Below are 72,089 nucleotides of genomic sequence, written 5' to 3'. Positions count from 1 at the left end.
TGTCAAGCCTTTATGTGTTCAAGACTATGATTGCCAAGTACTAAAAGTTTAATGAAGGACAGGTCTCCAATTAGGTGGCCTTCTCATTTGCCGGCACCTAAGTCATAATAGGAAGACACCACTTCTAATATCAGGGTTTCTCAAGGTTCTTTTAAGCCATTAAACACATCTATTCACAGACTGTAACACATTAATCAAAGCACATTAATCAGTCTATTGCACTGCAGCCTCAATTAGATGCTAGTTAAATCAGACACAGTCCTAATTATAAAAACCTAGTGATTCTAGGATGTTTGACCTCAGTCTGTGTCAATGATATAATTGCAGCCTTTGAAATTTGCATCCATCAGCTTTCGGGAATAGTGAAAACATAAGAATGTGGCAAGATTTCAGGAATAATGGTTCTCTATCCCTTTTGCTAATTGAATACAACCATTTTATACCTCATTATTTAAAAATCTACCTATGTTTCCCCCCTCTCCCTGCACAAATTAATTTTTTTGCTGTTGGCAGCTTCCAAACCACGTGTCTCCCCTTCATCCCACAAGTAGTAGTAGCATCTTCAATTGCCTAAAATCCCTCTTCCTCTCCAGCTCCCCAATCAGTCTTCTCTCCCCCCCCCCGATAAGCAGTCAATCAGTATCTAGAAATTAAAATTCTCTCATAATTAGATTAAAGTGTTTCCATCTAAATCCTTTAAACAATCTGTCAGTATGCCAAGTTCAAAGATCTGTGAGACAAAGATAAAAGTAATCCCTTTAATGTGATGGAAACTTTTGAAGTGGTTTTCTCAATGAATTTCACTGCCCTTAAACATTTTGAATCCTGTTTGTATGCCTAGAAGGATAAAAGCTTTGAACTGCATTGTTTACATTCAATTTCACGTACCAAAGCCTCAGATTTTGATTGACAGATCACAGTAGTTTCAAAGGGGGGATTAAGATTGTTTATTTATATAATCCTGCAGGGATCCATTAACTCCGGGGAACAGCTGGTTTTCTAATCGTAGTTATTTTAAGAGGCTGTCTCTTATGATTTTGAGAAAGAGCAGGGGGAAATTGCCGATGAGGGGAGGGGTGATTTCCCTTGAGGATGGATGGGAGTGAGTCCCAATGTCCATGGTGAGAGATGTGGAGGCCTGTCCCTTAACTTTGAGATTGGATCTCTGTGGAGCCGAGCTTGCTGGCAATTTTAGGATCGACCCCTCAAGAACAATAGCGCAAAACTGACAGTGTCAGAAGATCTGATCAGAAAACTTGGATATTTACCTGGTTCTGTGGAGTTGTGAATTTCAACACCATTGTGTTTTCATACATGTTTGAATTCAATAGCAGACAATTTACTTACGTTCAAAGATAAAAACTTCAATTCAGATCACACTGATGACACTTCGAAACTCGAAAAGGCTTTTTCTTGGCTGCCTTAAATTCTCAATCCAGGTAATGAAAGGTAATCACAGTTCTGTCTCTCATTGAAATTATGACAAATGGACCAACAAGGCTTGGTAAATTTTCAAGTTCAAATCTAGCTGCTGCAAATTTGGCATTCTGTGAACCTTTAATGAGGCACTTTTCCTTTTTGGCAGTGTTACAAAACACAGTTACTGCCAGAACTTTGTACATTCTGTACCTGACTGTACCGTCTATTGCCAACAAGAAACTACAACTATTTTGTGCTTTAAAACTAATCCTTGATCTAACCTCCTCTCCACAATGCCTATGTTCCAAGCCCCATGAATATGTATAATAAGGGCAACATTGTAAAAAGAGGGTTGATAGGTAATGGTCACCGACAGAGTAAACATGCTACTTACATTTTGCTGTTCCTTCCAATTGATAACTTCTATTCCCTGCTGGGTCACTGTCTGTGCGGAGTCTGCATATTCTCCCTCTGTTCTGCGTGGGTTTCCTCCGGGTGCTCCGGTTTCCTCCCACAGTCCAAAGGCATGCAGGTTAGGTGGATTGGCCATAATAAATTGCCCTTAGTGTCCAAAAAGGTCGGGAGAGGTTATTGGGTTACGGGGATAGGGTAGAAGTGATGGCTTAAGTGGGTCGTGCTGACTCGATGGGCTGAACAGCCTCCTTCTGCACTGTATGTTCTATGTTCCTATGTTCCACGGTTAGTTTTCAAATGGACACTGCTTCCAATATGTAACATGCATGCAAAAAATTAATAAAAGTTTATAATGAGCCATTCTGGAATTTTAAATGGATTTTCAGAAATCTAACATCAAATGTTTCTAAGTGTGGTAGTGAGCGAGAACTGCCATGAGCTTCCCGATGCACAACCAAGTGAGGTCGTCATCAGTATCAACGTTAATTCGTCCACTTAACGAGGCCCAATGGTTTTCACGCTGCAAATGATGATCCCGCCAGCTGATTCACTGAGACCGCACTCACGATCTCCCAGCCAATAATAGGGAGCAAACGATCCTGTCTGGGTCACTGTCTGTGTGGAGTTTGCACATTCTCCCCGTGTCTGCGTGGGTTTCGCCCCCACAACCCAAAGATGTGCAGGGTAAGTGGATTGGCTACGCTAAATTGCCCCTTAATTGGAAAACAAAATAATTGGGTACTCTAAATTTATTTTTTTTAAACGATCCTGCAGGGCAAACCCCACACAGCTCAGAGCCATGCCACCGAGGAGACCATGCCCACGATTCAGGGATGCCGACCTGGTCAGATTGTTGGACGTGGTCAAGTGCAGATGGGCTGCCCTGTTCCCACGAGGGGCTTGGACGGTCAGCCGCAGGTCAGCCAGTGCCATCTGGGAGGAAGTGGCAGTGGCCGTCAGTTTGGGGAGCATCACCAGGGGGACCGGAACCCACACCGTAAGAAAATCAACGACCTCCACCAGGCGCACAGGTAAGTTGGCACTGTCCCTGCCTGCCACCGCACCCCTCCCCCCACGACCTAGCATCCCCTCTGCCCATCCTGTGCCCCAACCCACCTATGACTAGCAGTGCCACCCAAGCTGCCCCCATCCCCACACTCCCCCATGCTCTCCATCACCCCCATGCTCCCATTCCCCCCATAACCCTCATCCCCCACCATACTTCCCTTCCCCCCTGCATCTGCCCACTTGTGCTCCACCTCTCCCTCCGTGATGAACGAAGCGTGCAGCTCACGATGCCCCTCTGTGCACCCAGAGGAGAAGTTGGCCCACAACAGACGGAAGAGGGCCCGCAGGCGGCAGGGTACCAGACATCAAAGTCCTCACCCCTTTACGGGGAACAGATCCTGGAGGTCGCGGGGTGACCAAGGACAGGTCGGCCACTGACGTAGAGGTTGGCCCATGGCGCAGAATTTAGGATCCACTGGCCTCCCCCCAGTGGCCTGCAACATGTGAGTTGTTAATGCCATACCAAATCACCCATGGCTCCCACTGACCATATGCCCATTATCCCGCAGGATCTCCATCTGACTGTGCCTCCTATGAGAACACCTCTGAGGGGAGCTCCTGGGAGACCACCATATTCACGGCACAGCTGCTATCCTCACCCTCCACCAGCGCAGAGACACAGACCTCATTAGGCGACAGTAGTGGACAGGCATCTGAGGCAGGAACGCCCAGGGGAGACAGCAGTCAGAGGTCTGCTGGATCCCAGAACCCAACTGAGTTCCAGTCTGATGCTGAGCCTCAGGACCAGGTTTACCCGGAGCTGACGCATTCGATGAGGTGCGGCTGTGATATTCAGAGGGGGATGTCAGTGACAGTCCAGCAGCTCCATAGCTGATTGGAGGAGTCCCAGAGGCTACGGGCATAGGAGATAGCGCTGGCAATGCATGGCACTGAGGTCAATAATGCTAGAGTGATGACTGCAGTGGAGAGCCTGGTGCACGATGTCAGCAGCATGAGTGGAGGTGTCCAAGGCGAGGCTCAGTCGGTGACGGCCATAGTTGAGTACCTCGGCAGCATGTCCGACTTGCTGGGGAACAGTCTGAGTCTTAGGTGGACCTGCATGAAGTGCTGCAGAGCATGCCCCAGTCTCAGATGTACATTGCTGGGGTGCTCCAAAGCATGTCCCAGTCACTGAGGAGCATCGCCAAGGGCCGCAACACCACGCTTCAGACATTGGGGAGCTGCCAGTGCTGGCAGAGCCAGCTGACGCAGGGGCAGCCGGGGCTCAATCCAGCTGCCCCTCCATCCCAAGGGCACTGACCTGGAGGAGGAGGCATTGGGCGGAAGCCCGCAGCCACACTATGGAGTGGTGACTGCGGCTACGAGCTCCTGCGAGTTCCACCTCCCTGACAATGGCGCACATCAGTGTCAGCACCCGGAACAGGGTGGCATAGTGGGGCATGTGCCACCGACAAGAGGGTTGGGGTCATCCGGCACCAGGGTCCACAGATGCCAGGGGCATTGAAGGCTTGTGACGTGGTAAGCAGCAGCTTGCCTCCACCTCAGCTGTGCATCCTGGGGACACAACTAGACACAACGGTAGTGCACGGAAGGCTAAGTAGGTCGAGCATCACTGAGATGGCACTGGAGAGGAAGGGGGATAGGGTAGGTGAGGGGGTAGGGGGGAAAAGAGGGTGTGAGTGGGGAAAGGGATGAGGAGAGAGCTTGGGTAGGGTGCAGGAGGTGGGGAGGTACCATCGGGGGCTAGGGGCAGTTGGGCCACATATGTACAGCATTAAAAAAACAGAGAAATATGACGCCTCTGGCACTTTCTTCCACAATCGCCTGCCCCAGCCTCTCCGGGCATGGTGATCCTGGATTTCCACCACTCCTGCATGTCACGTGCAGGTGATGGGTGTGAGCGATCAGTGCTCAGCTCTCAACAGGTTATCAACAGCCCCCTCCCCCCACTGCCTCCGACAGTCACCCGCTGGCAATGCTGACACAGAACCATCACCCTCTAGTGATGTCACACAGACCCCGGGAGGGTAGAACCGGGGGAGGGGGGTTGGGGGAGTGGGAGGGGTGGAAGTGGGGGGCATAGGGTGGGAGGAAGGGGAAGAGGGGGATAAGTCAGACAAGGCCACGTCCTATGTGAAACGAACAAGGATGAGGGCCTCCCTGACCCTCCGGGCATGTTGGGCCTTCACTGCTGCTGCCTGTCCTTCATCCTCCAGCTGGTCCAGCAGGGTCTCCCTGAGCTCGTCCTCCAGCCCCTCCTGGTCTGGCACCTCCAAGCCCTCCTCTTCGGAGGTGGCCACATGTTTCTCCACCTCCAGCACATCGCCCCGCTGCTGTGCCAGCTTGTGAAGGGTACAGCAGACCACCACAATGCGGGCGACTCTCTGAGGTTGCACTGCACCACTTTGAGCAGTCCGATGTACTGCTCAATGATAGCCTGGGAAGCCACATAGGCCTCATTGTATTGGGTCTCTTAATCAGTCACCGGCCTCCATACTGGTATTATTAGTCAGGTCCTCATCAGGTACTCCATATCCCCCAAGAGCCCCAGGATATAGCTGCCGTGCACACTCCCGGGGAAGCGTGCACACATGTGCATGATCTTGATGTGTGGGTTGCACACAAGCTGAACTTTCAGAGAGTGGAACCCCTTCATGTTAACATAGGGCACTCCCCGATGGCCCGGTGCACTCACGGTGACATGTGTGCCATCTATTACCCCCTGAATCTGGGGAATCACATCAATGGTAAAGAATCCTGCTGCCTGGGCATCTTGCTAGCCTGGTCCATGTCAAAGCTTATATTGTGACCTCACGGGTGCACGTATGTGCTGTGGCTTGTGAAATGAAACACAAGGCCCTGCTCGAGCTCTGGAATGACTCTGAGGCGTAGAACCGATGGGCTGCTATGACTTTGACATTTCCCGTGAGCGGGTATCCTCCTCATTCACGTGGTGCCAAGACTGCAAGAACATGACACAGATGCCGCACTTTCCCCTTGTTGAGGCAGAGTCTCCTGCAGCTCCTGCAGCACACACAGCCTGTCATCTGTTTGAAAGACCCACAACGTCTGTCCACCTTTGGTCCTTTCCAGCCTCCCCCTCTGGGTCCTTCACTGGCCTGATGGGCAGCTGGCTCCTCAGGGTATGGGATGGAGCCCTGCACATAGGCCTCTGTCTCGATTTTCTGTCGATGCTGCTGCCATTTTCTCTGGCGTCTGACCGCCTGGTCTGCCAGCGGCACAGTGAGGACAGTCACTGCAGTAGACAAGATATCATCCATCTCGTATAATATGTGTAAGGAAATGGGGAGGGCGAGGGACTGACAACAAGCGTGTCTTCCACCCCGGGACCCTCCATTCAACTATTGATCTGTCCCTCCCCTTCCTCCTGCCACACTCCCTGCCATCCATCACGCCCTGCCCACACACCCCCAGGTACAGCGGGGATCCTTAGCCACCGGGCCCTGTACCCCAGACATGTAATGTCACCTGGACCAGATGCTAGTCCTCTCCCCGGTGCACACACCCACCATCTGTTCGCAGAAATGTCCCCGGTGCTGGGGCCCAGCCTCTGGGTGTTCGGATGTTGGCTGCCATGCCCCTGGTTCCTGCAGTGTTCAGGCACAGTGCCCAGCCATCACTGTCTGACTGGCATGTCCGGCAATAACTTTCACATTCTACATGGCAAGCCTACCCATAGGAATCCACTTGGGAGCTGTGAAGTGCTCACTTAGTTATGATTGCCAATTCCCTATTTAAAATTCTCGATTTTAGCCTCTCCTGCAATCTAGCGTGTCACGCTCTCGCTCAAGCACTATGCGACTGTAAAATCGCACCCATTACTTCAAATGCTCCTCAGGACTCATGGTCTACTCATTTGGTAATTTTGACAAAGAATTTACCATCAGTGGGATAATCTTCAGATAGAAAGTCTCAGTGGACAATGTTGAATCTGGTTTGAGCCTCACTGTGCTGACCTCCTTATGTGTCCTTCAACTAATACCTTTTACCTAAATCCTTTTGCAGAGGGTTCAATAGTTACAACTCGCCAAATGCTCTGCATCCATCATGTGAACAGGTGACTTTCACTCACCATGGGTCTTTTCGTTCCCTCTTTGTAAGAGTAATGAAGGTGAGGGAGAGGCAGAGAGATTGGAAGTGACGCACTACACTGAATGCAGAGGAAGAGACTTCGGGCAGGAATTTCTAGTCCTGCCCACTTCAGGACTGCAAATTCCTGCCCAAAGTCAATGGACCTTTTGCTTGTCCGTCACATTCTCTGACCTGCCCGTGACGATTCCTAAGGTGGGTGGGACCAGAAGATTTAGGCCTTAGACTTAGCAGCGTCCCATATCTAGTAACGCCTGAGGCAGGCAAAGCACATGCTTATGCTAGTTTTTGTGGCTAAATTTTCCTGTCATAGATCTATATCTTGAGGGGCTCCTCTTTGCATTAATCCTGGCACTAGAACATTCTCCCGCACTTGTCGCCAGCCATAAATAAACTTGAAAGATTTACTGGTTGATGATCAACATGTTTGGTCACATTTTTTATGAAGGCATTTTCCATGAACTCAGAGCTTCTAATGTAAAGGTGGTGCAGGATCCACTGAGCCACAAGACCCCCTTCAGACAGAGGATGTGGAGTTAAGTGACACATCTGCATCCTCTCGACTGGAGATAGCAAGACTAGGAAGTCAGGTAGATGGTGACAGAATTACAAATGTCTCCAACACACCTGCTGACTATCGTCAATGACTGAAACATGAGATGCTAAAGTATGGTGATTGTCAAGATCATGACTTTGCAATGACTAATTTATATCCCTTTATTTTGTCTTCCAGAACTTCCACACATACAAGTGTCAGAATGGCATCTTTCCGTATGATTCTTGAGAGGCCCTTATTCACCCTGAGGACGCACAATCACAGCATATACAGTCACAGACCAGTGGAAATATTTGCAATTTAGTGAGTCTAGTTGGAGAATTGTTTTTGGTTTATGCAATTTACAAATCTGTCTGAGTGGAATCAAAACAGAAAATGCTGTAAAAATTCAGGTCTGACAGCAGCTGGGCTGAAGAAGTGTCGTGCAGACTTGAAGCAATATCGCTGTTTCTCTCTCCCAGGCCTGCTGGTTTTTTCCAGCATTTTCTTATTTTTAATTTCAGATTTCCAGCCTCTGCAGTATTTTGCTTTCAATGCATGAGTAAGAGTAGATGTTGGTGGACTCTCGTGACAGAGACAACTGTGGGGAGTTTGCATCAACAGGCGCAATCCTGTCCAAGCTCAGCTCCACTGGGCACAGATACTGAACCCCAGGGGCTCTCATTAAGAAAAAGAATGCTAAAGGCGCATCAACATCTTAGCCAAATCCTGACACATGTGCCATGCATACTCTCCACAATAGTAGAGAGGACGGAGGACTCCAACTCCATCACCAGTGATCATTGGTGATATAGGCAATTGTGGGAATGTCTACCATGGAGAAAATGGTTACCTCCATGGAGCTTCAAGCATGGCTTTCAAATTAGTTCATGCAGGATATGGCCATGGTCTTGCAAACCTTTGATGCCAACATGTCTGCCTTCCTAACCAAAATGGCCGTTACCGTATCCATATCCTTACATCAGTTCATTGACCTTCACCAATTTTGTGTGCAGCAGAGAGATAGGAGTGATGTGGTGCTGGCCCAGGAGAGGCATGTTGATGAAAAAGAGCTTCCCTCAAAATGCTCCCACTTCTCACCCATTGCCGCCTATTCCACCCAGTGTTGCTTCATCCCCCAATAGCTGAATCTGCCCTGCACACAAGAAGGACCCTCCGAGATTGTAGCTCCTCAAAGACCCAATGGAATGTGGGTCATACAGACCCATATCTCTGCTGAACGCAGACGCCAAAATACTGGCCAAAATCCTAGCCAAAAGGCTAGAAGACTGTGTACCTGAGGTGGTCACAGAGGACCAGACGGGCTTCGTCAAAGGTCGACAGCTTACCTCGAACATCAGGCGCCTGCTGAACGTGATAATGACCCCCTCCGGGGAGAGAACACAAGAGGTGATCGTCTCCCTGGACGCAGAAAAGGCCTTCGACAGAGTCGAATGGAAATACCTCATAGAGATACTGGAGCGGTTCGGGCTTGGAACAGGGTTCACCGCTTGGGTAAAGCTCCTATTCAACGCTCCCATGGCGAGTGTACGGACCAACAATACCAACTCCCAATACTTTCAGCTGCACAGGGGCACCAGACAAGGATGCCCACTGTCCCCGCTGCTGTTCGCACTAGCAACCGAACCGCTAGCAATCGCGCTCAGGGCAGCAAAAAATTGGAGGGGGATCCGAAGGGGAGGCAGAGAGCACAGAGTCTCACTCTATGCAGATGATCTGCTCCTCTATATCTCGGACCCACAAAGCAGCATGGACGGAATCATCGCGCTCCTGAAAGAGTTTGGAGCCTTCTCGGGCTACAAACTCAACATGAGGGGGGCAGCACAGTAGCATGGTGGTTAGCGTAAATGTTTCACAGCTCCAGGGTCCCAGGTTCGGTTCCCGGCTGGGTCACTGTCTGTGTGGAGTCTGCACGTCCTCCCCGTGTGTGCGTGGGTTTCCTCCGGGTGCTCCGGTTTCCTCCCACAGTCCAAAGATGTGGGGGTTAGGTGGATTGGCCATGCTAATTGCCCATAGTGTCCTAAAAAAAAAAGTAAGGTTAAGTGGGGGGGGGGGGGGGGGGGGGGGGATTGTTGGGTTACGGGTATAGGGTGGATACGTGGGTTTGAGTAGGGTGATCATTGCTCGGCACAGCATTGAGGGCCGAAGGGCCTGTCCTGTGCTGTACTGTTCTATGTTCTATGTTCTATGAGCAAAAGTGAGATCTTCCCAGTACACCCGCAAGGGGGGGGGGGGGGGGGGGGGGGCAGCACTAAAGGGGCTGCCGTTCAAACAAGCCCGACACAAATTCTGCTACCTGGGGATCCAAATAGCCCATGACTGGAAAGGGATCCACGAATGGAACCTCACCAGCCTGACAGAGGAAGTAAAAACGGACCTGCAAAGATGGAACACACTCCCACTCTCCCTCGCGGGGTGAGTCTAGACGATCAAAATGAACGTACTGCCCAGGTTCCTCTTCCTGTTTAGATCCATTCCGATCTACATCCTCAAGGCCTTTTTCAAAGTGCTGGACAAACTTATCATGGCGTTCGTATGGGGGGGTAAAAATGCTAGGATCCCAAAGAAGGTCCTACAAAAAACAAAATCCAGGGGGGGGGCTAGCCCTCCCGAATCTACAATTCTACCACTGGGCGGCAACAGCCGAGCGAGTAAGGGGATGGATCCAGGAGCCAGAAGCCGAGTGGGTGCATGCGGAGGAGGCCTCCTGCATGGGGACCTCCCTCTGGGCCCTCGCCACAGCAGCACTCCCACCCCCATGCAAAAAACACTTCAGCAGCCCAGTGGTGACAGCCACCCTCCAATCCTGGAACCAACTGCGGCAGCAATTTGGCCTGACCAAAATGTCGGACAAGGCTCCCATCTGCAACAACCATAGGTTCACACCAGCACTGACTGACGCCACCTTCAAAAGGTGGAGGCAGGACGGGGGGACACTGACAGTCAGGGACCTATACACGGACCAACAGGATCGCAACACTGGACGAACTGACAGAAATTTCGACTAGCTGGGGGGAACGAGCTACGGTACCTGCAACTCAAAAACTTCCTACGAAAGGAGACAAGGACGTACCCACAACCGCCATGACAGACACTACTGGAAGACCTACTGGACGCAAGTATCCTAGAGAAACGGAACTGTAGTGACATGTATGACCGACTGGTAGAAAGGGACGACACCGTACTGGACGCAACAAGAATGAAATGGGAGGATGACCTGGGGATGGAGATAGGGTGGGGACTCTGGAGCGAAGCACTGCATAGGGTCAACTCCACCTCCACGTGCGCAAGGCTCGGCCTGACGCAACTAAAAGTGGTACATAGAGCCCACTTAACAAGAACCCGTATGAGTAGGTTCTTCCCGGAGGTGGAGGACAGATGTGAACGGTGCCAAAGAGGCCCGGCCAACCACGCCCACATGTTCTGGTCTTGCCCCAGACTTGTGGAGTACTGGACAGCTTTCTTCGAGGCTATGTCCAAAGTCGTGAGGGTGAGGGTGGAGCCATGCCCGATAGTGGCGGTCTTCAGGGTTTCAGACCAGCCAGATCTATTCCTTGGGAGGAGGGCGGACGCCCTTGCCTTTGCCTCCCTGATCGCCCGCCGTAGAATCCTGTTTGGCTGGCGGTCAGCAGCACCGCCCAGAGCTGCAGACTGGCTGTCCGACCTCTCGGAATCTCTCCAAATGGAGAAAATCAAATTCGCCATCAGAGGGTCAGACGACGGCTTCCACAGAACGTGGGAGCCATTCATGCAATTGTTCCGGGACCAATTGTTTGTGGCCAACGAACAAGAGGAAGAATAGTCGTGTGGCCAAGAATCAGGGGAAAATGGACGGGAATCAGGGGAAGGTAGCCGGGGGGGGTTCGTTATGGGGGTTTGATGGCTAGCTAAGGCCCAAAACCAAACTATAAATAAATGCATATAAACATGTGCCTCGGCCATATTGGGGAATGTAAAATATGTATGCCGGCTAAAGGGGGCGGCCACAATTGTTATTATGAAGATGCTTACCTGTAAATATACATGTTAATTTTTGCGTGTGTTTTTTTTTCTCTAATAATTTGTAATATGTTGTATATAAAATATGAAAACTCAATAAAAAAACATTTAAAAAAAAGAGATTGTAGCTCCTCACAGTTGAGGAGAAATCCAGGTCTATCTCATTATCTGAATTCAATCTTCAACATGCTAAACGGTTGCTTGATGACAGCCTGGTTGTCAAGTGGATCTTGTTCTAGCACACCTGTGCCTCGTTGGTGAGGGATAATCTGCCCAATTTGAAGGATGTATCTCTTATTTCCGACGTGTCAGCCCTGAAGTCTGGTTCCTGCAATGAAATAGTATGGGATGTTGGGCTCTCACAGTATAAAGGTATTGTGTTGCGGACATGAAGGGAGTTAATTTAAAAAGCCCTGTTTCTCCCCCTTTATAAGTGGTGGTGTACTATCCCCAATCTTTCAGTTTTGGAGTGATCCAATCCTCTATCAATAATGCCACAGAAAACTCAAGATAAAGTAAAATAAGAGGGTTGGTTTATTTTACACACACTTAAAATGCGAGAGGTTTTGCAAAGTTCGATGCTTTTTGCATTAATTTAACAAACGTTTGGTGTGGGAAAGAAAGGAGTTCTGGAGAAAAACCTCAATATAAAATAATTGGGTTATGGTTTTACTTAAGACCAGAGTCCAGTAAGTCAATGTCCAATGAAGGTTCTTTCAGGTGGCTTTGTCTGGCAGACTTCCTGATCTGGGTCCTAGGAACTTGGTTGCACTTTGAATCCACTGAAGATGCAGCAAAGTATTCTTGTATCCTGGAAAGCCAGAGAGAGGCATGTAAATGCCACCTCATTCTGACTATGGTCCTTGCAGGAGAAGTTGATATGTCAACACACTGACAAACAACCCACCCATGATCTGTTGTCTATATTTGTTTGCAGACTGAGAGCCCCTTGAGATATCTCTTAAAGCACACTGGAATAACATAGAGGGAAAGAAATTCAGGGCATTGGTAACTTTGACAGCAATGGGCAATGTATGTCCGCAGTTCTTCTTGCAGGAGTCTGTGGATGTTGTGGTATTCTTTGTGTTGCTTATTTCAGGATGGTTGGTGTAGTGTTCACCAAGTCCACAAAATAGCTTGAACTTAAACAAAGCTATAAATTTATTAACACTACTAATTTGGATTTGACACTCACTGCGAAAGAATACACGGTTGATTAATAACATTTAAATTAAACTCATCTACAGCTAATCTTAATACTGATATTAACTATGATCTGCTCTCACTTACACTATCTGTACTTCTGACTCTCTCTAGCTAACTCCTGCACACACACTCCCACAAGGCTTAGCATCACTGCCTTATATATTTGTAACTATAGTTCCCTCGAGTGGCTCTCCAGACACTTCATTAAGCCTTGCAGTTCTTACAGTTACGATAATACCACAGATGTCTGTGACCACCTGTTGTACTGTATCAATCTGAGACTGTGAAAGGGCCGCTTCAGAAAGGCCAAGGAAGCTGTGCCTCCATCTAAACAACCTCTCATGTGGGTAGGGCATCCTGTGACCTCAGCTCCTTGGTTAGTCTCCTCTCCGCAACTCTGGACCTGCCTCCTGTACTGCATCTGCTCCTGCCACTGCCATTGCATATCAATGGTGATGTGGATCGTGATTGCCTTCAGCAGTCAATGTGGTGCAAACAGTCAAGGCACCTCCCACCCTGTTGAGTCTGTTCGAAAGACTCCAAATTTCTCAGAAACCTCGATGCTGACAAGAACTCTTAACAAGTCATTGGTCAAAGGGAACTGAGAAAGCAGCTGCCCTGGGCAATCAGAATGCAAAAGACCCTTAGGAAGTTCTGTTGCCTTTTCACTGGTGAGTTTCTCTGAACCCATGTAGGAAGCATTAAATTCAAAGAAAGAATAAAATAAATTGAAAATCCACTCATTTCCATGTAATTATGATGCAAAATGATGGTCTGTGTGAGATAATGTTTGTGCCAATTCTAACAAGTAGATTACTTACCCATTGCCAAATGCGTTAAATCTGGTAGTTGATGTTTTGGAGTCAGATTGAGTTGGTGCTTTAATCTTCTCCTATGTTTACTTACCTTCTGTTCCCACCTCAGTCATTCTTGCATGCTAAAACACCACCTAGGAGCAAATAAATCTTATTAAGCATGTATTACTCTGATAATTTGGTCAGTTTTAGATTTATCTGGTTATGAAAATTATGCTCAAATTCATTATAATTACAATATGTGTCAAAATTCATTAAACATCCAATTAGATGTTCAATGTTGGCTTGTAACAAACAGACTAATTCTTACTAAAAAATGGCACATTGCAATCGAGTTCTGTTAAATGCGAGACATTGGAGTATTCCCCTCCTGCAACCAGTCATAGACAGAGAAACCCTGGGTCAGTATGAACAAAATGAGTTTTCCGTTGTCAAATAGATCTTTTAAAATTTGCATGTCGGATTAATATTAAACCTGGAATAGTCTATCGGGTTATACAAATCTCTAGGGACTTTACACAGAGCCTTTACCCATTGAAACATAACTATCCCTTTGAGTTCAGAAACTTGTGTGCTTTTTATGACCACCTTTGTCAGTAGGCAAATGTGTTCTTCAGCACATTCTACAGATAGGTTTCCCCTGAGGTCAGGAATTACTGCTGATGCAGTGCTCAAATTCACATGACCTTTAACACCGGTCATTGGACTATTGCATGGCCTCAGTTACTCAAACATTTCTCCAAATGTCACTGTTAACGAAAGCCGCATGTGTGCCAGATTTCTGTTTCTAGTCTGGCATGTTAGAGACATTTCTGTTTAATTATCCTGAATAGAACCTTCTTGACCTTTAGTCTTGGGCTAGCTATACCTACGTAACCTAAGTTGCTGAAATTATTCAATTATAGATAATAGATATCTTAATGTAAGAAATATGTTGTGTTCTCACAATTAAAACAACACATTGGGAATTATTTATAACACTGATGATCAAGGAAACAGCAATTTAAGTTGAGTCATTCATCACTCCCACACTGGCAGATTCAAGCCATTGTTCCTGTATCTTAAATGTTCCAAACTATTATTATGCTAGTTCAACCATATAATTTTGTTAAAAAATGACAGCCTGGTCATGTCACTCTGTTCCTGGACAGGGTATACTTTGGCATGCAGTAGGCAGTCATTATTAAACTATTGCATTAAGCTGCAATTGAACCATTGCTGGGAACCCATCCGACTCTCTTTTGAACAGGAAGCAGATCTTTCCTGCAAATAATCTCTCCTTGCTTTTTATTCAGTGCCATCAAATTCAACTCATTTGCTTCAAAAATGCATTTGTTTTTCTTGCAATGAATTGTTAAAAGTAAACCCAGCTCTGTGTAATTGGGCCTGGACTTACAATAAAGAAGTGTACTTCCAATCAGATGTTAAAAACAAAACTTGGAATTAGGTAAGCTGTCAAGAAGCTTTACTTTTCACAGAATGTCATCAAACTCTGAATAATTTGCAGGCATGTGAAGTGTGATTGGATTTGTTGCCAGTGTTCAAAATTCCTACAACATACAAAGCTTGGAGCCCATCCTTTGTAGCATTGAAGTAGTAGCCCATCCATGGAGGACACCTATGAACCTGGCTATGATGGAGTGTGCGATGGCCATTGCCTCAGCCTCCACTACAGTGCAGATAGAATTAGTCCAACATCTCAGTGCTGCAGTGAAAATTCAAACTTTCAGGCAGACCATCATGGGATCCATGCTTGTTGTCATGTAAGCTCAGACTGCTGCCATTATGACTATTTTCAAAGTGGTACCCAGGCTCTTGTAGCAGCCCAGCAACTATTCATCCTACAAATGACAAGCATTGGTCAGGTATGACAAATATTTGGGCATCACATTGGCACAGTGGTTCACACTGCTCCTCATAGCGTGAGGGACCCGGGTTCAATTCCGGCCTTGGGTGACTGTGTGGAGTTTGCACTTTCTCCCCATGTCTGCGTGGGTTTCCTCCGGGTGCTCCGGTTTCCTCACACAGTCCAAAGATGTGCAGGTTAGGTGGATTGGCCATGCTAATTTGCCCCGTAGTGCCGAGAGACGTGCAGGTTAGGTTATGGGGATAGGGGATAATAGGCATGGTTACAGTGCTCATTCCAAGGGTCGGTGCAGGCCTCATTCTGCACTGTAGGGATTCTATGATTCCACAATATTACATGCATTGGTGAGATGCTATCCTACAGGAGAGGCAGCAGCATCGTTAAATACAAACCTGGTGTCCTCTCTCAGGATGTGCCCCCAGCACTGCCATTCCATCAGTGCCTTGCTTTTGTCTCTCAACCAGCCATCCTAATCTGCTAACCACCCTGTTCCCTCATTCCCCCTCTGCCCCCTCCCCCCATCACACCCACCGTCTCCTTGTTGAATCTGTTACGACTCAGCAAATGTTCCTGGGTGAGGCGGAGCGAGGGAAGTTCTCCCTGAAAACCTATGGTAGGTGTGACCTGGGGAGAGCTGTCCTGTTCCCCTCTCCACGCAGAGTTTCTTCACTCTGCAACATTGGTCCCATTTTTCTGACCTGTTGCAGACTCCTGAGGTACTGTAGCTACAGCCCCCAAAACCTCTTACAATTCTCGTGTGTAAAAGTAATCAAATCCTCTGGTCTCCCTAACAATGAGGTGGCAACCTGATGGAGCTACGACACAGGGCTGCTTGTGTGCCAAACAGTATAAGCAGCAAGTAATACAGAGCAAAGTGATTCCACAACAAACTCATCAGATTTAAGCTCTGCAGCGCTGCCACATCTATCCATGAATGGTGGTGGCCAATTCAATAACTCATTGGAGGAGGAGGCTCCACAAATATATCCCCATCTTCAATGATGGGGGATCCCAGCACATCAGTACAATAGATAAAGCTGAAGCATTCAGTGCAATCTTCAGCCAGAAGTGTCAAGTGAGGGCAGCACGGTGGCCTAGTGGTTAGCACAACCGCCTCACGGCGCTGAGGTCCCAGGTTCGATCCCGGCTCTGGGTCACTGTCCGTGTGGAGTTTGCACATTCTCCCTGTGTCTGCGTGGGTTTCGCCCCCACAACCCAAAAATGTGCAGAGTAGGTTGATTGGCCACGCTAAATTGCCCCTTAATAGAAAAAATAATTGGGTAATCTAAATTTATTAAAAAAAAAAGAAGTGTCAAGTGAATGATCCATCTCGGCCTCTTCTGGAGGTCTCCAGCATCACAGATGTCAGTCTTCAGCCAATTCGATTCACTCCACATGAGATGCAGAAACAGGTGAATGAGGGCGGCGTGGTGGTGTAGTGGTTAGCACTGCTGCCTCACGATGCTGAGGACTCGGGTTCTGTCCCGGTTCTGGGTCACTGTCCGTATGGCGTTTGCACATTCACTCTGTGTGTACATGGGTCTCTCCCCCACAACCCAAAGATATGCAGGATATGTGGATTGGCAACGCTAAATTGCCATTTACTTAAAAATAAACAAAAATAATTTTTTTTTAAAGAAACAGCTGAAGGCACTGGATACGGCAAAAGCTATGGACGCTGACAATATTCGGCAGTAGGACTGAGGACCTGTACTCCAGAGCTTTCTGTGCCCCCTGCCAAGCTGTTCCAGTACAGTGACAACACTGGCATCTACCTGGCAATTTGGAAAATTGCCCAGGAATGTCCTGTACACAAAAGGCAAGTCAAATCCAACCCAGTCAACACTGCCCCATCAGTCTACTCTCAATCATCAGTAAAGTGATGGAAGGAGTCATCAACAGTGCCATCAAGCAGCACTTACTTAGCAATAACCTGCTCACTGATACTTACTCCTGACCTCAATACAGCTTTGGTTCAAATATGGACAAAACAGCTGAATTCCACAAGTGAAGTGAAAGTAACTGCCCTTGATATCAAGGCAGCATTTAACCGAGTGTGTTGTCAAGGCGCCTGAGCAAAATGCATTTAATGGGAATCGGGGGGGAAATCTGTCCACTGGTTGGAGTCATACCTGGCACAAAGGAAAATGACTGTGGTGGTTGGAGGTCAATCCTCAGCTCCAGGCTACGGCAGGGGTTCCTCAGGGTAGTGTCCTAGGCCCAACCTTCTTCAGCTGCTTCATCAATGACCTTCCATCATAAGATCAGAAGTGGGGATGCTCGCTGATGACTACACAATGTTCAGCACCATTCATGACTCCTCAGGCACTGAAGCAGTCCATATCCAAATGCAGCATGACCTGGACAGTATCCAGGCTTGTGCTAAAAGGTGCCACACAAGTGCCAGGCAATGAACATCTCCTATAAAGAAGGATCTAACCATCGCCCCTTAACATTCAATGGCATTACTATTGCTGAATCCCCCCAATCAACATTGTGGAGGTTGCCATTGACTAGAAATTGAACTGGACTAGTCATATAAATACTGTGACTTTATTTGAATATTCTTTTTTGCTTTTGCTGAGTGAGGTAGTGGTACAGGAGAAGTGGACTTCTTCCTATTTTACGACCAACGGAACACACACTTACTTTTCCAGCTGAAGAGTTCAAACTGCCTTGTTTTTAATTACTCAATTTCTGCATCGATTGCACCTGGGAAAATGGCCTTTAACATTTAATTTCACCCATCAGTAGTTTGTGACAACCCGGTTGTCAGGAACACACATTAAGGACCATGCGAGATGCAATACTTTTATCATGGTTAAGGATACTACCTATCATAGCAACCTCCTCCCTTCAACCCTCTGAGTTGTCTGCAGTCCTCCAATTTTGGCTTTTTGCCATCCCCAACTTTATTTTCTCCACCGTGCCTTCAGCTCCCTCTGAGCCGAGATTCTGAAATTCCCTCCCTAATCCTCTCCACCTTTCTACCTCTCTCTCCTCCTTCACAATTTTCCTGACAACTGATGTCTTTGACCAAACTTTTGGCTACCTCTCCGAATATCTCCTTGTGTGGATAAGTGCCAGACTGTGCTTGATAACCCTTCTGGGAAGTACCTTAGGAATTTAAAGGTGCAATATAAATGCAGGTTGTTGCTGTGAACAATCAATCTCAGCACCAACTGCTACTGTGCCAGTGTGGCATCCATTTGCTGCACCAACCAGCAACTAATGTATTATTTTGAATCGAATGTACATCCATATCAACTTTACCCAGGCAAGTTCATGAATGAAAATGGCGTTGTAGTGACTTGCTGCTACCTACTGGACAGGTTTGGTATTACGTGCAGTTTCAGCAAATTGGATTAAAATGCCTGTCTAATATTGTTGAATAGACTGGGAAGCACAGTACATGCAAAAATAACCAACAGGGTGATGGCAAGAAGCCAATCTTTACCATTACTGTTTCTTTTTGGAATATCTCACCATTTCAGTGTTAGTTTCAGCCTCTAAAATGTAAATGAAAGAAAGACTCTGATTTTATATTGTATTTTTCACAATCACTGGATGTCTCAAAGCACTTTACAGCCAGTGGAGTAAATTTGAACAATGAACAAAGAGTTGAAAAAACAAAGAAAAGTACAGTAAGAGGGTTTCTTACTGTGCTCACCCCAGTCCAACATGGGCATCTCCACATCAAAGAAAAGTGCTGCTCAGGAACAGGCCCTTCGGCTCGCCCTAACTAAAAACAAAACCTTCTACCCTTACTCGGTCCGTATTACTCTATTCCCTCCCTCTTCATGTACCCATCCAGATGCCTCTTAAATAAAGAACAAAGAAAAATTACAGCAAAGGAACAGGCCCTTCGGCCCTCCAAGCCTGCGCCGATCCAGATCCTCTATCTAAAATTGTCGCCTATTTTCTAAGCATCTGTATCCCTCTGCTCCCTGCCCATTCATGTATCTGTCCAGATACATCTTAAATGATGCTATCGTGCCCGCCTCTACCACCTCTGCTGGCAATGCGTTTCAGGCACCCACCACCTTCTGCGTAAAGAACTTTCCATGCATATTTCCCTTAAACTTATCCCCTCTCACCTTGAACTCGTGATCCCTAGTAATTGAGTCTCCCACTCTGGGAAAAAGCTTCTTGCTTTCCACCCTGTCTATACCTATCATGATTTTGTAGACCTCAATGAGGTCCCCCCCTCAACCTCCGTCTTTCTAATGAAAATAATCCTAATCTACTCAACCTCTCTTCATAGCTAGCGCCCTTCATACCAGGCAACATCCTGGTGAACCTCCTTTGCACCTTCTCCAAAGCATCCAGATCCTTTTGATAATGTGGCGACCAGAACTGTACGCAGTATTCCAAATGTGGCCTAACCAATGTCTTATACAACTGTAACATGACCTGCCAACTCTTGTACTCAATACCCCTTCCGATGAAGGAAAGCATGCCGTATGCCTTCTTGACCACTCTATCGAACTGCGCAGCCACCTTCAGGGTACACTAGACCTGAACACCCAGATCTCTCTGTACATCAATTTTCCCCAGGGCTTTTTCATTTACTGTATAGTTCGCTCTTGAATTGGATCTTCCAAAATGCATCACCTTGCACTTGCCCGGATTGAACTCCATCTGCCATTTCTCCGCCCAACTCTCCAATCTATCAATATTCTGCTGTATTCTCTGACAGTCCCCTTCACTATCTGCTACTCCACCAATCTTAGTATCATCTGCAAACTTGCTAATCAGACCACCTATACCTTCCTCTAGATCATTTATGTATATCACAAACAACAGCGGTCCCAGCAAGAATCCCTGTGGAACACCACTGGTCACAGTTCTCCATTTTGAGACACTCCTTTCCACTACTACTCTCTGTCTCCTGTTGCCCAGCCAGTTCTTTATCCATCTAACTAGTACACCCTGGACCCCATGAGACTTCACTTTCTCCATCAGCCTACCATGGGGAACCTTATCAAATGCCTCACTGAAGTCCATGTATATGACATCTACAGCCCTTTCCTCATCAATCAAATCAGTCACTTCCTCAAAGAATTCTATTAAGTTGGTAAGACATGATCTTACCTGCACAAAACCATGTTGCCTATCACTGATAAGCCCATTTTCTTCCAAATGGGAATAGATCCTATCCCTCAGTATCTTCTCCAGCATCTTCCCTACCACTGATGTCAGGCTCACCGGTCTATAATTACCGGGATTATCCCTGCTACCCTTCTTAAACAAGGGGACAACATTAGCAATTCTCCAGTCCTCCAGTACCTCACCCGTGTTCAAGGATGCTGCAAATATATCTGTTAAGGCCCCAGCTATTTCCTCTCTCACATCCCTCAGTAACCTGGGATAGATCCCATCTGGACCTGGGGACTTGTCCACCTTAATGCCTTTTAGAATACCCTCATTTTCACAGGGACATGTTTGTCCGGCACTCTAATCAACCTTTCCATAAAAGACTCCCACATTTCAGAAATGGATTTATCTTCAAACAGCTGCTCCCAATCCACATTTGCCAGCTCCTACCGAATTTTGGTACAGTTGGCCTTCCACCAATTTAGCACTCTTCCTTTAGGACCACTTCGTCTTTGCCCATGAGTATTCTAAACTTTACGGAATTGTGATCGCTATTCCCAAAGTAATCACCGACTGAAACTTCAATCACCTGGCCGGGATCGTTCCTCAATACTAGGTCCAGTATGGCCCCTTCACAAGTTGGACTATTTACATACTGCTCTAGAAAATCCTCCTGGATGCTCCTTACAAATTCTGCTCCATCTAGACCTCTGAGACTAAGTGTATCCCAGTCAATGTTGGGAAAATTAAAATCTCCTATCACCACCACTCTGTTGCTCCTACATTTTTCCATAATCTGTTTACATATTTGTACCTCTATCCCACGCTTGCTGTTGGGAGGTCGGTAGTACAGCCCCAACATTGTTACCACACCCTTCCTATTTCTGAGCTCTGCCCATATCGCCTCACTGCTCAAGTCCTCCCTGGTGCCCTCCTTCAGCACAGCTGTGATATCCTCTCTGACCAGTAATGCAACTCCTCCACCCCTTTTACCTCCCTCTCTATCCCGCCTGAAGCATCGATATCCTGGGATATTTAGTTGCCAATCATGCCCTTCCCTCAACTAAGTCTCAGTAATAGCAATAACATCATACTCCCAGGTACTAATCCAAGCCCTAAGTTCATCTGCCTTACCTACTACACTTCTTGCACCTCAGACCACCAGTCCCTTTACGTTCGTCATCTGCTCCCTGCCTACTCTTCCCCTTAGTCATGCTGACTTCATGATCTAGTTCCTTACAGGCTTTAGTTACTACCTCCTTACTGTCCACTAACCTCCTCATTTGGTTCCCATCCCCTTGCCACATTTGTTTAAACCCTCCCCAACAACGTTAGCAAAAGCACCCCCAAGGACATTGGTTCCAGTCCGGCCCAGGTTTTTTGATTTGATTTGATTTATTATTGTCACATGTATTCGTGAACAGTGAAAAGTATTGTTTCTTGCATGCTGTACAAACAATGCATACCGTACATAAGGAAGGAAGGAGAGACTGCAGAATATAATGTTACAGTTATAGCAAGGTGTAGAGAAAAGATCAACTTAATACGAGGTAGGTCCATTCAAAAGTCTGATGGCAGTAGGGAAGAAGTTGTTCTTGAGTCGGTTGGTGCGTGAACTCAAACTTTGGTATCTTTTTCCTGACGGAAGGAGGTAGAAGAGAGTATGCCACGGTGCGTGGGGTCCTTAATTATTCTGGCTGCCTTTCTGAGTCAGCGGGAATTATAGATAGAGACAATGGATGGGAGGCTGGTTTGCGTGATGGACTGGGCTACATTCACCACCTGCGGTCTTGGGTCGAGCAGGCTCCATACCAAGCTCAGTAAGAAGTCTTACAACACCAGGTTAAAGTCCAACAGGTTTTTTTCAAACACGAGCTTTCGGAGCACTGCTCCTTCCTCAGGTAGCATCTGTGTCGTAGCTGACATGCCAAATTTCCTCAGTCTTCTGAGAAAGTAGAGTCGTTGGTGGGCTTTCTTAACTATAGTGTCGGCATGGGGGGACCAGGACAGGCTGTTGGTGATCTGTACACCTAAAATCTTGAAGCTCTCGACCCTTTCTACTTCGTTCCCATTCATGTAGAAAGGGGTATGTTCTCCAATACACTTCCTGAAGTCAATGACAATCTGCTTCATTTTGTTAACATTGAGGGAGAGATTATTGTCGTCGCACCAGTTCACCAGATTCTATATCTCATTCCTATACTCTGTCTCGTCATTGTTTGAAATCCAACCCACCACAGTGGTGTCATCAGCAAATTTGAAAATCGAGTTGATGGGGAATTTGGCCACACAGTCATAGGTGTATAAGGAGTATAGTAGGGGGCTGAGGACACAGCCTTGTGGGGCACCGGTTTTGAGGATGATCGTGGAGGAAGTGTTGTTGCCTATCTTTACTGATTGTGGCCTGAGGGTTAGAAAGTTCAGATCCAGTCGCAGAGGGAGGAGCCGAGGCCAAGGCTACGGTGTTTGGAGATGAGTTTCATAAGAATGATGGTGTTGAAGGCTGAGCTGTAGTCGATAAATAGAAGTCTGACATAGGTGTCTTTGTTATCTAGGTGTTCCAGGGTGGAGTGCAGGGCCATGGAGATGGTGTCTGCTGTGGGCCTGTTGCAGCAGTAGGCAAACTGTAGTGGATCAAGGGAATCTGGGAGGCTGGAGTTGATTTATGACTAACCTTTCGAAGCACTTCATGATGATGGATGTCAGACCCACTGGACGATAGTCATTAAGGTACGCTGCTTGACCTTTTTTTTGGTACAGGGATGATGGTTGTCTTCTTGAAGCAGATCGGGACCTCAGATTGTTGTAAAGAAAGGTTGAAGATGTCTGCGAATACCCCCACCAGCGATCCGTGCACGACCTGAGTGCTCGTCCGGGTACCCCATCCGGGCCAGTGGCTTTCCGTGAGTTGACCTTCGAGAAGGCTACTCTGACGTCTGCAGTGGTGATCTCAGATACAAGTTCATCCGCGGCTTCTGGAGTAGAGGGCTTGCCCTCACTGACCTCTTGCTCAAAGCGTGTATAGAATACGTTGAGCTCATCAGAGAGGGGTGCGTTAGAGCCGACGATTTTACATACCTTCATCTTTTAGCCTGTTATGTCTTGCAGACCTTGCCATAGACGGCGGGGATCCGTGTGGCTAGCCCGGGACTCGAACTTGGTCTGGTATTGTCTTTTGGCATCTTTGATGGATTTCTTTAGATCATATCTGGCTTTCTTGTAAAGGTCAGGATCGCCTGACTTGAACGCCTCAGACCTAGACTTCAGCAAGCAGTGCATATCCCTGTTCATCCAGGGTTTCCAGTTGGGAAACAAGCGGATTTGCTTCTTTGGCACACGGTCTTCTACAAACTTACTAATGAAGTCAGTTACTGTTGTGGCGTACTCGTTCAGACTGGTCGCAGGGTTTTTAAATACTGACCAGTCCACTGGCTCTAAGCAGTCCCGTAGGAGATCATCCGATTCCTCAGACCAACAATGCACAACTTTCTTTGACGGATTCTCCCGCTTCAGTTTTTGTTTATAAGCAGGGAGCAGGAGCACAGCCTTGTGGTCAGATTTGCCAAAGTGTGGGCGGGCGATAGAGCGTTGGCATGTTTGTGTAGCAGTGGTTCAGGATGTTTGGGTCTCTGGTGGAACAGGTGACGTGTAGACCGTCCAATTTGTAGTAGTCCCACCTCCCCCAGAACCGGTCCCAATGTCCCAAAAATTTGAACCCCTCCCTCCTGCACCATCTCTCAAGCCATGCATTAATTCTACCTATTCTTTGATTTCTACTCTGACTACCATGTGGCACTGGTAGCAATCCTGAGATTACTACCTCTGAGGTCCGACTTTTTAACTTGGCTCCTCACTCCCTAAATTGTGCTTGTAGGACCTCATCCCGTTTTTTACCTATATCATTAGTGCATATATGCATCAGGACAACTGGCTGTTCACCCTCCCCCTTCAGAATGTTCTGCAGCCGATCTGAGACATCCCTGACCCGTGCACCTGGGAGGTAACATACCATTCGGGAGTCTCGTTTTCGACCACAGAACTGCCTATCTACTCACAATTGAATCCCCTATGATATAGCCCTTCCACTCTTTTTCCTGCCCTTCTGTACAACAGAGCCAGCAAAGGTGCCATGAACCTGGCTACTGCTGCCTTCCCCTGGTGAGCCATTTCCCCCAACCGTATCCAAAACGGTATACCTGTTTTGGAGGGAAATGACCGCAGGGGACACCTGCACTGCCTTCCTGCTTTTTCTCTGCCTTTTGGTCACCTATTCCCTTTCTCCCTCAGTAATCCTAATCTGTGGTTTGGCCAATTCGTTAAACGTGCTATCCACGACCTCCCCAGCATCGCGGATGCTCCAAAGTGAGTCCATCCGCAGCTCCAGAGCCGTCATGTGGTCTAACAAGTGTTACAGCTCGACACACTTCCCGCAAATGTTGAAAGAACATTGAAATTTGAAGTGCAGTCACTATTGTAATGTAGGAAGCCAGGCAAGCTGTCACAAACTGCAATGTGATAATAAACAGATAATCTGTTTTTGTGTTGTTTTTGAAGGATAAAGATCGGCCAAGCCATCAAGAATAACTGCTATTCAAAATACTGCCATGCGATCTTTTAAACAGAGACCTGGTAAAAAGTCTTATCCGAAAGATTGCACTTCTGACAGTGCAGCAACTCCTCCAGTACTGAACTGCTGCTATCCCCCTGATTTCAGTGCTCATGTCCTGGAGGGAAGCTTGAACCCAGAGCTTTGTGGCTCAGCGGTGAGAGTATTACCAACTGAGTGAGCGAAAAAATAGGAAATTATTACAATTAATGAAAGGTAGCATACAATTAATGAAAGGTATACATTACATTAAATCAAATCAAAGATGCAGGATTTTTATCTAACATGCACATATACATAAAGTTGTATATTATTTGTAAATCATAATTTATACAAATGTAAAGGGAGAGACTGTGTCCTCCTGGATTCCATATCCTAGTAAATTCTATTACACCAACATCGTTGTCATTTGCCAGGGTCCATCTCTTGTATAAATACCACTGTCTTCCGAACAACCCAAACAGGAGAAGTAAAGGTCAATCTCTTCAAGAAGCTCAATTGTTAAGGCTAAGATTTGAACACCAGGTTAAGTATAGAAATCCAGTAAACTGGTGCCATTGTTGTTGTGGCTGCTAACTAATTATATTATTACAACTTTGATTCAGAGGTGGAAGTCACATTTTCACACATTGGTGGTAACACCGATCTTTTCGATCTGTTTATATAAATGGAAACTACGGCATAGTTTTTTCTGGAACTCAAAGTACTGTGACTTAAATTATCCTCTGTGTGTCTTATGACTCGGAAAATGTCACTTCCTCTTGGAGGCTGAGTGCAACTCTCGCATGTCTGTTTCATTCAGTAAGGGAACTGCAGGAGGTCTGTTCCTTAGCAACACAGCGAAAGAGTATGCTTTAGCTTCTCAACTTTACTGTTTATTTTAGCAAGTTAACCTTGGTGTGTTCCCAGTCCAAACATTTGTTGATATCGTCATTTGGCTGGTCAATACTAATTATAGTGAATTAATTTCTTTAGCATTGTTTTTTATATATGCACCAACAGAGGCATGTAGGTTTTTGGGCTGGTTTCTGAATCTGCATGTTACCTTGCTTGTTGCTAGGGCTGTTATTTGTGACCTTTCAGGGAGCAACCCATGTGTTTATAGCAGTTCATTAGAAACACTACTGAAGAGACTCTGTGGAAGGGAATTAAAATGAACATAGCTATTTCTCACAGTTGATTTTGAGGTTCAATGCACTTTCTTCAAATGAACCAGCTTTTCTGAAGGTAACATTTATTTTTGATATTCTTAGTTCCGAGTTACACTTTCCCTATGTTACATTATGATTTTACGATATATTTTCTCACATTTCAGTGTTTGTGTCATGCCTACCGTTTGGCATTTAGTTTTAATTAAGTTAGCAGAAATAAAGAAATTAATTATAATTAAATCTGCAGTTCCACATATTGTTGCATTTACATTCCAGCTCCATTTGGATTGAAATACTTGCTGTGACATTAGCTATTTGTTGTATGACTAAGTGTGTTGCACTTCCCTCATTATTCTCCTCGAGTCTTCATTCTCCTCCATTGCCTCTTCACTGTGGCCCACATATGGTTCAACTGTTACCTGTCCCACGATAGTGAATTTACCTTTCAAAGGATCCTCACCTTTGTGCCCACATGCCCCTTTGGTGTGTCCAAGGTAATATAAACTGGTGATTTTATATAACCTTTCGAATTTAATGGGTCATCAGATCCCCAACGGTTTAAAGTTGGAAGCGTCAGCCATTTCTTTTTAAAACTGATATTCATTCATGGGATGTAGGCGTCGCTGGCTGGGCCAGCATTTATTGCTGTGGTCTGGAGTCGCATGTCGGCCAGGCCAGGTAAGGATGGCAGATTTCCTTCCCTAACGGACATTAATGAACAAGATGGGTTTTTACAACAGTGGTTTCATGGCCATCATTAGACTTTTCATTCCAGGTTTTTATTGAATTCAAATTTCAACATTGTGGGATTTGAACCTGGCTCCTCGGAGTCTCTGGATTACTAATCCATTGTGACTTGGAACTTTTGAGGAAAGGGGAGAGGAGGATATTGTCTCAGTTAAGTGAAAGGCCTCTGAGGAACTGAGGGCAGGAGCCCGGCTTTGAGGAGCTTGACGTGTTTCAGGTTGTTGCCATTGCCTCTCGGCGGAGCAAGAAAAGGTGCAATCTCATAAAGTCCAAGGGGATTGAGAAAACCAGCAACGTTTCTGCAGGGGCAGTGCACAATAAAAGGGGATAGCAGTGTGCGTGTGAGATAAAAATCTTGCATTTGCTTTTCTTTGGTATGTTTGGGTGTGCCCTTCTCTTCTATATATGTGTATAATATGTATGTCTCTTATCCTGTGTACATAACGGTAAATATACTTTGTTCAAAAACCCAATAAAAAATATTTATATTAAAAAAATTAATTTAGTTTATTAATTATTAATTTCATTAATTGTGAAGATTTGCTATTCTTTTCGCTCACTCAATTGGTAACACTCTCACCGCTGAGTCACAAAGCTCTGGATTCAAGCTTCCCTCCAGGACCTGAGCATGGAAATCAGGGGGATAGCAGCAGGCATGGGACTCATCCATCCCATCCTCCTGTGGGCTCCATGCGAAGGAGGAGTGGCACAGAGGGAGGACCAGACACCAGATGTAGCAGTGCAGCAGCAGCAAGGACTCAGTCCCAGGCTGAAAGGGGACACTGTAGATGGATATCAACTGGACTGGCAACAGAATCCTGCACCATGCTAAATCCACATGTGACCCAGAGTTTTGCTGACTTGCCCAAAGTACAGATGTCAGAGCACAGGGGCCAATGCATATTATAGCTGTCAAAGTGGGGCCAATTCCAAATTTCCTCCGTCTAAATGGAGAAAGATACACGGGTGCGATTTAATGAGAATGTCCCATATCGGGCACAACTTCTCGGGTGCTTCCCAACGACAGAGCCGGCGAGTCGGCGGTCTGTATTTAACGGCACTTAGTGCCGGAAATGATCCCCCACGAGCTTGACAGCGGAACTGGTTGTCCCAAAGGCTGGACCGTGCCTGACAGCCCACGCTAAAAAGGGGGAGCTGCTCATAAACCGCGCCCTTGAAACCAGCTCCCAGGCAGCACACGGCCATGGCACCACCCACACCTGCTCCACGCTTCAGGGAGGCTGACCTGGTCAGGTTGCTGGGCAGCATGAATGCAAGATGGGGCACTTTGTCACCCAGAGGGGTCGAAGGAAGAGCAACAGGGCCGCCAATGCCGCCTGGCAGCAGTCGTCAGTTTGGTCGTATGAGCAGGAGGACCGCAGGAAGAAGATCAGCAAACTCCACCTACCTGGCCACAAGGATGAGTTAACACGGCCCCCTTGCATCAGTCCTGTCTGCCACCCCCCTGACCACTGCCCCCCCCCCCCCCCCCCAGCAACCAGTCGGCAGCAGGCATCCCCCCGTCAAAGTATATTACCGTGCCTGTAGCCCAGCACACCCTGGCATTCAGGAGCACAACCCTTCCATGCCCAGGTTTGGTGCTCTCAAATGCCACCTGCCATTGAACCCCCCCCCCCCCCCCGGCTCTGATTCATCAAATGTACGGCTCACAGTGCCCTCACTCTGTCCCAGCAGGAGACGCTAGCCCATCATAGGTGGGGAAGAGCCCCAATGGACGGACATCAGTGGCCTCGCCCTCTATGAGGAAAGGGCCCTGGAGATCGCGGGGTTGATCGAGTAGAGAGCAGTCACCGGCAGCGAGGTTGGCCTGTGCCACAGTGGTGAGGATCCGCTGCCGCTTCCCCCAGATGACCTGCCTCATGTGAGTTGTTCATGCCAGACAAAATGATCACAGATCGTAGATCATAGAATTTACAATGCAGAAAGAGGTCATTTAGCTCATCGTGTCTGCACCGGCCCTTGGGAAGAGCACCAAACTTAAGCCCCATGCCTTCATGCTATCCCCGTAACCCCATCTCACCTTTTTGGATACTAAGGGCAATTTATCATGGCCAATCCACCTAACCTGCACATCTTTGGACTGTGGGAGGAAACCGGAGCACCCGGAGGAAACTCACACAGACACGGGAAGAACGTGCAGACTCCACACAGTGACCCAAGCCGGAAATTGAAACTGGACCCTGGAGCTGTGAAGCAACTGTGCTAACCACTGTGCTACCGTGCTGCCCACTCACTGATGAAACGCAGGATCTCCACCTGATGGGGCCGGGCCATCCTGGGTCATCACCAGCAGCGGTGCACACGCCTGTCTCCCGCCATGCTCCACCGCACCACGATGTACGAAGTGTGCGGCTCATGATGCCCTCTCTGTGTCCCCGCGGGAGAAGTTGGCAAATAACAAATGGGAAAGGGCCCAGACGGGTGGCTGGGTGCCGGTTATCAGAGTCCTCACTCCCTACGAGGATCAGGCCCTGTACATTGCGAGGTTGGCCGAGACAGATTGGTCACTGACATTGAGCTTGGCATGTCCCGCAGAGGTAAGAATTCAACGGCCCCGTCCAGATGGTCATGCCCCATTGCATGTGAATTGTTCATGCCAGACACAATGGTCCTTCCCTCTCACCGACCACATGCCCAATCTCTTGCAGGATCTCCATCCGATGGTGCTAGCTCATCCGGGGTGGCCCTCCCCTCTGCCTTCCAGGAGAACACCTTGGAGGACAGCTCTGAGGAGACCATCATCGATGCATCACAGCTGCCATCCCCACCTTCCACCAGCACAGGGACACCCAATTCGCTGGGGAACATTAGTGGACAGGTCTCTGGTCCACAATATGGTGAGCACCACACAGTTGCACCGCATTCAGTGACGGCAGGGGCATCCAAGGGATTCAGCAGTCAGAGGTTTACTGGATCCCAGACTCTGTTGCGTCCCAGTCAGATACTGAGGCTTTGGACAAGGTTATCCCAGAACTAATCCAGATGCTATGACATGGCCGTGAGATTGAGGAGGGGATGTCAGCAACATTCATAGAATCCCTACAGAGCAGATGGAGGCCATTCACCACATCGAGTCTGCACCAAGCCTCTGAAAGAGCCCCCTAACTAGGCCCACTCCCAACCTTATCCCTGTAACTCCATAACCCCATTTCACCTTTGGACACTAATGGACAATTTAGCACGGCCAATCCACCTAATCTGCACATCTTTGAATTTTGTGGGAGAAAATGAGAGCAGCCAGAGGAAAACAATGCAGACTACAGGTAGAAAGTGCAATCTCGACACAGACAGTCACCCAAAGCTGGAATTGGACCCGAGTGCCTGGCTCTGTGAGGCAGCAGTGCTAACTGCTGTGCCACTGTGCCACCCATATTCCAACGTGTTTGTAGCCTGTTGGAGGAGTCCCAAAGGCTATGGCGCAGGCAGATGGAATACAATGTTGACAAATGTGAGGTTATCCATTTTGGTAGGAATAACAGCAAATGGGATTATTATTTAAACGATAAAATATTAAAGCATGCCGCTGTTCAGAGAGACTTGGGTGTGCTAGTGCATGAGTCACAGAAGGTTGGTTTACAAGTGCAACAGGTGATTAAGAAGGCAAATGGAATTTTGTCCTTCATTGCTAGAGGGATGGAGTTTAAGACTAGGGAGGTTATGTTGCAATTGTATAAGGTGTTAGTGCGGCCACACCTGGAGTATTGTGTTCAGTTTTGGTCTCCTTACTTGAGAAAGGACGTACTGGCACTGGAGGGTGTGCAGAGGAGATTCACTAGGTTAATCCCAGAGCTGAAGGGGTTGGATTATGAGGAGAGGTTGAGTAGACTGGGACTGTACTCGTTGGAATTTAGAAGGATGAGGGGGGATCTTATAGAAACATTTAAAGTTATGAAGGGAATAGATAGGATAGATGCGGGCAGGTTGTTTCCACTGGCGGGTGACAGCAGAACTAGGGGACATAGCCTCAAAATAAGGGGAAGTAAATTTAGGACTGAGTTTAGGAGGAACTTCTTCACCCAAAGGGTTGTGAATCTATGGAATTCCTTGCCCAGTGAAGCAGTTGAGGCTCCTTCATTACATGTTTTTAAGGTAAAGATAGATATTTTTTTGAAGAATAAAGGGATTAAGGGTTATGGTGTTCGGGCCGGAAAGTGGAGCTGAGTCCACAAAAGATCAGCCATGATCTAATTGAATGGCGGAGCAGGCTCGAGGGGCCAGATGGCCTACTCCTGCTCCTAGTTCTTATGTTCTTATGTTCTTATGATGCTGGCAATGTGTGGCACTGAGGCCAACACTGCCAAGGCGGCGACTGCAATAGAAAGCCTGCAGCATGACATCTGCGTCTTGAATGGTGGTGACCAAGGCATGGCTCAGTCAGTGACAGGCATAGCTCAGGGCCTCGACAGCATGTTCCAGTCACTGGGCGTCATGTCCCAGATGCAGGTGGACATTGCTGAGGCTCGGCAGAGCATGGCTCAGACGCAAATGGGTGCAACTGAGGAGCATCACCGAGGGTCTCAACACCAAGGTGCAGACAACTGGGGGCACGCCAGGACAGGCAGAGCCGGATGATGCTGAGGCTTCTAGAACTCACTCCAGCTGCCTCTCCATCCCGTCGACTCCCCCAGGACTCTACAGGCACCATCCGGGAGGAGGGAGCCATGGAGGCTGACCTGGTGCCTTCCACCAGGGAGATGATGGCAGTCTCCACCCCACCCAATGCCCCCCCCCCCCCCCCCCCTTGCCGGCAGGCATAACAGGGCGTTATGGAAACTCCACGGAAGCTTAAGAAGATTGAGGATCACTGAGCAGGCACTGGGGAGGTGTGGTGGGCAGCATCTGGAGCGAGGGGCAATGGGGGTTTCAAATGTTTACTATTAAAACACTTTACACCTGATACATGTGAAACCTTTGTCATGTTATTCTTCAAAGTAGGCTGCCCCCCACCCCTGTTGCCCTCCACTCCCGACACTACCTGTCCTCTGGGCGCAGTGGTCCTACAGCAAGTACCCCTGATGCAGACCCCATGCAAGTGTTGGAGTTGAATGTCAGTGTGATGTCAGCAGAAAGACAGGAACCAGGCTCTGGCATAAACTGAGGAGCCCCAGAGCTTTCCTGATAGCGGGTTATCATCACTCTCCTGCTTTGTATATTGACCCGCTGACAGTTCCGACACAGGCCCATCACCCTGGGTTGATTTTACAGACCCTGGGAGGGTGGAACACGATTGTCGGGGAGGGGTCTGTGTGGGCGGGTCGGGAAAAGTGGGGTGGTGGAGGGAGGGTGAATGGGGTGAGGTGATCAATAGGGAGGGGGTGATTGGGGATGTTGGGGGCAGTGGGGAAGGAGGGATTGGGGGCAGGGGATTGGGGGAAGGAGAGATTTGGGGAAGTCGGGATTGGGAGGAAGGAGGTATTGGAGGGGTGAAGAGGGGGAAAATTGATGGACAAGACTTCCTCCAATGAAAAGCGGGCGAGAATGAGGGCCTCCCTGACCCTTCAGACATGCCGGACTCTCGCCGCTGCCTCCCTTCCTCCGGCTGCTCATGCAAGCCCTCTAGTCCCTCTTGGTCTGGCCATTCCTCATCTTCTTCAGATGAGGCCGCATGTCCCTCCTCCTCCTCCGGCATGTCGCCCCACTGCTGTGCCAGGTAATGGAGGGCACAGCAGACCACCACAAAGTAGGAGACCTTCTGGAGTGTACTGCAGGGCACCACAAGAGCAGTCCAGGCATCGGAACCACATTTGGAGCAGTCCAATGCACCGCTGAATGACAGCACGGGCGGCAACATGGGCCTCGTTATATTGGGTCCCCGCCTTGGCCTCTGACCTCCACACTGGCATCATCAGCCAGGACATCTATGTATGCCTTATCCCCCATGGGTCAACCTGTCATCCTGGGGTGGTCCTTGGAGATGCTGGGGATCTCTGAGTGTCCCAGGATGCAGCTGTCATGCACATTCCTGGGAAACATGCCGACATGTGCATAATCCGGAGGTGGTGGTCGCACGTAAACTGAACATTTAGTGAGTAGAACTCATTCCTGTTAATGAAGGGCGCTCCTTGATCTCTTGGTGTGTGCAAGACAACATGCATGCCATCAATTACCCCCTAGACCTAGGGCATCCCGGCGATGGCAGAGAATCTTGCTTCCCGGGCATCTTGATGGGCTTGGTCCAGGTCAAAGTTCTATAGTCAGCTGCCCAGGCACGCAGGGCATCGGTGTCCTCACGGAAGCACTTGTGGGCTATAGTTGGGGCATGCCGGACAAGTACCCACTCGAATCCTGGAATAAACCCATTTCATGAAGGTTCAGAGTTGCAGTGAGCTTCACGTCCACCTAGAGCGGGTGTCCTCCTCTTCCACAGGGTGCCACATCTGCAAAGACATGGCACAGGTGCTGCGCCATCTCTTTGTTGAGACACATGCTGTCTGCTATCTCCTCAAACAACCACCAATTCCTATACACCTTGGGCCATCGCCGGTGTCTCTGTCTGGGTCACTCCCCAGCCTGATGAGCGACTGCCAATGCAGAATGTGCAGCGGCGTCCTGCAAATGGGTGCTGCCTCGAGCCTGCATCAATGCTGCTGTTGCTGTCTCTGGCGGCTGGCTGCCTGGGCTGCTACCAGCACCATGAGGGCTGCCGCTGCGGGGTCGACAACACCATCCATCTTGGTTGGTGTGTGGAATTGTAGAAGAAGAGAGACTGACAATCAATTAGGGCTTGCACCTGGGGACCCTCAAATCCCCGAGCCTCCCCTACCCTTACGTGTCCTGCCTTCTCTCAGAGTGCCATACACCGAATTGGTTGTGTTGGAAAACTCCGCTCTGCACACTCACCCCCAGCCACATCAGGAGGCCTTAGACCCCAGACCCCTGCAGGAACACTCTGGAGACCGTGATTATGTACGTTCTCCAGGTCCTTACACACTTCCTCTAGTTGCAGGGATGTCCCCAGGTCTGAAGCCCAGCACTTGGGTGTTTGATTGTTGACTGCTTCCTCTCTGGTATTGATGCCCCCAGGCTTCAGGCAGTGTCCAGGCCTCACAGTTTGATTGGAATGCTGTGCACTCCAATCTAGACATGGCACGTGAACCCATGGGTATGCACTAGAGAATATCTTGTTTATCAAATAGTCAACAGTGACAAAGATTTGAAAATCAACTACGTAACATTCCATATATCACACTAACTATGAAACAACAAGGAAATGTCACCATTCCATATTGATACCAATACAAATCTATTGCATGTTCATTTTCACAAACAAAACACATGGGACGGTATTCTCCCCCCGCCCTGCCGGGTAGGAGAATCACCGGGGCGCCGCGCGAATGGCGCCACGCTGCCTTGACACCCGCACGCGATTCTCCCACTGCCCCCGAAACCAGCATCGTGCGAATCGCGCCGGGCCGCTCGGAGAATCGCCGCAAACAGCGAGCGGCGATTCTCCGACCTGGATGGGCCGAGCGGCTGCGCATAAACGGCCGAGTCCCGCCGGCGCCATCCACACCTGGTCGCTGCCGGCCGGTACTCATCGTGAAGGCTTGGGGGAGGCCTGTGTGGATGGTTTCGCCCACTGAACATTCAAACCTGCTGATGAGAGACGTATTCTTTACGGGCACAGGGTCTGACTACATCCGCCAGCGCCTTTTAGAAGCGGCCATGCTTCACCTCGCGGCGACCAAGAAACTAGCGCTCGCTCTTACGGTCACCTCATGGAACGCATAGGCTTATGCCCCCGACCGCACAGCCGACCCCTCTGTGCATCGTGGACTCCACCGACGTCCACCCCATCATGGACCCCATCAGTGACCGCCCCAAGCCAACTCCATGCCTGCGCCTCGCGGCAGCCAACCAGCCCCAGGGGACCCAAAAGCTACTTCTGCGGACAGACAAAACACCCCCGGCAGTGCTGCCCTGCGTGGGGTGCGCTCTGCAAGGCCTGTGGCAAGAAGAGACATTTCGCTGCAGTGTGCCAGGCCCGCTCAATCGCCGCTATTGTCCTGGCACCCCCCACATGCGGCTAATGGGCGCCGCCATCTTCCCCTCCTCGGACCACATGCAGCCCGTGGGCGCTGCCATCTTGCTCTAGTCACAACATGTGCGGCCCGTGGGCGCCGCCATCTTGCCTGCCTCAGAACCAATGGGCGCCGCCATCTTGCCTGCCCCAGGACAGGTGTAGCCGTGGGCGCCACCATCTTGCCCGCCTCAGGACCCCTGTCCATCAGGCACCTCATCAGGCCACTCTTCGCCTGCAACCGTCGACGACCAGCCACGTCTCGCCTCGGTCGCGATTGACCTGTTTCAACCGCACAACCTCGCGACCGCTTCGACAAAGGTGAAGGTTGACGGGTACGAGATATCGTGCCTTCTGGACTCTGGGAGCACTGAGAGTTTTATCCACCCCGATACGGCAAGGCGGTGCTCCCTCACAGTACACCCCATTAACCAGAGAATCTCCCTGGCCTCCGGATCCCACTCCGTGGCGTACCGGCGGTACTGCATCGCCACCCTCACCGTTCAGCGGCTTCCGCCTCCAAGTCCTCCCCAACGTCTGCGCTGCCTTGCTACTTGGCCTGGACTACCAGTGCAACCTCCAGAGCCTAACCCTGAAATTTGGCGGGCCCCTACCACCGCTTACTGTCTGCGGCTTCGCGACCCTTAAGGTCGACCCACCTTCCCTGTTTGCAAGTCTCACCTTGGATTGCAAACCCGTCACTACCAGGAGCAGACGGTACAGTGCCCAGGACAGGACCTTCATCAGGTCTGATGTCCAGCGGCTGCTGCGGGAAGGTATTATCGAGGCCAGCAACAGCCCCTGGAGAGCCCAAGTTGTGGTGGAGAAAAACAGAATGGTCGTTGACTACAGTCAGACCATCAATCGGTACACACAGCTCGATGCGTACCCCATCCCACGTATATCTGATATGGTCAATCAGATTGCACAATACCAGTCTTCTCGACAGTGTGCCTGAAATCTGCCTACCAGCTCCCCATCCGTAAGGCGGATCGCCAGTACACCGCGTTTGAAGCAGACGGCCGCCTTTACCATTTCCTTAGGGTTCCCTTCGGCGTCACCAACGGGGTCTCGGTCTTCCAATGGGAGATGGACCGAATGGTTGACTGGTACGGACTGCGAGCCACTTTCTCGTACCTGGACAATGTCACCATCTGCGGCCACGACCAGCAGGATCCACGACCCTAACCTTTCCAAATTTCTCCACACCGCCACTCTCCTCAATGCAACTTACAACAAGGAGAAGTGTGTGTTCAGCACAAACCAATTAGCCATCCTCGGCTATGTGGTTCAGAATGGAGTTCCCGGGCTCGATCCCGATTGCATGTGTCCCCTCATGGAACTCCCCATCCCCCACTGCCCAAGGCCCTCAAACGATGTCTGGGGTTCTTTTCGTATTACGCCCACTAAGCGGACAAGGCCCGCCAACTCATTCAATCCACCGTTTTCCCACTGATGGCCGAGGCTCAACAGGCCTTCGACTGTATCAAGGCCGACATCACCAAGGCCGCGATGCACGCGGTCGACAAGATGCTCCCCTTCCAAGCTGAGAGCGATGCATCAGACGTCGCTCTGGCCACCACCCTCAACCAGGCAGGCAGGCCCGTGGCATTCTTTTCCCGCACCCTCCGTGCCTCCGAAATTTGACACTCCTCCGTCGAAAAGGAGGCCAAGGCCATCGTTGAAGCTGTGCGACATTGGAGACATTACCTGGCCAGCAGGAGATTCACTCTCCTCACTGACCAATGGTCGGTTGCCTTCATGTTCAACAACACACAGCGGGGCAATATCAAAAACAATAAAATCTTGAGGTGGAGGATCGAGCTCTCCACCTACAATTACGAGATTTTGTATTGCCCCGGTAAGCTCAACAAGCCCCCCCGATGCCCTGTCCCAAGGTACATGTGCCAGCGCAAAAGTGGACCGTCTCTGGACCCTGCATGACAATCTCGGTCACCCAGGAGACACTAGTTTTTACCACTGCATTAAGGCCCGCAATCTGCCCTATTCCATTGAGGAAGTCAGGGCTATCACCAGAGACAGCCAGGTCTGCACGGAGTGTAAACCGCACTTCTACCAGCCAGACCGTGCGCGCCTGGTGAAGGCCTCCCGCCCCTTTGAACGTCTCAGCGTGGACTTCAAAGGGCCCCTCCCCTCCACCGACCAAAACACATACTTCCTCAGTGTGGTCGAAGAATATTCCCGATTCCCCTTTGCCGTCCCTTGCCCTGATATGACGTCTGCCACCGTCATCAAAGCCCTCAACACCATCTTCGCTCTGTTCGGATTCCCCACCTACATCAACAGCGACTGGGGATCTTCATTTATGAGCGATGTGCTGTGCCAGTTCCTGCTCAACAGGGGCATTGCCTCGAGCAGGACGACCAGCTACAACCTCAGGGGAAACGGGCAGGTGGAGCGGGAGAATGGGACGGTCTGGAAGGCCGTCCAGCTGGCCCTACGGGTCCAGAAATCCCCCGGCCTCCTGCTGGCAGGAGGTCCTCCCCGACGCACTTCACTCCATTCGGTCGCTCCTGTGTACCGCGACCAACGAAACCCCCCCATGAACGTCTCTTTGCCTTCCCAGGAAGTCCACCTCCGGAGTTTCGCTTCCAACGTGGCTGGCAGCTCCAGGACCCATTCTCCTCCGTAAACACATGTGACTCCACAAGGCAGACCCGTTGGTTGAGAGGGTACAGCTACTCCATGCCTACGTAGCGTACCCCGATGGCCGCCAAGACACAATCTCCCTCAGGGACCTGGCACCAGGTGGTTTCCCATGCACACCCCCCCTCTTTTGCCCCGGCGCTACCCTCCCTTCCCCCGGCGCACCCAACTGCAGCCCTCGCTCAAGGGCAATCCGTCCTCCCCTTGCTCCCATCTGGGGATGAAGAAGATTTTGACACGCTCCCGGAGTCACCGAAGACCAAGCCGACGTCTGAGTCGCCACCAGCACTGCGGCGCTCTCAACGACAGATCAAGGCACCGGACCGTCTAAACTTGTAACCTATTCTGTAATTATTAAAAGCAATCTGTATGTATATGGTTTTCCACCACCCACGCTGGACTCATTTTTAACAGGGGATGAATGTGGTAGTCACCACTGATGTATTATATTGTATGGGTTTTACGGTAAGGCCCCTCTACTACAGGTACGGGGGTAGCAGAAAGGCAGCAGTTGTATTTGCCCCAATATTGTCTCCACAATATTGGAGGATGGCCTTTAGGACCCACAGGCACTGAGTCCCTCACCATCCCCCAGCACCCCTCCCCCCCTCCACCTCTGCCCAAGGGGGAACAGATTTGCACCGGCGCGGATCCTGATTTTTGCCTCTCCCGTGATTTAACCGATGCGTACAGACCCGCAGCAGGCAGAATGTGTCAGTTAAGTCGCTCCCACAGAAAATCTCTCAGAAATAATAGAGATTCAAGGGGCTTGTGAAAGTGAGGAACAAGTGAGGGGCTAGCAACAGCGCCGGGTGAAACTCCCGGTCGGAGAGTGTCCGGGTCTCGGGCCTCATATGACAACCTGCAGCCAGTGGCGGACTGGGTCTAAAAATATTGGTTGCCAGGAGACAAAGGGGGCCCACCCACAACTACAATGCTATCATTTAATTTTCATAACGAATAAATAAAATTTTCAAAAAATACAAATGGAAAAAGGGGTACAATTAAAATTTCTGTGGAAAAAATGTGTATTTCTTAGTAATTACAGTGTACACGTACTGTACATATTACTGGCAGTAGATACCAAATGTAAATACAGAATGTTATAATTGAATTTTTTATTTTTATTTTTTAATTTTAAGTAATTGGTTGATATTTTTAAATAGTTTACTGCACAATTTACACATTAACAGATAGTTCAAAAGCACAATAGAGCATTGCATGCAGTCCACTATATTAAGAGCAATTGTTTGTGTTCGCGAGATGATTGTGCGAATCTGCCAATAATTGCTTCTGCATCCAATTCATCTAACAATTTCTTTTCAATGGATAGCAACATGTATGATTCCAAATTCTGTTCAGACAGCGAATTTCTTAACCTTGTCTTTATGATCTTTAGCTTTGAAAATGTCCTCTCACATTGGACTTGAGTAACTGATAGTGTGTAGATGACTTTATAAAGTTCAGAAAGGTTATCATATGCCTTGTCATGAAGTCTGTTGGATGCCAGAATGTTTAGTACACACGATGGGCAAGTGCTGCAAATTTTACAATTGTTGCAACTGGAATCCATATTCTCACCATCATTAAGCAATAGCTTTAATACATCAAAGTTTGAAACAAGAGAAAACAATTCCAATATTATTTGATCTTTGCTGATTTGTGGAAACAGCTTAATAATACCTTCCAATGCTTCATCTTCAAGGGCCTTCTCTGCAATAGTTTTAAACGTTGCTGGGTCCAAGCAGGACAAATCTTTATACAACTGTTTGTGTTGTACAAAGCGTGATTCTAGTGACTGGACAGTGCGATCCATTATTAGGTTAAACACATTTACTCGAAAATCAGCTAGAGAATCTGAGGAATTTCTTTCATCATCAATAAGCTCATCTGCCATTCTTTTCTTCTTCCTCTGCCTCTTAACTGGCAATGCTGTTTCCAACGCATCAATTTCCAATGTTTGATTTTCATCCATATTCATCTGTGAAATCCTGTCATTACATTTATTTACAAATTCGAAAGCCTTGCTGTGAACGTTATCAAATGTTCTTGTCTGTTCCTTCAATTTTGTTGGAGCTGAATCTACCAAACTCCATGCAGTAAACATATCTAAACCACTTGTCTATAGATAACTTGATAACGGGGTTGTAGTTTCAAATATATACAAGTAAGTAAATGCTGTCAATATGGTTTCAAACTTTAGAAGACTTTGAAGTAAAACATTTGCTTCATGTTTTGTTTTTTTGCATCAAACTTTTCTGAATCTTGTATCGTTGATAAGCATGTCAATAGATTTACAAAAGTACTGGCAGCGGCATCATCAAAACGTCCAAATATAGTTGTTGCTGCATTGGATTTTCCTGACCATCTGGTCTCACCAATTAGCTTTAATCATTTCATTTTTTCTTGTCCTAGATGTTTTCCAACAACTTCTATCCATACAGCCATTCTCTTGTATGATGCTTTCTCAAAAGTTGCTATATTCTGGAGCAAATTGAAAAAAGAAACTGCAGGCACACAACATTTGTTGTTTCAGTTATCACCAAATTCAAGACATGGGCATAGCACCATATATGAACATGTTGATCAGCCACATCAGCAATTTTACTTTGTAAACCATTATACTAGCCATGGTAGCTTGCAGCGCCATCTGTGCTATCAGATAAATATTTTTGGGGGTCAATTTTAAGATGCTGTAATGTTTCAATCAATAGATCAAAAAGTCCCTGTCCTGTACCATCATTACTTGGCACAACTGAAAGTAGTCGCTCACAGATAATACCTTTAAGCACATACCGAATAATAATGCTAAACTGATCGATGGATAAATTATCTTGTGTTGAATCAACCTGAATAGAATAATATTTTGCTTGAGAAACTTCATGACTAATTCTTTCTTGTATCATATTCTTCATAATTTTGATTACATGTTTATAGTTGTTTTACTCAGGTATGTAACAAGTCGGGGGCAGCACGGTGGCACAGTGGTTAGCATTGCGGCCTACGGCGCTGAGGACCCGGGTTCGAATCCCGGCCCTGGATCACTGTCCGTGTGGAGTTTGCACATTCTCCCCATGTCTGCGTGGGTTTCGCCCCCACAACCCAAAGATGTGCAGGTTAGGTGAATTGGCCACGCTAAATTGCCCCTTAATTGGAAAAAATAATTGGGTACTCTAAATTTATAAAAAAAAAGGTATGTAACAAGTCCACCACGGCCTTTACTTTGAGCCTTTCCTTGTTGCTCTAATCATTTGATTCTTTGTTTAGACTTGTTTTGCACTGCAGAAACATGAGCTGCCATAATCGGGTCATATTTTGCCATCAACTGCACTGTAGCTAAAAAATTGCCATGATTCAGAACCTCATTATGTAGAGTGTAGGCCGATTCATTTCTGTGACCTCGAAAAGGAAGTGCTTGCTTGCCTAACATCTTTATGATGTCTATAATCCTCATGACAATACTTCTCTGCTTGAATACTTCTTTCCTTTTAATTAGTGATGCTGCAAAAAATTTATCTGAGGTGCCATCATTAACCACACTGATATATTGCTGAGCATTTCTGACATGTGTTGTTGTCGATTCATGTAAAGTCAAGCTCTGGCTAATACGCCTGTAGTCACTAAAGCCACGTACAAAGGGTGATGGATTACAAGTGTTGGGAAACACAAATGCTATGCAGTATTAACAATATAAGCATCTATTTTCTTTGTTATATGTTAGCCATTTTCTTGGGACTGAGTCATTCATAATTTTCCTCTCATACAAACGAGCATCAAATGGCAGATCATCAAGTGGCTGAAGTGGATGTTCAGCAAAAAACTGTTTTAGCTTTGCTCGTGATGGATATTGGAAGATTCCAGTAATTGATCTTTCATTTTTTTGCGTAGGTTCATTTACAGGATGTGCTTCAGAAACCAAGTCATTTATGCTTGAAGGAATATCTGATTCCCTGTCACTAGTTGAAGCTATGTGTTCAGATGTTGCAACTATAGGCAGTACAGATACCGGAACAAGGAAGCCAGAAGAAATATTGGGCCTGGGTTGATTAGCAATGGATGCACTTGTATTTGTCTCGACATTCAAAGTAGCTCTTCTCTGTTCTTGTAACTCGCATGTCATTGCATCATCACCATGAGCATTGTTTCTTGCTTCTTGATTATTTGTTGCAGAACTGGATATTGATGTGGATTGTGCTTGTGGTATTATAAACTCTGTAATAGGCCTGTATCGCTTGGCTGATTCCTTCCTTTCTGCTTCTTTTGTTCTTTGCGTTTTAGTGACCCAGATTTATGCTTTTTCTTTTCCATGCTGGTAGGGGTAATATTCCTGAAATAAAAACTTAATTAAAAATAGCCCACATTGGGAAAAATGAATATTGATGAATGCAAGAATAACTTGAAGGAACGCCAGATAAACCCCTACTTGATAAAAAATATAAAATAACTTACTTACACTTCAATAGGCTATGTTCATTAGTCAATGCTACTGTGGCCTGTGCAGCTTCAGAAGAGGAGACAATCCACTGTCCAGTGTTCACACCAGCAAGCAACTGAGACAACTGTTGAAACTTAGAAGTTTGGTCCGACTATAGTAAGACATTAAGAATGGTCCCACGACCAAAGTTAACATGTCCAGTTTGATACCAGTGTAGTGTTACAAGTCGCAACCCTTTGAGTTTACCGATCATGGCGTATCACTTCAATATCTTTGACCTCATGATTCACGGCCAAAGGTACCGCTTCTCCTTTTCGGTGACCTCACGACCCTATGTACTGCTTGATATCCTTTCAAGTTGCCGACCATCTCAAATCACGAACTGTAACTTTATCTTTAAATTCACACACTCTTGCTGAAAACGTGGATTTCCAACTATGTCCGACACGGGTGAACCAGCCCCCCCCCCCCACTCTTTTTCACATCCGTTTAACACTGCTTCGTTCCTTCATACACTGAGTGATTATTTGTTTGTTTCTTTATTGCATTTTTATTTGGTATTGCTCTTTTTAAAAACAATTATATTTTATTAAGTGAGAATACAAATCTCAGGAAAGAAGTTGGAGATTTATTTATCTAATTAATTATAATTTTTAAGGGCCCGTCAGAGATTCACGGGCCCCTTCTTGGCTCTCCGGGCCCCGGACTGATGTACCGGCTGAACCAAGACTACTGCTGGATATCCTTTGAAGTTGCCGATCATCTCAAATCACGAATTGTAACTTTATCTTTAAATTCACACACTCTTGCTGAAAACATGGAATTTCCTTAATTATGCCCGACCCGGGCCCCCCTATTCCACATCCTTCCACTACCTCCCTGCTTCGTTCCTTTTCATGCACTGCTTATTTGTGTCCTGTTCTCTTTTTTTTCTTATTCCTTTTTATTACTAAAACAGTTGTCTGTGTTTGTTTCTTTATTGCATTTTTATTTGATATAGGGGGCCCACTTCATCAGGGGTCCACTTGCCATCGGGCAAGCTGACACCCTGGCCAGTCCGCCACTGCCTGCAGCAGTCGTGCTGTACAACATGGCGCCTGCCGTGCGCAGACCCTACCCGCCGTTTGCCACCCCACAGCCCACCCACTGGCTACCCCCTGGCCAGAAAGCCTGCGGATGTTTTATTCCTGAAGCTACAGAGATCATTTTCCATTGGAATTGATCGTGTTCCACAAGGCGCCGGTGCTAGCTCCTCAACATTTGCTGAATCGGTCCAGGTGCCGAGTCAATTTTGCTTTTGTGGAAGTCCATGATTCCTGCCCTGGCGTCAACACTTAAACTCAGGAACAGAGAATCCGGACACTAGTATTCCTTTAAGAGTTGTTGATTAATTCACTCATATTGTGACTCCGGGGCATGTGGGGCTGGATTTGACCGCGCACTAGACCAGGATGTCGTAGCAAAACACAGAACCAGCAGTTGCTGATTTTTTTTTAAAATTGCAGTCTTAAAGCGGCAGCCATAAGAAGAAACAAACGGCAATGGACAGGAAAATTGCAGAAGATCCAAGAGAGAGGGCAGCTCTCAAAAAATGTCCATAAGCTCCATCTCTGCTGCATGGTTGGATAGGCCCAGTGGGTAATTGCTTAGCCTCTGTGTGATTGCATTTGGGTGGCTGATCCCGAAAGCTATGAAATCCCTACAGTGCAGAAGACGGCCATTCGGCCCCTCGAGTCTGCACTGACCCTACCTCAGCTCGCTCCCCCGCCCTATCCCTGTAACCCTACTGATTGATCATGGCCAATCCACCTAATCTGTATATCTCTGGACTGTGGGAGGAAACAGGAGGACCTGGAAGGATCCCACGCAGACACAAGGAGAATGTGCAAACTCCACACAAACAGTCACCCAAGCTTGGAATCAAACCCAGGTCCCTGAGGCTGTGAGGCAGCTGTACTAAACCTTTTCAACCGGTTACACTTTCCACTTCTGGGTTTGTCCACAAGACTCTTGCCATGGGAATTAAATTCAGCCCCATGGTCCTTTATCGATGTTAGAGTGTGTTTGACATTGCTACTGTCAAGGACATTATGGACATTCGTCCCACTGTTCATTAAAGGCGTTATATAAATACAAGTTGCTTGTATGGACCATAATTCTAGCTTTATCCTTAAAATAGGAAAATGTTACACAGCACTAAACAAATCTGTCTGACTTTCAATTCCATTAACTTTATGGAAAAGAAACTCACACGGATGTAAAATGACTATCTCTTGTGCTGTGCTCCCACCAAAGATTAATTTCACACCCAAGGCTTTTTAGAATAGAAACTGGGGCTTCTTGAAAATTGTGCAAAGAGATAATAATGCACGTTGAAAATGAGTTTCTACCCATTTTTTCTTCACCCTGTGTGATTTTATGGAACCTCAGTGAATTAGCCACGGAGCTCTGCAGCTTGTCGGCCACTCAAACTGTGAAAGCAATCACTTGATGAATAATTGAATGAAATTCTTGGGCAGTAGTATGCATACTCCCAATCCATCAGTGGTTCCGTATTTATTCCATTAGTTCCATTTGCTTTTAAATGTATTCTCAAAGTTACCACTTGCCGCTTTGAATTATTTCAAAATGTTTTCCTGCAGTAGTCCCTCACGCTGCCAAAGAAATGAATAATCTATTGTTACAATCCCAGCTGATGTTATTACTGGACAGATCATATCCCAGAGTAAAACCTGGCTTGATAGATCCTAACTTTTTTTTTATATAAACTGTGGAAGAAGTTGACTGAACAAGTTCACAGGGGTTTGCTGATGAACTTTTAACACAAAAACTTAAATATTTATTAAAACATGAATAAAATGAACCATATTAAACCCAGACAAAAAGGATGGAAAGATCTCATTATAAACACAAGACGATGATTCAATTTCTCAATATTCCTTTACAGACACTTAAACCAGCGAAGAGTCCCCACTAGCTTAATACAAATGCTCCTTGCTTGGGACTGCCACACAGGCCAACAATTTTATTCCAGTGAATTCCAGAGCAATCTCTTGATGCTTTTCACCCAACTCGTATCTCTCCCCAAGATACCCAAAAATAACAGCACTTTAAACTCACTCAAGACTGGAAATGCCTGTGAAAATACAACAGACCTTTGGTTGGTCCATCAAATTTTCCATTCTGCCCGTAACAACTCCCACGATGGGCAGGTCTGGAAAATTTGATGGACCTCTGTTTCAATGGCAACACTTCTAAACTGATCATGTTACTAAATCCCATATTTGACTATTTTGTAAACTGTCCAACTAGCCTTGTATTTTTCTCTTCCCAGAGAGCTGAAAACCTCTTGTCTTCACTCTCAGACACACACTGAACTCTTCCCTGCCTTTTTCTGTGTCTCTGTGTCACTTGACTACTGTCGCTGGGCAACAGTCCAGTTTTTTTCTCGTTTGTGTTTCTTCTACAATATCATTAAACTTCTAACCCCTTCTTACACAAAAATACATGCATACAAAAACACAATTTAAAACTTTACATTGATCATCACACTATTGGGATTAAATATTTCTAGGTGTTACAACAACAACTTGTAATTACATCGCACCTTGAAAGTAGTTAATATTCCAAGGCACTTCACAGGAGCGTTGGCAAACAAAATTTGACACAAATTACACAAGGAAATATTAAGACAAATACCTATGAAAAATGGTGGGTTCTAGGTAGTATCAGAGGGAGGAGTGAAAAATAGAAAGACAGCGATTTGGTGGTTGTGGACTATGTGGGTGCAGTAATTCAGGAGTTTAAGACCTCAGCATTGTCTAGCAATTAAATTTGGGTTCATGAGAGCCCAGTGCCGTGATCCCAAAGATTTACAGGGTCTGGGGAGATTACTGGGATAGGGAGGGGTGAGGCCACAAGGGATTTGAAAGTAAGAATTAATAAAAACTTTCTGCATCCATGCATTTCCTATCCACAGACTTTCTACTTGTCACAATTTCTGGTTACAGTTTTACATCAATGTATAACATTAAACTTGTCCATGTACATGAGTAACTTGAAACATGACATGTGGTAAGTGTAGGATACTTGGGAGGAGCAGGTAACTTTGGACTTTCTACCACTGGGGTTTCTTTGCATTAGGAAAAGGGGAACCAGTGGATGTGGTGTATTTGGATTTTCAGAAGGTTTTTGGTAAAGGTTCCACACAGGAGGATAGCAAACAAATTTAGGGCACATGGGATAGGGGATAATATATTGGCATGAATTGAAAATTGGTTAATGAACAGAAAACAGAGTAGGAATAAACTTGCCATTCTCAGATTGGCAGGATATAATTAGTGCGGTACTACAAGGATCGCTGCTTGGGCCCCAGCTCGTCACAATCTATATCAATGATCTGGATGTGTGGATCAATTGTAATATTTCCAAGTTAGTTGATGAAACAAAATTAGTGGGAATGTGAGTTGTGAGAAGGATACAAGGAGGCTTTTAAAGCATTTAGACAGGCTTGGTGAGTAGGTAAAAGAACATGGCAGATGGGTTATAGTGTGGAAAAATGTGAAGTTATCCACTTTGGTAGGAAACACGGACCTGGATGTCATTGTTTATGAGCTACTGAAAATTAACATGCAAGCGCGGCAAACAATTGGGAAGTAAAATGGTATGTTGGCCCCTATTACAAGAAGATTTGAGCGCAGGAGTCAAGATGTCTTGCTACAATTGAATAGAGCCTTTGTGAAATGACACCTTTAGCCACCTTATCTCAGGAAGGTTACATTTGCCATTGAGGGAGGGCAGCGAAGGTTCACCAGGCTGATTCCTGGGATGGCACAAATTTTTATTTTTTTAATTTTTTAAAATAAATTTAGAGTGCCCAATACATTTTTTCTAATTAGGGGCAATTTAGCGTGGCCAATCCATCTACCCTGCACATCTTTTGGGTTGTGGGTGCGAAACCCATGCAAACATGGGGAGAATGTGCAAACTCCACATGGACAGTGACCCAGGGCTGGGATTGAACCTGGGACCTCGGCGCCATGAGGCAGCAGTGTTAACCACTGCCCCACCGTGCTGCCCTCTGAGATGGCAAGAATGTCCTATGAGAAGAGATTGATGAGACTGGGCCTGTATTCGCTAGAGTTTAGAAGAATGAGAGGCGACTTCATTACAAGATATAAAATTCTTATAGGGCTCGACAGGGTAGGTGCAAGAAAGCACCTTAGAACCTTTTTATTTCCTTCATCCAGACATACTAGCCACATCTGCAAACTAATTGTTATTCCCTTGCGACAACAGGTTGACTGGAACATTTTTCCCCCATATTATCCATTAATTATCAAGCTTTGTTTCTTTCTAGTTATTGAGTGTAGGATTATTTATCAAGTTGGCTTAGTTCTTATGACTGAAAGTTGCCAATTGGAGGATATACTCCACGCTAACATTAAAGTTAAGAAAGAAAGCTAGGCTCCACAACAAAGAAAACTGTCCTGGGTTAACAGGAGGAATGTTCACATCATAATGATTTTCTGGGCATGATTTGTTTTCATGGCAGCCAATTTTCTCTGACCTGCAGCAACCTTTAAATTCTTTTTAATCACCCCCTGCTTGTCCATTTCCAATTGAGAAATAAGAAAAATATCAACTGCTGCTTCTTTTCTTTTTATATAATTGTAGAATCTGTAGGAGCTTGAAAATTCTTACTTCCCCTTCAGAGCAGGGGAATAGTAGGATCACAGCAGGTGGTGCTATTGTACGCTGTGTAATTACTGTACATTGTTAAATGTCCCCCTCTGCTGGCAGAAGCCTTCTACTGCATGATTAGCTGCCATAGAAAGAACAGTGAAGTACTGATACTGAAATTAGTTGATTGGTACTGTTGTGGGAGGCAGTTATTGGGGAGGAGAGTGTAAACTAGGGACTTTGCAGGGCCAGGAATTTCTATTGGTTCCACTTTCTCAAGGGCTCAACGGATGAAGCGCTCTGGCAAAAGTTCTGACTCGGGGTGGTTGGAAAAGTACTTCCAATCACTATGGCGACATGTCCAAAAAGGAGAGTTAGGACAGGCTGTCTTCACCATCGTAAATGCAGAGTCTTCTGACTCGCCACCGGTTCTTAACAATATGTATTGCAGTCTGTATGTGGCATTGTTTACCAAGCGGCATTCATCAGAAAAGGGGAAGCACATTGTAAAGTGACACTGCTCAGCTGAAATTGTGCAGAATGTTGGTCATGTCTTGGGACTCAATTCAGGCATTGCAACACTGTTTAAAATCAAAACACATCCCTTTACTTTCTCCGCTGCCTGTGGAAAGCATTCCATTTCAAAAGATCCAGGTTTTCCCATTTGGGAATTCCCCTTTAAATAGTCTGGATGATCAGCAGCAGGAGTACACGGATCCAGATTAACCAGGCAGCACCAAGGGAGAGCCAGACCACACCAGCACTACCCATCCAGGATCAACAGCATCGATAGATCTATGAGCACTTTCCAAGAGCTCCCTTCAAGCTATGTCTCAGCCAGGTCATGGCCTCAGACACTCAAACTGCAGAAAGCCTTGTGCTCTCTCCCTGGTTCTTGTATCCACAAGTGTTAATCACTGCAGTTTGTCCTCATAGCCGCACCATAGGGCTAGTTCTCGAACGATACTGCTGAATTAGCAAGGATGTTAGGCGTGTATTGCTAGAGAGCATTCTCCTTGAACACCTACAGAAACCAAAGTTACAGCAAACAATTGGTAGAATCTCACAGGACTCCAACAATCTTTTGTGTTTTCTTATTTGCTCTATGTTGTAGGCTGTGGGTTACAGTTTGATTGGCCCGAAGAAGTTTTCACAGTCATATGGTGGTTAACTGTAAGTCTTCATCGATTCTTTGAGCTATTTACAAATATACAATAAAGGGTATCAGCTAGGAACTGTGTCCATGCTTGCAGGTACGCATGGCTCTGTCCAACACTCGGCTGACCTCATGTATGGGTCATGTGCTCTTGTATATCACTATGTGGGTGGTATTGTGCTCAGTCCCACATTAATCCTGTATCCACCAGACCCTTATACTACATGTATTTATCCAATGTATTTTAAGTGAGTTAAATTTACCTTGTGCCTTACATCATTATAACTATCAGATATTTCTCATAAGTAGATTTCCACTAACCGCCCCACCAGTCGGAGGAGTTATAGGCTGTCATTGATGGGTCTCTCTGAAGGTTTGGAGGTTGTTCTGGCATCTGGGTATGATTTCATCCTTTTGTTCCATTCTTGGAACTGCACTTGGTCATTTTGGCTGTTGTGCTGGTTGGTGCTTGTTACCCTCACTCATTTCTTCCAGGGTAGACAAACATTATGTTCATCTCCTTGGCATTTCTGTCACTTCTTCCGTCATCATGCTATGGATCATGGTGATGTCCTCCGTGGTGGAGGATGATCATTCCTGCGATTAGATTGAGATTTAGTGGAAAGCTCACCTCTGCATTTCGCTGTCAGCAATGGACAGCTGCTATCGGGTTCCAACATCTTCTGTGGCTTTGAGATGCTGGCTGCAGTTGCAGCATATGTTCAGTGGTTGCAGTGTTGTACCATCATTGAAGCTGGTAGTTGAGGCTCATCGGACTGCTGGTCACGCTTCTCCACTAATGGTGCCATGACGACCTCTTGGGTAGTTGGCTGGTCTGACCATTTAAGGTTTTCCGTCACCTTCAAGGAAAAGGGACAAACCTGTTTCACGAAGAGGGAAGAGAGCACATAACTGAAGTCCCAGTAAGGATATCCTTTTTTTGTTTGAGCAGTCGGGAACTGTCTGTTCTGTTGGCTTGACATTTTCTGCCACTTTGGGGAGGTCCCGGACTACACAAGCATCTCTGCTCAAGAGAGTGTCCAATCCTTGACCAGACCTGGGGTGTGGAGTACATTCAGTTATGGTCCAATAACATTTTGTTTAAAGTAGGCAAAGTTTGAACTTCAAGATGCTGACCAAGTGAATAAAGCCACACGATTCCAAGGGCTTTGAACAAACAAAAACTAACTTTACTGTACAAGTTCAGAAAGATAAAACAATTTACAATATCTATCTTATACTCTAATATTCAGAGTAAGTATAAGGGGCTGGATTCTCCACTCGTGGGATGCTCCGTTTTTCCGGCAGCCTGGGGACTTCCCGATTGGGCTGCCCCACAATGGGAAACCTCATTGACCAGCTGGTGTAACACAACATCCCACCAGCGGGGTAAAATATAAATGTGGCATAGCGGGGCAGAGAATCCAGCCCAAGGTGCCTGTGGATCAACCAGCAAACTGTGGAACACACCACACTACAGAACAAATGGAAAATGCAACCAAAACAGATTCCAGGGATTTCTTAACTATCCACCCCGATATCAGTTACATTGTAAACCAACTAATCTCACTGAAACAACTTTGTCTTTCTTGCAAGGTTTTCTAATCATCATATTTAAAGGTCTAGCCTTGGAATTCTCTCCAAACGTCGCTCCAACTTGGAAGTGTTTCAATCTTGCACACAGAGGTTCTGTTCCCCTGCATTTCTCAATACTCTCAAGCATCTAGTTTCAAGCACAATTTCAGATCTTCGGCCACATGGTAGTGCCACGGTAGCACAGAGGTTAACACTGTTGCTTCACAGTGCCAGGGACCCGGGTTTGAATCCCGGCTTGGGGTACTCTCTGTGCGGAGTCTGCACATTCTCCCCGTGTCTGTGTGGGTTTCCTCCGGGTGCTCCAATTTCCTCCCACAAGTCTCTAAAGACGTGCTTGTTAGGTGATTTGGACATTGTGAATTCTCCCTCAGTGTACCCGAACAGGTGCTGGAGTGTGGCGACTAGGGGAATTTCACAGTAACATCATTGCATTGTAATGTAAACCAACTTGTGACACCAATAAAGATTATTATTACACCAAGCAGAACACCGCCGGTCAAAGGGGTAACTTGGGGCCAGAGATCATTAGGAATTCTTCTGAGCTCTGTTTGATTATCAGGGCTTTTCCTAAGTCCATTTCACTTAAGGTATGTCCCTCTAGCCCTTTCTTTAAATTTGAGCCTATTTCTCTGCTCCTTTCTTTTTTCTCAAATTCACAGGGGCCTGTTTCTGACCCCTATTTTTGTCCAGTACCTGGGATTTCCTTTGGAGATCTCTCCTGGATTAAAACTGACTGACTGATTAAAAAATGAATCCCTAAGAACTGACCCTTGAACAGATCTGGTGATCTATCACACTTCACAAGGGCCTCTCCCAGGTTACTCGGCAAGTACAAATGTAATAAACAGTGAACCATCCTTGATCTTAAGTGTTACAATCTCCATAATCTGCTAACTTCGCACACAGAGAATTGGAAATTGATTTTATAACAACAGAGACAGGCTACTTATGGAGGACAAACATCAGCTCGAAGGTTTGTTTGTGGCCATACTTGGTGGTTCCAGAATATCTCTGATTGGAAGTCAGATGCCTCTGGGCCCATAAAGTGGTATGTCTGTTGTTTGAAGCCCATGGTATTTTAACCACAGTTCTTTGTCCAACAGGATTATTATGCTGGCTCCTGTGTTCAATTTAAAATTTGCTAAATTGCCATTGACTGAAATATATACATTCCAAAATAAGAAACCAAGGTCTTTGACCTCATCCAAGAAGCATGCCTGTGCAGTCTCCACCTCAAGCATGGTAGAATTGTGGATAGCACAATCGCTTCACAGCTCCAGGGTCCCAGGTTCGATTCCGGCTTGGGTCACTGTCTGTGTGGAGTCTGCACATCCTCCCCGTGTCTGCGTGGGTTTCCTCCAGCTGCTCCGGTTTCCTCCCACAGTCCAAAGATGTGCAGATTAGGTGGATTGGCCATGATAAATTGCCCTTAGTGTCCAAAATTGCCCTTAGTGTTGGGTGGGGTTACTGGGTTATGGGGGTAGGGTGGAGGTGTTAACCTTGGGTAGGGTGCTCTTTCCAGGAGCCGGTACAGACTCGATGGGCCGAATGGCCTCCTTCTGCACTGTAAATTCTATGATTCTATGATTTAAGGATAATCTTTGGGCCTTCTACCCATTTCAAAGTTTTTGACTTGTACAGTATACCAATGTAAAGCACTTTGTGAGCATCGCTGGCTAGGCCTACACTCATTCTACACCCCCCCCCCCCCCACCCCCCCCCCCCCCCCCCCCCTGCCCCCTACACCCTAATTCACCTTGTTTAGAGGGAATTTAAGAGTTAACCACATTGCTGTGGGTCTGGAGTCACATATAGACCAGGCCAAGAAAGGAAGGCAGCTTTCCTTCCCTAAAGACATCAATGAACCAGATGGGTTTAGAAGTCCATCGACTGTCGCTTTATGGTCAGACTTTTAAATCCAGATTTTTCTTATTGAATTCAAATTTCACCATCTTCTGTGGTGGGATTCGAACCCAGGCCCCCAGAGAATAACCTTGGGTTTCTGGGTTACTAGATCTGTGGCAATTGCACTCAGCTTGAAAAAATATTTTCAGCAATGACTGCCTGGATTGGCTGCCCGGAGATTTATCTTGCTTAGCATTTTACTATAAAGTCACAAACTCGACAAATCTTGGCTTTTCGTTGCTCTCGGCCGAGTTTAGAAGTAGTATTTCTGTCGGAACCTTTCATCTCTTTTTGGAGCTTGCCACATGTTCCAGCAGCAACTTAGAAATCTGGCTTTTCTGACAGCATTTTAAAGCTGCAATTCCTGACCACTTAACAAAATAAACATTTCTCAGGACTTCATTTATCCTGGAATTTAAAAGCTTTAGCTCAACTCTGCTAGGTCTGCTGACTCTGCGCTCTGGGAATTGAAGCTGAATTTCCAAGAAATTCTGTGGAGTCTTATACTGCAGAAAGGAATTATAAATATCCTCCTTCAGCTTCCATGCCTTTCTTTGGAACTTTGTCCTGGTGATTTGACCTCTGCACCACTGCTTCTGGAGCTTCTTTTCGAGTCAGACTGCTTTGCTGATTTTTTTTCCCCTCAGTCTTCCAGCATTTAACTTTTTCTCTGTATTTTCTTGAGGTTTTGCTTTTTCCCACAAGCTGCCATCATGTTGTAGGGTTTGATACAATTTGGTAGGTCTGAAGAAGTCTTCATCATAGTCACATGTAGATTGACAGTATGTCTTTATTGACTCTTAGAACTATTTACAAATACGCAGGTTAAGGCACAAGTTGAGAGCAGTTTCCATACTGGCTGGGACACAGGGCTCTGTCCAATAATCAAATGACTCGGGGTGCAGTCATGTGCTCTCTTACATCACTGTGTGGGCGCCACTGTACTCAGTCCTCCATTAACCCTATATGTGCCAGACCTTATAAAATATTCCTAACATTTTCTTCCCCTCTTGCAGAAGAATTTCATTATTACTCGAGCAACTCAATACCCCAGAGCCAATGTTTATCCGTGGGATGTCAATGAAACAAGTGGCAAACAAAGAGAGAAATGGATCCAAAGATCGCTTTGTTTAGTGAACCCTCCTTTGGATTTTTGCAAAAAATCAATTTTACTGCGAGGCAGAGCCTGGCTGTGACCAGAAGCAAAAGCTATGTTCATCCAAAACCACAACCACTGCACGATGTCTGGAACAGGAAACCTCCAGACTTCAGTCCACAATTCTACACGTCCTCAGCAATATTCAATGAGAAAGTGACTCGGAAAAAAAGAAACACGTCAAAAGATTATAAGAAGGTTGAAACAAGTGGAAAGGTTTTATTTCCAGAAGTTGTTCTGAAGAAAAATACTTCAAACTTTGTCTGCAGGTTTAAAATCCTTGATCCATTTGAAGCTAAGATTATGTTTGTGAAGAATGGAAAGTATGCGGCTGGTGCTTTTAAAGATTTAAAACCACATGATTTCAGACAGGTATTTACCATTTAGTATTATTCTAATTGTGAAATAGGGAGACCGCCACCCTCCAATCGGAGGGATGTGTTACAGTTGGAAATATGCACATGAGAATGTGCTGAAATCCAGCTTAAGTATCCACTCCTGAAAGTGTTGTCATCTTTGGTGTCCAGAGGATGTCTGAGGTCTTCCATTCACCTCCTCATTATACCCTCATCTCCAAGACACCTTCATTACACCCTCATTTCCTGTCAATTGCCTTTCTGTTCACCAAGTTGTCGGTGAGGCAGCATTTTTTCACTCAACATTGCTAAGACTGAAGTGATGCTGCACACCCTTTGCAAGAAACATGCTACGCCACACCCTGATTTACCGAAACCTTAGATAGCAATCAGGCTCAACTAACAATGCACTGCTCTTTGTCTCCAGCTTGACATGAGCTGAACTTCAATCCTCGCATATAATCTATTCCCACAATTACTTATTACCAACACCGAGAATATTACCCATTTCCGACAGCACTTCATCCCTATACTGAAACTTTGTCTCCCTCGGCTGGATTCTCATCCAAAACATTGCAATTGTCCCCTCCCCCCACCAGCGACATAATAGAATTCCCAACCTTCAAGATCGGGGACATAATTTCCATACATGAGCATATAATTATCAGGCCTCTAAACTGCTGCTTTTCCTGCCCACTACGGGTCTTTTCCAATACTCGGGAAATTCCATCCAATGTTTCAAGTCTGTATGACTCCCCATCAGAGTCCCTACAGAGAGATATTTGAATGTTGAGTTATTCCAGCATTTTCTGTTTTTAAGTTCGGCGTGATGGCCCGAACCCAGCGCCAAAAATGGCGCTAAACAATCCGGCGTCGGGCCCCTCGAAATGTCACGAGTTCTCCGGCTGGGAATGGGCTAGTAGCGGCGTGACGCCCATTCGCGATGGCTGCACCCATCATGGACGACGGCGCACGGCGTCACTGCACAGAAGACGCCCCCCTCCCCAAAGACCCAGCAAAATGGCCGCACGCCGCGCAGCGCCATGTGAGACCCCACACTGCCTGCCCCCCTTTCCACCTACCCCCATATCCCCCTTCCCCCATATCCACCCTTCCCTCATATCCACCCTTCCCACATATACCCCCTTCCCCTATATCCCCTACCCCCATATCCCTCCTTCCCCCATCTCCCCCTTCCACCATATCCCCATTCCCACATAACCCTCCTTCCCCCATATCCCCCCTTCCCCCATATTGGGGGGATATGGGGGAAGGGGGGATATGGGGAAGGGAGACATTGGGAAGGGGGGATATGGGGGAAGGGGGATATGGGGGGGAAGGGGGAACAGACCCGGCCCATCAGGCATACGACGACCTGGACATTCCAGGGCGGCCACGAGCCAGGGACAGACCTGGAGCACCAGGCGGGCCACACCCAGCAACGAGGAGGGCAGCCACACTAATAGACACCCGTAGCAGCTGACCCACGAAACCCACACACAGCGGGCGGATGGGCAGGAATCACTACTCCAGGGGACCCCGGACTTTGGGTCGGATGAGGAGTGGTGCAGATGAGGAGATGAGCAGGTGGAGGCAGGAGCAGCTGCGGGGCCGGGCGGTCGGAGGGCAGCCCGGCGCAGGCAACCATCTTACGCCCAGACGTGTCCCGGGTTCCTGGAGTTACCACACACACCCATAGACCCGATGCAGTCAAGGACCAAGGGACGACCGAAGGGGGTAACCGCCGCTTTGCGGCAGCTGCAGACAAAGGTGGAGGAGTCGACCAGCGTGCAGGAGCAGGGAGTGGTGCCGGTCATGCGTGCCACCCAGGCTGACACCGCACGGGTGGCGTCCGCGGTGGAGCCTTGTGTGGGGTTAGTGCAGGGCTTTCCGTGCAGGCGGCGTCCATGGCCCAGGCCACGGCGGCTAACATCGTTGGGTGATGACCAAACATAACGGCCTGCAGTGGTTGGGGGGTGGAGGTGGGGGGGGATAGGTGACATGTCATCATTGCCCATCCCCCGTCCCCGCATCCAGGTGCCATGGTCTGCATGGTCGCGACTGTTATCAGCTGGCACACGGCCAGGCGGACACCCTCACCCTCCCCGGCATGCACCCTGCCCAACCCCACCCTCTCCTCCCCAACCCCCCCCCCCCCCCCCCCCCGTTCTTCCCAGCACGCACCCTCCCCATCCTCCCCCCTCTCGTCCCTGGCACGCACCCACCCCAACCCCCACACCCCTCCTCCCCAGCCCCTCCCTCCCCCTTCCCACCCCATCGCCCCCAGCATGCATACTCCAATGGCTCCTGTGACCCCCCCACCCCCACCACCACCTGCGGCCATGCGTCACTTCACCGGCGGCTGCCCCACACTGACCCATGGTCACGTTGGCAGGACTTCGGCCCATCCGGCCTGGAGAATTGGGGTGGCCCCGGGGCCCATTGCGTCGCGCTGGTCCTGGACATTCTCCGAGGCGGATAGCGCGATTCACGTTGACGGGATTTTTGGGAGGCCGGAGAATATCGCGGGGAAGCTGGGTGGGATTTACGCCACCCCCCTGGCGATTCTACGACCCGTTGGGGGGGGTCGGAGAATTTTGCCCCAGATTTCCGGCATCTGCAGTATTTCGCTTTTATTTCAGTACATTTCATCAGCAACTTTATTTCCAGCCAGCACCGGCAGACTGCTTGTATCTGTTATATACCTGTGAGGCGTTTTTCTATGTTCGAACAAGAGTGGGGAAAAATTCAGCTCACCTAGAGTCCGGCATGAAACGGGCAACTAAAAATGTCGGCCTGAAGTCCATTCAGAATTCTCCACGGCGGGTGTGAGAATTGCGGGAGGGCTGGACGAATCATGACACGCCGCCCTGGCACCCCCCGCGATTCTCCCACCCCCTCCAAAATGGCGTGTCGCGGAATCGCCGCTTGCCGTTTTTCACGGCGACCGCTGATTCTCCGGCCCGGATGGGCCGAGCGGCCTGACGTTCCCGACCTGTTCACGCCGGCGGCAACCACACCTGGTCGCTGCCGGCATGAACATAGCGTGAAAGGTAAGTTTGGGGCCTGTGGGGGGCGGAGAGGGGATTGAGCACCACGGCCGTGCTCGGGAGGGAACTGGCCCGCGATCAGGGCCCACCGATCGTCGGGCCGGCGTCTCCAAGAGACGCAATCTTTCCCCTCCGCCGCCCCGCAAGATCAAGCCGCCACGTCTTGCGGGGCAGCGGAGGGGAAGACGGCAACCGTGCATGCGTGGGTTGGAGCCGGCCAACCAGCGCATGCGTGGCTGACGTCACTTAGGCGCCGCCGTTGGCATCATTCTCGGCGCGCCGCTTTGACGCAAGCGTCAAGGCCCGGTAGCCGAGTTTCTCACAATGCTGTTCCTAGCCCCCTTGGGGGGGGGTGAATAGGGGGCGAGGAGCGGCCTCCGACGCCGTCGTGAAACTCGGCTGAGTTCACAATGGCCTTCCCGATGCTGCGTGGTAGCGGAGAATCGCGCCCCTCATGTCTCATCTGAGTGGAACTGGTGAGTTGCCGACGCCAATTTGCTGCTCGCTGAGCAGGAATTTATATATTTCAGTCATCTTCAAATTAAGCCAGTCGTAGATAACTTATGTGTTAGCAGCGAAGCAGATTGTGACCGAACTGGGAATAATCTGGTTCCACTGAAACTAAAATGGCCTCTTGCATTTCAGTGAATGTCATTTAATGGTCCAGTCAGGGCAGCACGGTGGCACAGCGGGTTAGCCCTGTTGCCTCACGGCGCTGAGGTCCCAGGTTTGATCCCGGCTCTGGGTCACTGTCCGTGTGGAGTACCCAAAGATGTGCAGGGTAGGTGGATTGGCCATGCTAAATTGCCCCTTAATTGGAAAAAATGAATTGGGCACTCTTAATTTATTTTTTTTTTAAAAAATTAATGGTCCAGTCTCTTGGTCGACAGCTGAAAACCCCAAACAACTGTGTGTAGTATGTTCAGCACTGAGTAAACTCAGTGATTATCAATGTGTTAGAGTACTAAAATTGACATTGAAATGAAAATTTCTTATTGTCACGAGTAGACTTCAAATGAAGTTACTGTGAAAAGCTCCTAGTCGCCACATTCCGGTGCCTGTTCGGGGAGGCTGTTACGGGAATCGAACCGTGCTGCTGGCCTGCTTGGTCTGCTTTCAAAGCCAGCGAAATAGCCCTGTGCTAAACAGCCCCTGGGGCCTTGATTTGCATTTTGAAGGTGACTATCACCTGTTTGAAGTGGGCACCCTGGAGATGCAGTCGTCACTGATGCTGCTTTTTTGACTATCATGGTGTTTCCAGGTCAGTTTGGACGCAAGAACCCGTGACCCGGAATTCACCTCTCCAACCTTAAATTTCCATTCAAGCAATGTGTGGAACAAAGGGAAAATTACAGCACAGAATACACCATAGCACATCACATTTAGCTATGCAAGCTCTTTGCTGTCTAAAACTGTACTCAATGCCCTGTTCTCTCCCAATAATACCTTATCCTTTTCTGTTTCAGGATCTCACCATGGGGGGTGGGCAATCCAGCTGTAAACCCATACCTTTAAGCATGTGGTAAATTGCAGTACCAGAATCCTGCCATGACGCTGTATTCTTTGGCACAAATTTTTATGCCTACCTTATGTTTTGCATTGTGGTCACGTACAAAGGTTGCCATGGTTATAAAGTATGTTTATTTCTTCAAACTACATGCAATGATTATAATACCTGTCTTTTCCTTCTATTGTTAGTATGACACCAATATCCCAGGCTTTGTGACCAGTTTTGACAGGGACCCATTCAATCTGAAGCTCAAATCAAAGGACTTAAACAGAGGTATATAAATAGCAATACATCAGGAAATCAACATGAACCCAATGTAACAAATGATTGGAGCAAACATTTGCAATTGTGCCTGTGCTTATAGCTGAGAAACTACCTTCAATTCCTACAGTGTAGAAGGAGGCCATTCAGCCCATCGTGTCTGCACTGACCCACTGAAAGAGCACCCTCCCTAGGACCTCTCCCCCACTCGATCCCAATAACCCCACCTAACCTGCACATCCCTGGACACTAAGGGGCAATTTATTATGGCCAATTCACCTAACCTGCACATCTTTGGACTGTGGGAGAAAACCGGAGCACAATCTGGCTGGCTATACGGGAAGTCTGAACTGGTGAGGCCTTAATTCACTCGCTAAAGCGAGTTGACATATGAAGGCAGCGTGTTCCTCTGGGGATCATGGACGGTCATTCTGCCTCAGCCTAGGGGGCCCCTCCTTCCCAATCGCCCATAGGAGTGCCGAGTCTATAGCTGGACTTCAGAGGCCCAGGAGAACCCGTAGGGCACCGGACCAAATGGCTTTTTGATGGACTCTCTTTCCTCGGCTGTCCCTGTTAACAATTGTGACTTTTGTACAGTTATGGGAAAGTGTAATTAAGGGACTTAAGGGGGAAGGGATGTGGTAAGGTGGGCCCTTTAAGGGGTCGAGTTCACTGACCATGCGATGGGCTCAGGACCAAATGTGTGGGAGTGCACGAACCTCAGGAAACTCAGAGTTTGCACGGACCCTAGGAGCAGGGCCCCAGGGCAGTGTGGACAAGGGAGCTGAAGAGTAACGATCTGAATATAGTGTTCTGTGCCTGTTATTTATCTGCCATTGCCTTTTATCAATAACCCTTTCTGCTTACCACCGGAAGCCTCCAGTATATGTCTCGAGCCACTCCAAAGGTGCTGCTGCCGGCCCAGCCTGACTGGCTGCCAGTAAACATGTTTATGATATATTGAAATAGGGCTTTGGGGTTTTTAGATCTACCTGTAAGGGCAGTCCGGGCTTTGATTTAAATCTCATTTGAAAGACGACGCCAATAACCACCTGAGCAATGCTATGGAAAATCTATTGGACTGACGACAGATGAATCATACATTAACCAAATTATGTTTTCTTTCTTTTACTAGCTCATGAGCTTCTCCCAGATGCCAAGCAGCTAAAGGGCACACATTCTCAAAGTATTGAGACTCACAAAGCTGAGGAACTGAAATGGGACTCTCAACTTAGCATGAGGAAAGAAACCTGGCCACAAAAATCAGCTTCCTATACGGTCAGTGTGGTGAATTATAAATACTAATAATCCACACTGTATTGTACAACATGCGTTGAGCCTGTATATTGTATGGGATCATGTGTAGTTGCGCGGCTCTACCCATAGGGGGAGATGAGGAGCTTGTACTGGGCTCCACCCTTGGCTCCGCCCATGGCTCCACCAATGGCTCCTCCCCTGAACCGGAAGTATAAAGTTTGATGCTGAGAGCCTGCCTGCCAGTCCATCTGGCGTTCATCTCGTCACAGGCAGGCTCTGTTGTAAGACGATTAAAACCACTGTTCACTTCTAACCACGTGTTGCGTGAATGAATGGTCTCATCAATTTAATTGTCTTAAGAAACAGTAAGGAACGACTATGGAATCAGCCCTCAAATCTGATCGACTGGAACTCGACCCACAGGATGCAGAGGCGAAATAAATCTTTTCACATTGGCTCCGATGTTTTAAGGCCTACCTGGCTGAAGCAAGCACCACAGAAACGACGGACGAGCAGAAACTCAGCCTACTTCACGCAAGGGTGAGCCATCGTATATCTACTCAGTTAAATTGTACCGGCTCATATACAGAGGCCCTGGCCCTACTCGACAGAATGTATGTGAGGCGGGTCAATGAGGTCTACGCGCGCCAGGTTTTTACTGCTCGCCGCCAGCGCCCCACAGAATCGCTAGACGAATTTCTAAGAGACTTAAAAGCCTTATCCCGGACTGTAATTACCAGGCTGTAAATGCTGCTGAACATAGGGAACTTGCTGTCCGCGATGTCTTTGTTGCAGGCCTCAGATCCAATTAGGTGCGCCAGCGACTGCTTGAGAAGGGGGCCCAAAATTTAGAAGACACTGTTGAACTCGCTACTACTATGGAGGTCTCGTTTCGCAGCATCACCCCGTTCCCTGCGGACTCCGCGGCCTGTCATGGGCCCCCGACCAGCGACTGCCCCAGGGCTGCGCCGCGCGGCCACCCAGCCACTATGCTGCCCCAGCCTGCCACTTTTGTGGCCAGCCCCAGCATCCGCGGCAGCACTGCCCGGCCCGCAACACGACCTGCAGCAGCTGCGGTCGCAAAGGACACTATGCCAGAGTGTGTCTGGCGAAGAAAGCCCCAGCCTCTAACCCTCCCGCGGCTCAAAGCACTCGTTCTCTGAATTTGCAAGCCCGCAGGGCCCGTAACGCTGCGGCCTGTACCTCGACTCCGCCCCCACCCATCACGTGCGACCCATGGGGGCTGCCATCTTGGCGGACCCCCACCACGCGGCCGACCACGTGCGACTCATGGGGGCCGCCACCTTGGATGCCACCTTCCTCGCCGCTTGCCACGTGCGATCCACGGGGGCGGCCATCTTGGGCTCCATCCTCTCCAAATTCAGAAAATCTGATCGAAGACTGCGACCTCAGCTGGCATTCACCACGGGGCCACCCCAACACAGCGGACCGAGCCGCCGACTTCCCGCAACTCGGCGCAGTCACGTTGGACCAGGCGCGTCCAAAACACCTCCGCAACTCAATGATGACCGTTCAAGTCAACAGGTACAGTACACCATGCCTCTTCGACTCCGGGAGCACCGAGAGCTTCGTACACCCAGATCTGGTAAGACGCTGTTCGTTCCCTGTTTTTCCTGCACGGCAAACTATCTCCCTCATTTCGGGCTCCCACTCTGTTCACATCCAAGGGCGCACTGTCGTGACCCTAACGATCCAAGGCACTAGTTACTCAAATTTTCAACTATACGTCCTGCCCGAACCCTGCGCCCCACTTTTACTGGGACTCGATTTTCAGTGCAACCTCAAGAGTCTCACCCTCAGCTTCGGCGGACCCCTACCCCCACTCACTATCTGCAGCCTAGCCATGCTGAGAATCTCCCCCCCTCCTCTCTTTGCCAATCTCACTCTGGACTGCAAACCCATAGCCACTCGCAGCAGGCGGTACAGCCTACAGGACAGGGTATTTATCCGAACCGAGGTCCGGAGGCTCCTATGTGAGGGGATCATCGAAGCCAGTTTAGGTTGTGATCATCAAGACCGGGGAAAAATTCCACATGGTCGTAGACTATAGTCAGACCATTAATCGGTTTACGCTCCTTGATGCGTACCCCCTCCCCAGGATTGCAGACATGGTGAACCAGATCGGCCAGTACCGCATATTCTCCACGGTGGATCTGAAGTCTGCATACCACCAGCTCCCAATTCACCCAGAGGACCGCCACTACAAGGCGTTCGAGGCCGATGGCCGCCTCTTCCACTTCGTCCGGGTTCCCTTTGGTGTCACGAATGGAGTCTCGGTGTTCCAACGAGCAATGGACCAAATGGTAGACCAGTACAGACTGCGGGCCACGTTTCCGTACTTGGATAACGTCATCATCTGCGGCTATGACCAGCAGGACCACGATGCCAACCTCAATCGATTTCTCCAGACGGCCCTGAAGTTTTCCGCATGACCAGACTAGCCACCCTCGGCTATGTCGTGGAAAACGGAGTCCTGAGCCCCCGGAGTCCGCCATCGTATCCCAACTGACCGTGATCATCCAGCCACCAGAAGGGGCTGCAACCCCGGTGCTCCACCAATCACAACGGACAACTCGACCACCGGACAGACTCAATCTGTAAACCATCACCCCCGCCGGACTTGATTATTTTTCAGGGGGGGTGAATGTGGTGAATTATAAATATTAATAATCCACACTGTATTGTACAACATGTGTTGAGCCTGTATATTGTATGGGATCACGTGTAGTTGCGCGGCTCTACCCATAGGGGGAGATGAGGAGCTTTTACTGGGCTCCACCCTTGGCTCTGCCCATGGCTCCACCCCCTAACCGGAAGTATAAAGATTGATGCTGAGAGTCTGCCTGCCAGTTCATCTGGAGTTCATCTCATCACAGGCAGGCTCTGTTGTAAGACGATTAAAACCACTGTTCACTTCTAACCACGTGTCGTGTGAATTGATGGTCTCGTCAATCAGCGTTTAATTTTTCAGGCAGTCATTCAACACATTTCTGACATTTGGGGCTGAATTTTAGTTCTGAAGTCCTGTCCCTGAAGGTGGGCATGTTGTTGCATCACAGCCTTGCATCACATTGGTGCCTGACCCGCGAGGAGATTTATGACGAGCTGGTCAATTAGCGTCCAGGGGGCAGCATGCTTGCTGTCCAGTTAAGGACGACGGGAAGACCACTGAGGCTGCAGGGCCAAAAGGAGGCTGTCCAGTCCTGAGAGCTCAACAGCCCCACCATCAGATAAAGATTTAGGAAAGGAGGGTGTCTCAAGATGGAGGACGAATGGATTTCTTTAGAAAGGTGAAATTAAAACAGCTACCAAATTGGTATGGTGGACAGGGAACCACTTCACAGGCCACCTCAAAAACAGTGGATGCAACAGTGGCTCCTGCAGTCCATCTCTGGGCTGTGTTTCAGGCTTAGTGAAGGGCCCATATGTTAAACTGGTAAATTCAAGTCAGTATCATTAGAGTGGGTTCAATAGACCCTTAATGATGCCCATTTAGCTGTTCCCAGAGGTGGGAATATGGCAGCAGACCAGCACACAGACAGTATTAGGAAATAGAGGGCCCATCTGCCTACACTCCCACCTCTGTGGCTATTTAAAAATTCAATCCTTGGAGTTTGTGTGAAAACTTTTCATCTCTCTTTCAAATGTAGTCTGAGCACAATTTTGCAGTGGTATCTATTTGCATGAAGCATGACTGTATCATCTTAATTCCTTTCCAGAGACACAGAAGGAATCGAGGCGCACACAGCGCCTTCATGGACCGAGTGGAAGAAAAAGTTACAAAGCTTTGGCAAAATGTGGGTGAACAGCTGGAGTACTCAACATATATCATGCTGTATTCTTTCACAATGCATTATTTTAGGATAATTATTCAAAGCCACAACATTTTCAGGCATAACAGATTTACTTCCACAACATAGGCATTCTCAGACAATTTTAAAAGTGGTTTGACGACATTTGATCTTCTGTTGGAGAATTAATTTTGAAGGCCACGGAGTGTGAACGTTTATTACTTATTCCATTGCACATTTTGCAATTTATGCGTTGGGGGTTGATTGTGTCTTTATGTACCAGGTAATGGTGAGTTGGTAGCCTGTTTATATACCTCTCAGTTTTATTTTGATTGAAGAGCTGTAAAATGGCTGCTGATTTGCGATTGCACATTTTATACTATCGCATAAAAGTACAATTAAGCCCAAGTCATTTTGTACAGACCATTCCATCCAAGTGATGGGAGGCAAGAACAGGTGAGAGTTCCACAGAGGCCGCTTACGCTCCATGCTCCTGCCAGTTTTCCACAAAATTTACACAGGCAACCGGATATTGTATCCCAAAGTGCTGTGTAATGCCATGAACTGTGGCTGGAGAGGCAGCATAAGGAATAATGGCCTTACATTTGTCTGTCATTTTGAACTGGAGTATTATCTTCTTTTCCTGGTTCCATGGGGCATAAACCAAATCTGGAGTTATTTACCCCAAATCAATCCCATAATTTCTTTGTGCTTCTTCGCCCAATCGATAATCTGTCCAATGAGCCCCTATGTATTTCTGAAGTGTGGTCACCGATGTAATTTACTGTTGGAAATTCAGCAGTTTATTTGTCCGAAGGTTGTGGGCTCCATTCCTGGTTCAAGAATTGAACACAAAAATCTAGGCTGACACTACAGTGTAGTTCTGGGGGAGGACTCAGGGGAGATGTTAAACCCAGGCCATCTGTCATGTACAGTGAACAGAATCAATCCCATGTTACCAGTCAAAGAAGAGCAGGAAAGGAGTTACCTCTGATTTTCTGACCATTATTTATCCCTCAAAAAGCAAAAAAAGATTATCCGGTTATTATCACAAAATCTCTTTGTGGGAGCTCGCTATGTGCAAATTGGCTGTGGTTTTCCGTGTTGATGTTGGAGAAAAGAAGGCTGGAACTGGGGACCACAAAAGTACAAACACCTTTAAGGGAGAAAATCTTTGCAGTATAAAGTGCAGGAGTGTTCTTGGTGCATTTTTCTTCTTTTTATCCACAGAGAGGCAGTATAAGGCCTATAGTGTGCAACATGTTTGAATGTGCCTGTGGGGATGAGTGGGAAAACCATGCTGGTAGATTGTGCGAGGATGACTGTCCAAAAAGTAGATCTCAAGTCTCTAAAGCCAAGGGCACCCCTGATTTCATGTGTTGCTGTACTGTACATGTTAACTTATTCTCATCTTTTTCAGGAGCAACAGATGCGCCATAGTCAACCAATGGATATCAATGATTCAGCAAGAATTAAAATAGCACAGTAGCACTGCAACACAATCTGTGTTAATGCTAAGCAAAGTATTAGGAAATTGTAAAATAAATTACACCAATCGAAATATATATTAGGACAGTACTTTTTTGTTAACCTTAATAATGTGTCACGTGGATATGTTGCTTATTCAGCTAATTACACAGTCAAAGATTTTCCTTGTCTGCCAAGCTTTTTTTCTTCAACTATGTGGAAATAAAAATTGGAATAAGTAAGACAAGTTTCCGATTGACTGCTACCCATTTTACACCACCACACATAGATAAAATAAAGCTGATTGTGTTGTGAAAAGCGGAGTCTCTTCACGGAGCAATGCTGATCATATCATTCCACCAATTGACCTCTGTTACAAAAACAGACGTGTCTTCAACGTGTTTTCCTCGCGAAGCAAGCAAATGTTTTCCTGGCACTTTTTTAAGAGAAATACCTCCAAATATACTTCAATGCTAACACAGATGTTGAGGTTTGAAAATGCAAGTTGTTGTTGTTGTTAAACAGGTGTCTGAGTAGATAAGATGCAAATTTCTGGATGAAGTTACAACATTACGCATTTACAATCATGCAATAAAATGTTACTTGAACAGTTTACACGGGCGGAACCTATGTATTTATAATTGTCAGGTTCCGACTGAAAAAGGGCATGTAGCTCTGCAGCTGCGCCATCAGTTTTCACTCCAGCTCTTGAGCCTCTATGAAGAAAAAGAATGAATTGGCGGATCCTGATAGAGCGCTCCAGAGAGATCAGGGTGTCATCTTTAAAGGATACCCCGATCAGAACTAAACATCAACTTCCTCCTCCACCCCCGCAACAATCATTTTAAAAATAAATTTAGAGTTCCCAATTCATTTTTTCCAATTAAGGGGCAATTTAGCAAGGCCAACCCACCTAGCCTGCACATCTTTGGGTTGTGGCGGCGAAACCCACGCAGACACGGGGAGAATGTGCAAACGTCACACGGACAGTGACCCAGAGCCGGAATTGAACCTGGGACCTTGGCGCTGTGAGGCAGCAGGGTTAACCCACTGCGCCACCGTGCTACCCCCCTCCCCCGCCCCCACAACAATCATGGGGATCTCTCTCGCACCATCCCAACAATCATCGGACTCTCTCTCCACCCGTACAATCACTGCCCACTAACCTCCCACCCCCCACAATCATCGGGACCTCTCCCCCCTTCCCTAACGCGGAAGTATCATCAGCATTCCAGTACTGATTTATTACCTGCTCCCATCCCCTTCCCCATGCCTGTAGGTTCCTTCCTCAATGGCTTCAGCACTCTTCACCTCTGATGTGTTGGTGCACTGGATCCGTGGAACACATACAGGCCACCAACACTTAAAATAGTACAACACTATTTTATTAAACTACAAAATGTTGAACATACTCTTACTGTGGGTTAACACGATGTTAGATTAAACTGAAGACCTGTGCCTATCCTAACCAATCTAATCACTCAGCACATGGTGAGGATCTGTGCTGTAAGCTGTAAGCTCTGTATTTCTGAAAGGCTGCATCCCGAATGAGCGGGAAAACTGATGCCCTCTGTCTTTATAGTGAGTGTGCTCTAACTGGTGATTGGCTGCGGTGTTATGCATGTTGATTGGTCCTAGTGTATGTCCATCAGTGTGTGTGTCTGCACCATGATATACTGGTGTATATTATGACAACCTCCCCACTCCTAACCACACATAACGGGAAATGCCCCCAGATGGCTCCCCAGGGGGCCTGCCCCTGGCATTGTCCCTGGCACAGGTTAGCACTGCAAGGTTGGCCCAGTGCCAAACTGGCAGTGACAATCTGTGCCAGGATGGCACTGCCTGGCACCGCCTGGGCATGTTCTTCTCCCCAGGGGCTACACTTATCTTTGTGTCCTGGAAGAATCCTCTCAACTGAATCTCATTTTTATAAAGCTGTTGTTAACATTACCGACATGACATCATGTCTGTGAAATTTGAATGCGCAGTGAGAGGGGGAATCATGTGGCAGGGGCTGGTTTATCATATTCAAATTTATTTACACCCATTAAAGTGATGTTCTCACTCTTTGTGGGCATGACCCTCATGATGTCAAGGACGAGGGCGTGGAAAATTAGGAAACGCGGGGCGGAATCCTTCGACCCCCCGCAGGTTCTGAGAATTGCCTGTGGCCGGCGTAAATCCCGCCCCCGCCGTGGCTGGAATTCTCCGCCACCTGGGAATTGGCGAGGGCGGGAATCACGCCGCGCCGATCGGCGTGCCCCCCCGCGGCGATTCTCCGGCCCGCGATGGCCGAAGTCCCGCCGCTGACAGGCCAATCCCGCTAACATGGTTTCAACCACCTCTGGTGGCGGCGGGATTGGCGGCGCGAGCGGGCCCCCGGGGCCCTAGGAGGAGCCCGGGCCGATCGGACCCTGGGGGGTGCCTCCACGGTGGCCTGGCCTGCGATTGGGGCCCACCGATCGGCGTGCGGGCCAGTGCCTTGGGGGCACGCTTTTTCTTCCGCCGCCGCCACGGCCTCCACCTTGGCAGAGGTGGAAGAGAACCCCCCTACCTCGCATGCGCCGGTGGTGACGTCAGCGGCCGCTGATGCACCGGCGCATGCGCGAACCGGCGAAGGCCTTTCGGCCAGCCCCGATGCCAGCCGACGGCCGTCAAAGGCCATTGGCGCCGGTTTTGCCGTCAGTCAGCATGGCGCCAATCACTCCGGCGCGGGCCTAGCTCCTCAATGTGAGGGCTTGGCCCCTAAAGGTGCGGAATTGCACCTTTGGGGAGGCCCGACGCCGGAGTGGTTGGCGCCACTCCGCTATGCCAGGACCCCCCGCACCGCCGGGTAGGGGAGAATCCCGCCCGCGATTTCTCTGGAGAGAATCAGGTTTTCTAATTTTCTCTGTATTTTCTGCCCGCATCACCATTTTCTCTGACGGCGAACCAGGGCTGTAGATTACCCCCAATATTTCCCTACAACTTTAATCATGGTGAAACAAGAAAATTAACTCTGTTAGTATGCAGGCTCTTGAGGGGCAGGGTGGGTGGGAATCATAGAATTCCTACAGTGGGTAGCACGGTAGCACAAGTGGATAGCACTGTGGCTTCACAGCGCCAGGGTCCCAGGTTCAATTCCCCATTGGGTCACTGTCTGTGCAGAGTCTGCACGTTCTCCCAGTGTCTGCGTGGGTTTCCTTCAGGTGCTCCGGTTTCCTCCGACAGTCCAAAGACATGCAGGTTAGGTGGATTGGCCATGATAAAATTGCCCTTAGTGACCAAAAAGGTTAGGACGGGTTATTGGGTTACGGGGATAGGGTGGAAGTGAGGGCTTAAGTGGGTCGGTGCAGACGCGATGGACCGAATGGCCTCCTTCTTCACTGTATATTCTATGTTCTATGTTCAGTGCAGACGTCTTTGTTCGTGATTCTCTTTAGGTGAATGTGCAGGTTCAGTCGGCAGTTAGGAAGGCAAATGCAATGTTAGCTTTCATGTTGAGAGGGCTCGAATACAAGACCAGGGATTTACTTCTGAGGCTGTATAAGGCACTGGTCAGATCCCACTTGGAGTATTGTGAGCAGTTTTGGGCCCCACATCCAAAGAAGAACGTGCTGGCCTTGGAAAGGGTCCAGAGGAGTTTCACAAGAATGATCCCTGGAATGAAGAGCTTCTTGTATGAGAAATGGTTGAGGACTCTGGGTCTGTACTCGTTGGAGTTCAGAAAGATGAGGTGGGATCTTATTGAAACTTACAGAATACTGCGAGGCCTGGATAGAGTGGACGTGGACAGGATGTTTCCACTTGAAGGAAAAACTAGAAGCAGAGGACACAATCTCAGACTAAAGGAACGATCCTTTAAAACAGTGATGAGGAGGAATTTCTTCAGCCAGAGTGTGGTAAATCTGTGGAACTCTGCCGCAGAAGGCAGAGGAGGACAAATCGCTGAGTGTCTTTAAGACAGAGATAGATAGATTCTTGATTAATAACGGGATCAGGGGTTATGGGGAGAAGGCAGGAGAATGGGGATGAGAAAAATATTAGCCATGATTGAATGGCGGAGCAGACTCGAAGGGCCAAGTGGCCTAATTCTGCTCCGTCTTATCATCTTATGGACTTATGGATGGGTAGCAGGGCATGGAGGGCATAAGGGGTCATGGGGTGGGTAGATTTACATGGTGTAGAATTGGTTGCCATGGATGGGCCATGGGGAGTGTGTATGAAAGGGGGGGGGGTGGTGGTGTAAGGGCTATTTTGTGTTTTATTGGGTTTGCTTACAGCTGGGATAAAGTGCTGGATCACCGAGCATGGCCTTTTGCCCAGCTGCCTCTGCAGTGGCAGCCCCTGTGCTGCATCCAGATTGTTTACAGGGGTGGCTGGCCTGACTCCCATTCCACCCCCCACACCACCCTCCCTACCTCCCGGAACAAAATCCAGGTCTTCTGAGGCAAGTTTCCAGGAGTTTGCTTCATGGGACCGGGATTCTCCTGACCCGGGAGTGAAAATCATAAATTCATAAATTGACTCTATCTGATATTAGTGATGATACAATGAAGGATTCATTGTTTTTAATATAAATCTAATAAAGTACCCTCCTTAGTGTTTTACAACAAAAATACCATTCCTTTAAAATAAAAGTTGAATAATAGTGTAAGAAAACTAATGGAACTAAGACTTGATTCTGCAGAATGTCATTGCTTAAATGTGATTGTGACACAAATTATCTACATGCTTCTGATTGTCATAACTAACTATAATTTGCATTAATGTAGATTGGTCTTACCAGAAGTCATTTTGATACCTTAGCCATTCTTTAATGCACTCCAGCTGGGCTCCTTTTAATAACCTTATATTACTTTTACTCCATTTGTGAAGTTTCTCACCGTCACCATAACATTAATTTATATTCCATTGAGGAATTGAACAAACGAATGTGATATAAAATAGGATTATTAGTTTGAATAATGTAGATGTGAGCCAGTCTGATGGTAGTGAGCTCACAGACAAAGAACAAAGGGATTCAGCAAAGCATGGCTAGGAGGGGGGTGGGGGGAAGGGAGCCTCGTGCAGGGTGGTGAAAAGGATGCTGGGTAACAAGAGGCCCAGGGTTGAGGAATGAGAAGTGAGCCAATCAGGATATATGGCAAGGCAGGAGGTGTATAGGATGACCTATGGGAATCTTGTATGTGAAACTTGATGCCATTTGAATGATATGTGCAGAGTTCTCTTTGTCTCCGACTTCACTCGTTTCTGGGGCTTCAGATGACTGCATGTGTTCTGAATCTCTATGAGCGGGTCAGCCTTTCAAGTTTGAAAATAAATAATACTATACCTACAAATTCCTCTCAAGTTTTATTGAGGCCAGACTGACGGGTAAAGAACTTATATTGTCACCATCAGATGCCTTGTGTGGGTGCCGCAGCATCACTAGCCCTGAGCTAGAAGCTCCGGTTCAAGTCCCACCCTCAGGCGGGATGGTCACGGAAGCTGTGTTCACAGCATGGTGAAGCAGAGTGGATGGTCAACCATTAGATTGTCTGATATTCCTACAGCAGAGAGTAAGAGTGGGAGAATTGCCAGGCCAACCAGAAGTATATGGTAGCCACAGCGCAACAGCAAACTAAATTAACAGAGTCCACGTGCACTACGGCAAGCATCCTCCTCGCTTTGAGGGACCACTGAAGATAGAGAACATTTATATCCCCCCATGCTGCCTCTTCAATCTCCCAACATGTATGATTTCCCACCCCTCTCTATTTTTCAGGACGTTCCTAGGTGCACAGTGTGGTGAACCACTGTACACCTGTATTAGGGGATGTAAGGTAGGATCTGTACTACAGGTTCGCCGGTAGCCCCTGATGGCTGGCTCCGCCCACTAGGAGCTGTATAAATATGCGTGTCCTCCATTGATGTGCCATTCCGGCAGCTGCAGCAGGAGGCCACGCATCTGACTGCAATAAAGCCACAGTTGTACCCAATCTGAGTCTTTGTGCAATTGATCATGCATCACACAGCACGAATAACCTTTGACCCCTCTGCGCATGCATAAGCCCCCTGCCGCAGGTCCATAATAACCAAATATTTTGTCAGACTCAAAGCACCAATTTTAATTACAATCCTATGTGCGAGTCAGAGAAGTGACTAATTCATCACATCAAGTACAAGCTACAGTCATATATTTTCAAGCATTTTGCATTATTGTGTTGTATGTTTGCAAACCAGTAAAGACAATGTTCCTTTAATAAAAGCACACTTTCACCTTTGAACCAGTTGCAGAGGTGAAACTGTGCAAGCTATTTTCAGAAAAGTTGTTGATAGCCTCCTCAGCTCTGCTCATATCTATGGTGACAAAGAAAAACAAATAGCACAGCTTAGCAACCACACCCCACAAACTTCTCAAATTATTTTGTGGAGTTATTGCGATGGAAACAGTGCACTAGGCTACGCCTTCTTCAGACATTTAGGTGGATCAGTTATAATTGGATTATTAGAATAATTGATATTGAGCAATTCATTGTAAGAATGGAATCCCTGTCACAAAATATTACTGAATGGCGTACTCACACTCCTCAATTATCGACAGGTACAACTGCTGAAAATTATTTAATTTATTGAAACATATTAGCAATTTATTTACACTTAAGTCAATTTCCTTTGCTATGGTTTGCAAAGGTCTTTTTTTGATTAGCCGAACAGCAAAACAAGCCGATGGCACCAGGTTCTGCCAACAATTGAGA

General features: G+C 47.7%; 1 protein-coding gene across 2 annotated transcripts; it reads left to right on the top strand.

Annotated features, from left to right (window-relative positions):
• Positions 1 to 26,286: 26,286 nt before the first annotated feature.
• On the top strand, positions 26,287 to 65,495 carry si:dkey-30e9.6 (uncharacterized protein LOC564083 homolog). 2 transcript variants are annotated; one of them, XM_038796413.1, is made up of 6 exons: positions 26,287 to 26,345; positions 53,515 to 54,026; positions 58,759 to 58,843; positions 59,967 to 60,109; positions 63,829 to 63,906; positions 65,321 to 65,495. In XM_038796413.1, exons 2-6 carry the CDS (start codon positions 53,607 to 53,609, stop codon positions 65,387 to 65,389), a joined length of 795 nt encoding a protein of 264 aa, XP_038652341.1. In that variant the 5' UTR covers positions 26,287 to 26,345; positions 53,515 to 53,606; the 3' UTR covers positions 65,390 to 65,495. The 2 variants fall into 2 exon arrangements, with proteins under 2 accessions (XP_038652341.1, XP_038652340.1); XM_038796412.1 differs by lacking the exon at positions 65,321 to 65,495 and having other exon boundaries at positions 63,829 to 64,070.
• Positions 65,496 to 72,089: the final 6,594 nt, after the last annotated feature.

This window comes from Scyliorhinus canicula, chromosome 5 (assembly GCF_902713615.1).
Source record: "Scyliorhinus canicula chromosome 5, sScyCan1.1, whole genome shotgun sequence".
NCBI classification, from domain to species: domain Eukaryota; kingdom Metazoa; phylum Chordata; class Chondrichthyes; order Carcharhiniformes; family Scyliorhinidae; genus Scyliorhinus; species Scyliorhinus canicula.
Note: the sequence above shows the minus strand (reverse complement) of the source record. Positions and strands in the feature narration are given on the sequence as shown.

What these genes read in the sequence shown, in the direction of transcription:
- si:dkey-30e9.6 (XM_038796412.1), top strand. Translation starts at nt 53,607, where the DNA reads ATGGATCCAAAGATCGCTTTGTTTAGTGAACCCTCCTTTGGATTTTTG. An exon ending in ATCAAAGGACTTAAACAGAG is followed by an intron (nt 58,844 to 59,966) that starts GTATATAAATAG and finishes TTCTTTTACTAG; the next exon opens with CTCATGAGCTTCTCCCAGAT. An exon ending in AAAAATCAGCTTCCTATACG is followed by an intron (nt 60,110 to 63,828) that starts GTCAGTGTGGTG and finishes ATTCCTTTCCAG; the next exon opens with AGACACAGAAGGAATCGAGG.